Below are 65,092 nucleotides of genomic sequence, written 5' to 3' on the forward strand. Positions count from 1 at the left end.
AGGGGGGCTTTAAGCCACGAATTTTGGGGGTGCTTTGTTACACAGCAATGGATAACGGGGACATGGGAGTCCATTTCAAGCCCACTTGGGCTGTCCCCCCTGGGGCCATAGTTCAGAGAGCAGGTGCAGGTCAGGGCTCGGCTGCCCCACCCCACCATTTGTGCCTGTCCCTGGGGAGGCAGTGGCCGCATTTGAAGCAGGTCCTTGGGATCCACATCCAAGCAAGGAGGGGGCCCTTCCTCAGCAGGGAGGGGCTTCTTGGGGGAGGGAAGAGCACTTAGTTCCTGCCGAGGTGGAAGAGGGGCAGCCCCACAGACAGCGAGTGGCAGCTCCTCCCAGTGGGGCAGGCGGGGCAGGGGGACAGTCTGGCCCAGGCCAGCTCCCCGCCAGCCCGCCGGAGCCCCGCGGGGAGGGCCTGGCTCTGCCTAGACCCTGGTCCCTCTCCCTTCCCCACTCAGGCTCCTCTCACCTTGCCCTCTCTGAGAGCCTTCTCTCCCTCCACCCAGGGGCCCTAGAGGTGTAGACACTCTCCCCCCACCACGGCGCACGCAGGACCCCGTGCGCAGCCCCGAATCCACCTCTGCCTTCCTCCTCCCGGGGCTCGGCGGCGAGGCAGCTGGGACCGCCAGCTTCTCTCTTCAGGGCCCAGTCGCTCCTTCCCTGGAGGCCCGCCCCAGCCCCGGACGACCCAGTCTCCGGGTATGGTCGGCCCCAGTGGGGGAGGCGTCCGCTCGGCTCATCCCCCCTTCCCCCAGAGCTGCGCTGCGTCTCCCTCCCCCCAACCAGGACGCCCAAGTCACCCCCCGACTCCAGCACCGGCGGTCACCTCTCAGCCCGTCCCCTCCAGTTGCGCCCGCCCCGCCCCGCCGCACGCTCGGCTGACCCCCTCCCTGTTGCGGGGCCCACCTGGCGAGCCCCCCTCCCTGCTCACACCCTGCGCGACTCCGGGAGTGCCCCGCGGTCACGAGCCCCCCACGTGCACGGGGACCGGGTCAGGTGCTACCTGCGCGCTGGGCCCGCCCTCCCTGCTCGGCGCCGCCCCGCGCCGCCCCGCCCCGCGCGCACCGGGCATGCCCAGAGCCCGGTGACACGCCCGCCCGCTCGAGTCCTGAGCGGACCCTGCCCGCGTCCGCCCCGGGCCCGCGCTACCCCGCGCGCCGCCATGGAGCGCATCGAGGGGGCGGCCGTGGGCCGCTGCGCAGCCTCGCCCTACCTGCTGCCGCTCACGCTGCACTACCGCCAGGTGAGCCTGCCTTCCGCGTCCTCCGCGCCTTCCGCGGCCTGACGCCGGCCCCGGACCCCGCCCACGCGCCCATGGCCCCGCCCACGGCCTCGTGCCCCCGCCCCGCGGACCCCGCCTCCTCGCCGAGCTCTCTGCCCGTGAGTCCGCGTTCGCAGAGCCGTTGAGCGTCCGGCTCTGGGCAGGGACACCTCGGGGGACCACTCATTCCTCCAAGGAGGCTTTGCTGGGCCCCGGCCCTTTTTTGCGGTGGGACATGTTGCGCGCCCCGGGGATCAGGGAAAGCTTCCTGGTGGTGGTCTCCGTTCTGGGCAGAGGAGGCCGGCGATGGAGCTGGTGAGCCCTGGGGAGCCTCTCCAGGTGGGCTGCCTGCCGGGGCGTCACCTCCTCCTGCCGGCCCGGGAAGGGAGTGCAGGACCACACCGCCTCCCGTGGCGCTGTGCAAGTAGTAGGCTCACAGGAAACACTTGTTTGTCCAGTTCGGGCCCCCACCTTTTGCTTGCCGCTCCACCGAGTTCCTCCACGCCATCCAGGTGAGGACTGCACTCCTCCGAGTCTGGTGCAGCCCCTCCCTGCCCCCTCAGTTAGGACAGGTGGTGCAGGTCTTTGGCGCCCCTCTGCCGGGCTGTCCCTGGCCTGCAGCATCCTGTGACCCGCCCCCTCCTCCCCAGGCCCATTACTCTCACTAACCTGTGAAGCCCTCTTGACGCCCAGCCTGACAGAGGCTGCACTCCAGTGTCGCCTCTCCCTTGTCGCTGCTGTCCCGTTGGCTCTAGGGGACAGGGAATTCCTATCCCCAGGATGGACCCAAGTTGGCAGCACCGGCTGGGGCAGAAGCCAGGGTTGGTTGAGGGCAGAGTGCAGGGACACGGAGGTTGCTGGCCTTTCCCTGGTGTTGGCCTGGGGCAGGGATGCCTAATTGTGGCTGCACAGCCTCCAGGGGCTGGGGCTCTGGGGCCAGCAGGTGGGCACAGGGTGATCCAGGCACGTAACCGCTGTGGCCTATGGCTGTGGCAGCCTCCCCCACCTCCTGTGGAGTGTGGATGGGTGCTGGTAACTGAAGCTGAGCCCATGCGGGCGGTAGGCTGCGATGCACACAGGCTGGGGCCGGGGTGGTGTTTCCAGGGGCCATGGGACACTGGGCTGGGTGGTGAACGTCACTGCGGGGCACCTGCAGCCTTTGGTCAGTAGGCACCCATGGCCAGGGGAGACCTGGTAGATGGACAGACAGACCAGCCAGAGGCAGGGCACCCGCGTGGCTCTGAGGGGGAGGGGCTGTGTTTAAACTCCAGTCCTGTACCTCCCTCCCAGGGCCCTGGAAGATGAGCCAGGCCTGGGTCCTGACCCTCTGGGAGGGGCTGGCTGGGCCTCAGTGGGCCCCTCTGGACCTTCCCCTGCACCCTGCCTTGGCTGGACCTGAGGGTCTGACAGATGTTTTGATCTTGATCCAAGAGGGTACCTGAAACCAGCACGAGATGACACTCACCCTGGGGGAGGCAGGGGCACAGCTGGCACGTGGCAGACTGGGGGGCAGGCCTTCCCCGGAGCTCGTCCCTGGGGGGTGGCTGGCCCTGGGGTGGCCAGATTGCAGGCAGGCCCAGGCTTGCCTCTTGGGGGTGGTGTCTCACAACGGCCTCCCGGGCAGCCCGACCTGCACAGGGCAGGCCATCGGCTCTCCCTCCTGCTTGGAAACCGGGGCTCCTGCCCGTCCAGAGCACCTCCGCCTTCAGGCCCAGCTCAGACCAATGTCCCCAGCTCCCCTCAGACCAGCATGCGGGCCTCTGCCTGTCAGGGCCCACTGCTGGGAATGAATGCCCTTTCTTTTCTATGGGGCCTGGTGCAGTATCACCTCCTCCAGGAAGTCCTCACACAGGCTGTTCCTTAGTGTCCTTCCTCTTTTGCAGCCCCGGTTGCCCTTTCGGTGTCTCTGGTGCTCAGATCCATGTGTGTTTCATGGCTCGGACGGGGCCTCAAGTGTGGGGCCAGCAGCTCGCCAGGGCGCAGGGCTGACCCAGTGGCTGAGCAAGCCGGTGGTGGGTGTCCACAGGGCTGGGCTCTAGGGCCCCAGGGCCAGCCCCATCCTCAGAGACCCCTTGGGGAGGGGTCAGGGCCAGGCGGAACAGCCCGGAGGACGGGAGCCTACCTCACCTAGTGGTGTCCCGCTGGCAGGGTTCTGGCCCCTCGTGCCCCCTGCCGGCTGGAGCCCCGTAAGCATGGGTTCTGGCCGCCCCCGGTGGTGCTGGCCCAGGCCCCGGCCCCCCGCACTGCCTTTTGTTCACTGAATGCTGCTCAGAGCCCTGGGAGCTGCTGGGATGGGGCGTCCAGGGTCGGGGAGCAGGGGGGTGGAAGGAAGTGACAGAACAGCAGGACCACAGGACACAGGACAGACAGCCCGAGACAGAAACCGGGCCGGGGACAGGGTCATCCACTGCCCAGTCATCATCATTGAATCGTCACGTCCTGCGGGCTGAGATTCTGCCCGGCGCGGGCACACCCTTCCCCAGCTGCTCCCGGGGCTGCTGCGCTCTCCGGAGGCCCGCCTGCCCCTCCTGCCCTCCTGTCGCCCTTTGTCCAGTGGCCCAAGGGAGCTTCAGCAACGAAAACCTGATCTCTGCTCTACCCGCTTGGGACCCCTCCTGCCCCTCGCCCTGACTGTGAGGACATGTCACGCCCGCCTCTCCCCACACCCCCGTGGCCCTTCCCGCACTTGGCGGCAGCGTCGTCTCTCTGCAGCTTCTCGTGCTCACCTGTGCTGGGTGCTGGCTCACGCTGTGCCTGGGACGCCTTCCCACCCTTTGGCCCGGTTTTCCGCCTCACCCCTTGAGAGCATCAGGCTGTCCTGGACTTCCCTGCCCACCCTGGCGGCTACGCCCTGCCCCACCCGCTGCAGCTCGTCGCTCCCGAGGGGCCCGGGGCCACGACTGGCCGGGTACGGTGGGTCTGTGTGGCCTTCTCGCTCCCTGGAGCACCTCCACCCGCGCTGCCAGCCCTTCAGCCCTCCCTGACCGCTGCCCCGCCTCTTGCAGAATGGTACCCAGAAGTCGTGGGACTTCATGAAGACCCATGACAGGTGAGGGCCCAGCCTGGCTGGCCGCCGGGGAAGCCCCAGGGTGATGTCTGCAGGGACACCGGGCCCAGGGGCACAGAGCCCCACCCGCCTCTGCGTGTCTGAAGTCCCCACTTTCCCTGTCGTCTCACTGAGGGGTCACCCGAGGCCTGGAGCCCGAGCTGGGTCCCAGCTCAGGCCACCTGGACCACCTCTTGGACCTGAGAGAAGCTGCCCAGGTGCCCTCGCCCCGAGCGTCGGAAGCAGGGGCTGGATGGCAGCGTGGCTTCAGGAGTGTGGCTGGCGGCAGCCGGCCAGCAGGGGCCACGTGTCCCGTCAGTCACCCGTCCTCAGCTGCTGCCACCCCCGGCCTGCCCAGCTGCCCAGCATGTCCTTCCCACCCCCCGGCCCCCGTCCTGCCAGCTGGAATACAGGAGGCCTGGGTCCTAGCCTGACTGTGTGACCCTGGCAAGCTGTGACCCGTCCTGGGCCTCAGTCTGCCCACCTGAGCAAGGGACACCACCTTCCTGGGTTGTGGAGGAGAGGAGGTGGGCTGGGCCCCCAGGGGGGTGAGGTGAGGGGGCTGCTTCTGTGCTGAGCTGGGTCCCTCCCCCTGCAGTGTGACCATTCTCATGTTCAACTCTTCTCGAAGGAGCCTGGTGTTGGTGAAGCAGTTCAGGCCAGGTGAGGCGGCCCAAGTGGGGTGTGGGGGGAGGGGAGGCCTGCAGGCTCACGTTCAGGCCCCTGGTGTCCTAGGGTCAGAGTGCAGACGTGGGGAGAGGGCTCTAGAGGAAACTGAGGCCCGGCAAGGGGGTCTGGCCAGAGCGGGTCACGTGGAGCTGGCCACCACAGGGCGGTGACTGCGGTCTGCCTTCCCCCAACCAGCTGTGTACGCTGGCGAGGTGGAGCGCCTCTTCCCGGGGTCCCTGGCCGCCGCGGACCAGGACGGGCCCCGGGAGCTGCAGCCGGCACTGCCTGGCTCGGCAGGGGTGACATACGAGCTGTGCGCCGGCCTCGTGGACCAGCCCGGGCTCTCGCTGGAGGAGGTAGCCTGCAAGGAAGCGTGGGAGGAGTGCGGCTACCACCTGGCCCCCTCCGGCCTGCGCCGGGTCGCCACGTACAAGTGAGTGGGGCTGGGCCCGTGGGCCTGCGGGGCTGGGGAAGGGCCGTCTGTTGCCAGCGCAGCCCAGGGGATGGGACGAGCTGCCTGGGAGGCAGTGAGCACCCAGTTCCCAGGGGTGTGCAAGCAGGGCGATTGCTCCTTGTTTTTCAACCTTCCCACGCTGGGGAAGGTTGGACGGAACGCACCTCAGGGCGTGATCTGGGCTGGAACCCGGGGCCCTCGGGGCTAGTCCTGCAGCCTGCTTGGCCCCGTGCCCTCCACCGCGGCGGGGCCGCCCGGCTCTGCTCCGGGTGGCAGCTGCTGCCGACAGATGCCTCTACTTCCTGTGGGATTAAGCGCCGGGCGCTGGGGGTGGGGGTGAGTCACAGGTCTGCTCTGACAGCGGCTCAGGGGCGAGGGAAAGGCCAAGTCCTGGGCCGGGGCTGGGGGGCGAAGTGCGGCCCGCCCCCGCCAAAGCCCGCCCCTCATTCCCCCCGGCCCAGGACAGGATGTCGGGGTGCAGCCCAGCCTTGGCCTGAGGATGTCACAGTGGGTCCCTGACCTTGGTGAAGTCCGGGGGCAGCAGGAGAGTCTCACGGTGTCGCCCGATGCCGAGCCGCGGAGCCGCCCTCCTCGGCCCAGCAAGGGGCCGCTCAGTGTTGGGCCTGGGCCCCCTCGGCGACACCCAGGGCCTCGTCCAGGCGCCCCCGGCCTGGGAACTCAGGCCTGGGATTTCTACACCAAAGAGCCAGACATCTTGGTGTGAGGGCCTCAGTTACCTGCGGGCATCCTCCGCGTGGCTGGCCAGTGGCCACGTAGCCTCTGAGCCTTTGGGCTGGCGGTCCGGGGGGTCGGGAGGATCCAAGGGGCCTGACCTCGGGTAGGGGGTGAGCCAGCGGGCAGGCCAGGAGGAAGGCAGGTGGAGGTGCCTTGGAGGGTTGGGGTCCCCCGAGCGGGTGAGTCTGGGGGGAGTCCTGGCAGAGGCGCTGCATGGCAAAGGCTCAGGGGCAAGGGGACAAGTGGCCCTGGCCTCTGGGCTACGGCCTGATCCTGAGGGTGCTGGGTGCCGAGGAGGGCTCTGGACAGCGAGTGGCCTGCTCAGACTGCACTTTCGAGGTGAGGGTGGCTGGCTGTGCGGAGGCAGGGCCGGACGGGGCTGGCGTGGAGGCCAGGGCAGCTCTCCCTGGGAGCCCGGCGGCGGGCTGCATGAGCCGGAACTTGTGCTCCCCTGGGGTGGGGCCCACGGCTTCCTTCCGTGGCCCCGGGGGGAGCCAGGCCACTCATCTGCCCGTCCCAGGTGACAAGACCCAGTGCTCGTCTGAGATCCCCCAGCTGAGGACGTGTTTGAGTGAGCAGGGAGAGGCAGTGCCCGGCCTGGCCGGGCACATTCTTCTCGGCGCCGGTGTCCGTCACACGCCGGCGGAAACTGGGACTGGAAACCCCACAGACCGCTGCTTCCATCAAAGGCGCAGGCTGTAGCTGCCGGCGGAAATGGGCTGTCAGGAAGGGTCCGAGGGAGATAAGGGGCGGGAGGGTGGAGGAAGCAGCTGGGTGAGGTCAGTCTGGGTGGGGCCCCCGCCTGGGGGTGGGGGGCTTGGGGAGTGGGAGGGAAGCTCCTCCAGCTCTGCTCCCTGCCCCATGTGCAGGGCGCACCTCGGGGCCGCGTCCACCCTGCAGGCCCCGGCTGGCCTCAGCTAACCTCCTGGGGTGGCCTGGGGTCTCCCTGATCCCCTGGACGTCTCCCCAGACACCCTCTGCCTCCCCTCTCCCCCAGCAGACCACGCTCAGCCCTCCCCTCCTGTCTGTCACCCCGTCCTCATGGCCAGCTGTCACCATGGCTGCCCACTCGTTACCTCCCCCAGCACCGGTCTGGGCCCCTGCCCTCTGCCTGGGTGCCTGTCCCCCTCCTGGTGGCCAGAAGCCCCCTCCTGGCCACCACCTAGGGAGGGAGGGGACTCCTTGACAGTCCTCTCCAGCCTGTGAACCCTGGTCCTGGCCCTGGGGACCGCGCCCCACCCCGCCCAGAACAGGCGTCCTGCGGGTGCCCACATGGGAGTGCTCGCAGACCCAGGCTGCGCCGGCCCGAGCCCCGGCTGCGACCCGGGGCCCGCTGTGTGGGGAGAGGCCTGGCTGAGGCCCAGCGTGAGCAGAGTGTCGGTGCGCAGGACCGCCCGCCAGACTCAGCGGCTTCCAGCGACGCCCATTCACAGCCTCGCGGTTGCTGGGGGTCGGCAGTCGGCTTGCCGCGGACTCGGCCCACCGCTCAGGGCCTCGCAGCCTGACCGCCAAGCTGCGGTCAGGCGTCGGCCAGGCCGAGGTCTAATCTGGGGCTGAGGCTCGTCTTCCCAGCTCCCCGTGGCTGTGACTGAGGGCGCTGTCTCCCGCTGGCTGTCAGCCGGGGGCCCGTGGTCGGCTCCTAGCCCATAGGCCCTGGCACGTGGCCCTCTTACAGCATGGTGGCTTACCTCATCTTCAGGTGTCTCTCTGACTCTTTCCACCTCTGACCCCTAAAACCGGCAATGAAGAGCTTGCCTGACTACGTCAGGCCCACCCAGGATCACCTCCCTTTTTGATGAACTTAAAGTCAGCTGATGAGGGCCCTTAATGACATCTGCAGAATTTCTCCTCCATCACCTGACCTAACCTCATCACATGGGAGCCTAATCACGGTGGGAGGTCACATCCAACATGTTCCTAGGTTTCCCCCACACTTGAAGGGAGGAGATTACATGGAGTGTGTACACCACAGGGGGGAATCTGGGGGGCCAGGGGGCATCCTGGAGCACTGCCTACCAGGGGCTGGAAGGAGTGGACAAGAGAGGGCTGTGGAAGGGGCAGGGCTGGCCGGTGGGGCCTGTGTGGATGCCTCAGCAGGTGCTGTCTCGACCCGTAGGTCTGGTGTGGGACTGACCAGCTCCAGCCAGACCATGTTCTACGCAGAGGTGACAGATGCCCAGCAGGGTGGCCCAGGCGGGGGCCTGGCGGAGGAGGGCGAGCTCATTGAGGTTGTGCACCTGCCCCTGGATGGCGCCCAGGCCTTCGCCGATGACCCGGATGTTCCCAAGACCCTCGGCGTCATCTTTGGTATCTCGTGGTTCCTTAGCCATGTGGCCCCTGGCCTGGGTCCCCAGTGAAGCTCCAGGCGGTCTGGACGAGCCCAGTTCTGGACACCTGCTCCGCAAACCTAATAAAGGCTGGTGTAGCTCTAGCCTGTGTCTACCGACTCCGAGCTGTGACCATGGTGGGCTGGGGGGCGGGGGGGGGTGCGGTCTCCGTGAAAGCCCCTCAGCTCCACCGGGGCAGAAGCCTTGTCTGCAGGTTGTGCAGGGGGCAACTGGGGGTTGGCGGCTGGCAGAGGGCTAGGCCAGGCCCTGGGTAGTGCCCCAGGCTGAGTGGGGGGCAGGGAGGATGGTGCCGTGCAGTGCCACTTCTGGGGGTAGGAGAGGTTGGGGACGGGCTCAGCCATGTCAAGCGCTCGGGGCCCACTGAGTACTGGGCAATGGATGGAGCTGTGGCCTTAGGAGTGGTGGCTGCGCCAGCCACGTCAGGAGAGGGTGTGGACAAACCCACAAGGCACGTGCTCCCTGCTTCTGGGGCCAGTGAGGGGTCCCCTCCGTGACTGGGGCTCTCAGGAGCCCTGTGTCCCCTGTGTTGGTGATGAGGTCTCACTCCACCTGCCAACCTGTGTGTGGGGTAGCCTGAAAGCCCCATAGGACCCCTGCCTTGCACACCGGCACGCCCTTGGGGCCGCAGGAGGGCTGGATGTCTGCTCAGCCAGGCACCGAGTAAGACCTCCGTACATAACGGGTGGGCTGGAGCCCACCGTGAAGAATGTGTGCTGGTCACCATGGTCATGGGCATGTGTGGGCGTGGCTGGGCCATCAGTTGGGGATGAGGGCCTGGCCTGAGGGCCAGGCAGGCTTCTTGGAGGGAAGGCCGGCCTGACCTCTTCTGAGGGTGGTGGCCTGGCCCGGCCTTTTCCCAGAGGCCCCCAAATCCTCTGGTCAGCCCCTTGGGCAGTGCCCTAGGGGATGGGATGGGGGCAGCCTGGGTCATGGTCCACTGACCCTGGAGCGGGCAAGGGGATGCTGCCCGGCAGGCAGGTGGGGACTGGGGAGCTGGAGTGACCGGGAGCTTTGCCGTGAACCTGACTTTGTGCCCTGTGCCCAGCGTCCCCTGGGACTGGGCCCTGGGCTGGAATGCTAGAGGATGCCAAGACAGGACATGCTGCCCTGGCTTCCGCTGAGACCCTGCTGTCAGGTGGGGGTACTTCCCCGGGGCTGCGGCCACCCTGCCCTCCTGTGCCCCCAGGCAGGCGGGCACTTTCCTTCCTGCTGGCCTTCGGAGTGTGTGTGGCTGAGCCCCACCGGGAGTGGCTCAGTGCCAACAGCCCCCGAGCCTGGCATTCGAGGCTGCCTTGGGACAGCTGCGCCCAAGGGGCCCACTCAGGCAGCATCACCTGTATGCAAATGCCGGCTGTGACCCAGGTGGGGCCATCCAGGTGGGGCCTCCTGGGAGCCCAGCCCGGCACTGACACGCTGCTGGGGAGGGGCACTCAGGCACGGGTGTGCGTCCAGGGGGCCGGCAGGGTCGCGCTGCACTGGGGTCTTGAGCAGCCCAGCTCCGCCCCGTCCAGAGGAGGCCTAGTGGGCCGCCCCGGGCCCCAGGACACCTGGAGAATTCCCAGGGCAGCACGGCCCACCCTGCCTGTGTCTTGCGGACTGCCTGATACTCACCTGAGCTCCGCTGGCCTTCTGGGCTGGGCTGCAGGCGCTGCCCACCCTCTCAGAGGGGCCCCTAGTGGGTACTGGCTGGGGCTGGGGGCTGTCTGTGCCCTGGGGAGCATGCCGGGCTCCAGCCTGGCGGGGCGGGGGGTGGGGGCAGGGCCGTGGACTTGGGTGCAGTCCAGCCCCGCACTCTGCTTGGCAGCCCGACGGGGCGGGTCAGCAGGCACCGCCGCCGGACCTAATGGAGCTGGCATCCATTTCCCGGCACAGGGGTGGGGGGGCTGTAACCGGAAACTCCCCTCCCTGGCCGCTATATTTAGCACCGCAGAACACGGGCGGAAGCGCAGCTCACTCCTGAGCCCAGCCGGCTCTGTCCAAACGCCCAGCAGCTTGCACCCCGGCCTGGTCCTGAAGCCCCCTGGCCAGGCGGAGAGGCCTCCACCTCGTCCGTGCCTTGTCCGGCACAAGTTGAGACCCATCCCAGAACTCGCCTGGTGTCAGGCGCTTGGAGAGGGAGCCCTCGGGTTAGGGGGCAGGTGGGGCGGGGAGACTGAGGGGTGTTGTGGCCCAGTGGGCCCCAGAACAACGCTGGGGGTCCTCCTGGAAGAGGCAGGGCAGCCTGGCCCAGCAAGGGAAGAGGCAGGAGCCTGGCTGCCTCTGGATCTCCGGCCCTCTGGCCCAAGGGGTGCAGAAATCCCTGTAGGAGGGGACCCCAGGAGGGAGGATCCCCTCTGCCAGCAGCCCCAATGCCTTCCCTCAAGAGGCCAGCTTCGTGTCTTGAACCTCTCCTGGGTCCCTTAGGTCTGGGCTGTGGCTTCTAGGGGGCAGGAGGGGGAAGGGGACCATGAGCGCGAGGGGGTTTCTGTTCCCTGGGCCGGGAAGCAGGGACCCGTCCCATTCCCAAAGGGCCTGGCTGGAGGCAGATGGGGCCGGACCACTGTCTCCCCAGGGTCGCAGGGCGGGCGGGGGCTCCCTGTATCCCTGAGGCAGGGTTGGCCAGTGGGAAGGGCTCCAGGGCGGCCGCGTCCCCTGGCAGGTGGAGGTGGAACCTTGAGATGCGTGAGCATCCCTCACCGGTGCCTTCGTGCCGAAGACATCCCTGAGCAGGGGAAGAGCCTCAGCTGAAGCGCAGCAGCTTCTGGGACTGCCGCACAGCAAGCCCAGCGTCAGCCACACCACCCGCCGTGTGAGCTAGTCCAGGCCATCGTCTCCTCCCACAGCTGGCCAGGAGCAGGAAGCTTCGGACGAGGGAGGGGCGCACGGCGGGGGGCTCTTCTCCAGATTCCGCCTCTTACTTGCACTGGAAGTCCCCCCTCCTCCCCCTCTCCACAGCCAGGCCGGCCACCGGCCCCTCTCGTTTGCACTACGGCAGTGGCCGCCCATGGCCTCCCTGTCTGACCTCGCCCTGTGCTGCCCCTCCCCCCCAAGCCAGGGATCTTTGTGACAACGTAAATCACAAACGTGCAGGCCAACCCAGCTCAGCTGCTTTCTGTGACTTCCCGTCAGTCTTAGCAGGAAGACTCCAGCCAGGCAGGCCCAGCACAGCCGGCACTCACCACCACCTCCAGCCTCCCCCTCTGCCCCTCACCTGCTCTGCCCTGGCCATGTGTTCTCCTCAGCCCCAGGGCCTTTGCATGTGCTCTTCCCAGCCCCTCACCTGGCTGACCCTGGCCTGCCCTCTGGGTCTTAGCAGGCTTCTTCCCCATGTGCTGCTGCATGCCTCACCCTTACAGTTTGCTGTTCTGCATTGTTTGTCTATGTTCTCTGCCCACCCCACCCCCCAGCCCCCACTGGCTGTGTCAGCCTTGCTCACTGCTCGATGAGTGCAGGAGAGCGGTGGGTGTAGGACAGCGGGCATGGGCAGGGTTGGAGCCCTGGACCCCTGGGACAGAGCCTCCAGTACTCAGTACTGTCTCTGGGCCAGAGCAGAGGAGGAAGCCTCTCCCCGGGGAACCCCCTGTCCCCACAGCAGTAACCGCTGCCCACCCTCAGGAAGACAGCAACTGGAAGGCTCTGAACACAGCTCACATTCCCTTATTTGGTGGGGGTCACTGTGCATGGCGGTGCCTGGCTTGTGTCCTGCCCCCTCCCAGCCTACAGAGGGGCTCAGGTAGGGATGGGCGCTTGGAGTGAGCAAAGCCAGGCCCATTCCTTTAGGCCCCTGAGGCCTGGACCCGCAGGCTGGGCGGTGAAACCAGGGCATTAGGCCCCTTAGGCTGCTGCTGCGCCTACATATCCTAGTGTGAGAGGGGGCAGTGTCTGTGCTCCTGAGTTCCTTCTGCCATTGCCCTTGCCCCTGAACCTGGCCTCCTTCAAAGCTCTCTTCCTCCAGGAAGGCTTCCAGCCCCACGCCACCCCCCAAATTGTAGCAGTGACTAGCTCCAGGCAGGGGTTGCACCCCCAGCATCCAGCCCAGGGCCGGAGGAGCCAGGGGAATGAAGAAAGCCCAGTTACTACGGAGGTTGAGCGGGAAGACCCCTTTGGACCGAAGCGGTATCCCTAACGGCAAAGGCGAGCTCCAGCCCTGAAAGGGACGCTGACTGGCGGAGAGGCTGGGATGTTTGGAGACAAGGAGCCTCGGCGGGGGCGAGGCGAGGCGAGGTTACTCCAGTAGAGGGCAACAAGGTGATGACAGAGGGTGGGATATGGGGGCCTGGCGACCGGGACAGCAGCCGGAGCCTCTTTGGGCGGCCCTCACCTTGTCCATTTGGGGGTGCACTACCGTCCTTTATTCGCCCCGCCCCGCCCAAGCCCCGACACCCATCCTGGGCGTTCCTCGAAAGTATGGCCTGGCGAGCCCCGCACCAGCACCGAACTGGGCACACAGTCTGCGCGGAGGAACATTCGTTCCCTGGCTTCCTGACCCCCCCCTCCACCGGCAGTGAGGCGGGGAGGGCCGGGGCGTGGGAGGGGAGCAGCGCCCCCTGCGGCCGGAGTGGAGGTGGTTGGAGTGGAGGCGGTAGGAGCGGCACGGATGGGGGCACTCACAGGGGAAGGGAGTCGCGCAGTAGGGCCGGGCAGGCTCGGGTCCCAGGCCGCGCCTGCCCCGCGTGGGGCCGAGCCCTGATTTGTGCAGGAGGCAGCATCTCCTTTGGGACCGCGAGCAGCGCGGCGGCGGCGCACCGATAGGAGAGGACCACGGCGGTGACCTCAGGGGGCGCCCCACCCCCTGGCTCCTGACACCCGGCGGGGCTCGGGCGAGGGGAAGCCGCTTTGCGGCGCCCAGCACCACTCTCCCGGCTCGGCGGAGGCTTTAGTGGATCCGCCGCCGCCGCCGCCCCGCCGCCCGAGGGCGCCGGGAAGCGTGCGCCGGGTCCAGGCGCTGGCAGGAGGAGTCCTCCGCCGCCTTTAAATCCTGGGCGCCCCCGGCACCCCCCCGCAGCCCCACCCCGCGGCGCGGCCCCGCCCCCTCATGCATATGCAGGTACGCGGGTGACGAATGGGCGAGCGAGCTGTCAGTCTTGTCCCGAACTTGTTGGCTGCGGGCGCCGGGAGCGCGGGCGCGCAGAGCCGAGACCGGGACCCACCGCCGCCGCCGCCGCCGCCCGCTGCCACCGCCGCCGCCGCCGCCCGCCGTCGCCGCCGCCGCCCGCCGCCACCGCCGCCGCCGCCGCCGCGAGGGAGCTGGGTCGGCGCGGCACCCTGCGAGCCCGAGCGCCGCCGCCCCCGCGCGCCCGCAGCCCCAGCGCGCCCGCCGCCCGGGCCCGCGCGGCGCCGCCTCGACCCCGCCCGCCGCCGCCTCATCTGCCGCTGCCGCTGCCGCTGCCGCTGCTGCCGGCGCTCGGAGGGCGGGCGGGCGGGCGGGCGGGCACTGGGAGGCCGGGGCCGGGCGCGCAGGGGCGGCGGCGGCGGCGGGCCGGCGGGCGGGGTCGAGGAGGCGATGCGGGCGCGGGGCCGGGGGCGCCTGCCCCGGCAGCTGCTGCTGCTGTTGGCGCTCTGCGTGCAGGTGAGCGGGGGCGCGGACGGGGCGCACCGGGCCGTCCCTCGGGGTCGGCGGCACCGCTTGCGGGCGCCGCGGTTCGGAAGCCCTCGAGGCTGCGCGGCGGGTGGGGGCGGGGCGCCCCGGCTCGCGACCCCGGCCCGCGCTTCCCTGCGCTCTCTCTCTGCCTTATTTTTAGGCGGCGCGGCCCATGGGCTATTTCGAGCTGCAGCTGAGCGCGCTGCGGAACGTGAACGGGGAGCTGCTGAGCGGCGCCTGCTGTGACGGCGACGGCCGGACGACGCGCTCGGGGGGCTGCGGCCACGACGAGTGCGACACGTACGTGCGCGTGTGCCTCAAGGAGTACCAGGCCAAGGTGACGCCCACGGGGCCCTGCAGCTACGGCCACGGCGCCACGCCCGTGCTGGGCGGCAACTCCTTCTACCTGCCGCCGGTGGGCGCCGCGGGGGACCGGGCGCGGGCCCGGGCCCGGGCCGGAGGCGACCAGGACCCGGGTCTCGTCGTCATCCCCTTCCAGTTCGCCTGGCCGGTACGTGCGCCCCCACCCCCCTCCCCCAGCCCTCCCCTCCCTCGGCGCCCGGCTCCCGGCCCCGCCCTGCCCGCAGCCCCTCGGCCCCTCGGCCTCCCCGCACCTGCGGCCCCGGCCGTAAGTGCGAGCCTCGCGCGCCCGGACCCTGCGGGTGGGGCCGGCAGGGGGCGCCGCGCGGCGTGCGGACCCCGGGCGCCTGCTCCGTGGGGCCGGGTCCGCGCCCGGCCACGTGGGCGCGCGGGGGTCGCGGCCGGGCGGGGTGGCCTCGGCCCGCGTGCACGGCCGCCCGCGGCGTGTGCCTGCGTCGCCCTGCGCGTGTCTGTCTGGGTGGGGAGGCGCGGCCAGGCGCCTCGGGCCTGGGCAGGCCGGGGAGGCATGTGCGCCGCGCGTGCTGGGGCTGGTCTGGGGCAGGCCCCGGCGGAGCCGCCTGGGCCCTTGGCCAGCCTGCGCCCGCCCTGCAGTTTCCTGGATGCCCGGGGGCGGGGGTGGGGGGTGGCAGCTCCGGCGGGCACCGGGGGGACCTGGGCCCGGGCAGACCTAGGGCACGTGTGCTGGTGGCAGCCTTTGCTCCTGGCCCAGATCCGGGGGGAAGGTTCAGTGGGCCCTGGTGCAGTGATTCTTTGTCAGGTTTCTTACATCTTGCAGTCTTGGGTTTTAGGTTTTATTCTTTTGTGGGAGCGGCCTTGGGGCTGGCCTGGCAGGCAGGAGCCTTGGGCCTGAGAATGCTGGTAGGGATGTGGTTCATCACCGTGGGCTGCAGGGAGCTGTGGTCGCGCAGGTGGAGGCTTCCTGCTGCCTGATGTGGCCCTCCCAGGTCTTTGTGCTGCTTGCATGGAACTGGGTGGGGGCAGGGATGAGAGAGGACCCTGTAAAGCGGGGCCTCGGTGTGCAGGAGCAGGTACCCGCAGCTGGGGTGGGTCTGGCTATAGCAGAATGCCAGGCTCCGACTGAGAGGCTGTCCTTCTGACTAAGGACCTTTGGCTGGACCAGCCAGCGGGAGCCAACAGGAGTATGTCCGCCTGATGTCTTGGTCCTGGAAGAGACGGGGGGTTGAGGCCGGGCTGGTTGAAGTTGGGCCCGACGCCCTCCTCCCCCACCCGGCTCTGAGCGCTGTGCTGGCACCTTCTCCTCTGCCTGGGCCGGGGGCCTCCCCTGTCCTATTTACCCCCTTCCTGACCCCTGGCTACACGCCCCTGGGGCCACAGCCCTACCCCCACATACCTGGCTGGCCTCTGGGGTCTCCCTTGACCCTGGGGCCTCAGGCGGGGAATGTGTCCCTGGGGTGGAAACGGCAGGGGCGGCCTGGGAGGCCCCGGGCGCCGGGATGAGCCCAGCCCCCTCGCCCCCGCAGCGGCGCGGCAGGCAGGTCTGAGCAGGGCCCGCAGCCTGTCATCTGCGCTTGGGCCGGAGCCAGCTCGGTTCGAAATCGCTACCTGAGGATGTGTTTTCGGCTCGAGTTGGCAGCAGTGGCCGTGGGGGCAGGGAGGCCTGGAGGAATGTGGCGGGCCAACGCGTGTCCCTCAGGCGCTTGGCCCCGCTGGCCGGCCAGGGGTGGAACGGGACGGGGCAGGCCCTGGTCTCCCCAGGCAGGAGCCTGCAGACTGGGCACCGGGTCCTGGGCCAGCTCCCCTCCCTTCCTCCTGCCCCCAGCTGGGTCCTCTCGGAATGAGCAGGTGGCCCACCCTCCGGTCGGGGGTGAGGCTGGGGGGCAGCCGTGTGCTTGGGGGGCTGCACTTGTCCTCTTCTCCCTGCCAGTGGTGTGGTCTGGCTGCCAGGCCTGCAGCCGGCGCGGCGATGCCAGCGCCCTGGTATTTCCGCTCGGCCGGCAGCAGCCCTGGGGCCACACTGCCTGTGCTGCTGCAAGCCCAGCTCCGTCCCGTGAGCTGGGGTGAGTTGAGCTGGGGCGAGTTTGGAACCCAGTGTGCCCACTAGGGCCCTTGACCCTGGCCGGAGAAAGTGAGGACTGTGTTTGGTGCCCTGGGAACCGAGGAGGGGGCCGGGCCTTGCCTCGGGGCTTCAGGTGGGAGGGCGCCCGTTCAGGACCCTGGAGTAGGGGTGTGAGCGGGGCCTTGAAGGCGGCTGCAGGTGCACGGGTGTGGGGAGCCGCCCTCCTGCACCCGACCCAGGCTCCTGGAGGGGGAGCGCCCCCGTGCGCCGCTGCCCCAGGCCTGGCTGGGGCGCCCTGACCTGGCCGCGTGGGCCCGGGTCCTGCGCCGTCCACCGCCTGTGGTTTCAGGTTGGTGTCGGGCTTAGTTTTCTGGAGAGGGGCGTGTCCAGGGTCTTGGAGGTGAGGGAGGTGGGGTCAGCCTGGGTGTGAGGCCTGCCTCTTCTCTGCTCATCCGGCCCCATGGATGTCTGTATGTGTCCCGCTGGTCCCCGCAGGAGGTGGGTGATGCCGTGTCGGCCCCAGCGCCTGGCCTGTAGCTGGTAGGGCGGAGGCCACTTTTGGTCACGTGTGTGTGCACGTGCGCACGCGAGTTCTCTGGGTGTGGTAGGTGGCCACTGGGGGTGTTGGAGGGGCCGGGTGGGGCTGGCCGATGGAGGTGCAGTATGGCATCGGGGGTCCTGAGTGAGGGGGCCTGCTGCCTAGCTAGAGGCCGCACCTGCCTACTTGTTTGCGCTCTGGTAGCGGGGACCCCCGGAGCTGGCCCGCAGGTCGAGGGCCCCTCTCCTGGAGCGCGCCCTGTGGGTTCGAGGGGGTGGCACAGATGGCTGCTCGTGAAGGCCAAGCTGGAGTCGTGAGGAGAACCGAGGTGGGCCTGGGCCTGATCCCGTTGCTGACGGTGTAGCCAACCTGAGATGATGGGCCAGAGCAGGTCCTGGGACCTGGCCGTGTGGTGCAGCTGTGTGGGCGTGTGGGCGGGGGACAGGGCTGCAGGGCTCAGTGCCCAGCCTGGCCTTCCAGCTGGCCTAGTCTCCCCGCTTCATCGCCGGCTGCCCATCAGAAGGCCAGAGTCCCTTGCGGGGTCTGTGATGTGCTCAGGGGTGGGCAAGGGACTTGGGCCAGTCGGGGGCATGCACACCCAAGGGGGAGGTCTGCCCAGCCCCCCCACGTCCGACTGCCAATGGGGCTTGTCAGCGGCGCGAGCCCCCATCCCAAGGTGGGCCAGGCCAAGGTCTGCGCCTGGGAGCGCCTAAGCTGCCCTGGGTGGTGTCTGACACCGCCCTCCGTGTGCTCCCGACCCCCAAGGAGCTGGGGACTGGAGTGGGGGCTAACGTGGACCCTGGCCCTTTCCCCACACTGCTCCTGGGGCCTCCTCTGCCCCCTTCCTCTCCATACCTTCCCACTGGGGCCTTGGGGTCCTGCCCAGGTGACCTGCTCCGTGCCGTCACCTGCCCTGTACTTCAGGGGTCTTGGTCGAGGCTTTGATACTGGGGCAGCAGGGCGGGGCTCTCGGGCAAAGTGGGGACACCGGGAGGGCTGCACCAGCCAGTGGAGCGCTTGGATACGGGCGGGGGTTTTGTCCCTGGGCCTGAGAGGTGGGTTGGGGAGCGAGGCTGCGGCGTGGCAACGAGGAACTTGCTGGAGGGTGTGGGCAGCGGCTCCTTGGAGGGTTGGGGACTTTCAGGGAGCCTCTCAGGGGTAGTGTCTGGCTGAGGGCAGGCTGGGCCAGTGAGGGGTTTCCTGGTGGAGACAGGCATCTCTAATCCTCAGGCCTGAGCCAGGGTCCACGTCCCCCCAGACCCCAGGTACACTGGGGTCCTCATCCCCCGGCTACCGTGAGCCTGGTGTGACCAGGGTCGACCTGACTGTGGGCTTTGCAGCCCCGCGACGTGCGTGTGATGAGGTGTCGTGAGACCGTGGGCTGCCGGCCCGCAGTGGGGTGGGAGGGGCACGCCCAGGCAAGGCCCTGTCTGGTCCCTGGTGCGGAGTGTGGGTGTCTGGCTTCCCTTTGGGGAGGCCTGCGGTCCGCTCCTCCTGCGGGGGTGCAGGGGCCCAGCGCCTTGAGGGGAGGCGGCCCCCTCCCCTCCCTGTCGGGTGACAATGGAGGCAGAGGCTTGGGCCTTTCTGAAGCTCGGGTTTCAGGAAACGTATCTGTGCTTAGAGCTCCTGGCGCCGGCGTGAAGCTCTGCTCCGTGGGGGGCCGGGCGCTGATGCAGGGTGCTGTGGGAGAGGAGCCAGGGCAGCAGGTCCAGGGTCTGTGCTAGGCCTTCTTGGCCTGGGGTGTCCTGGGCCGTGGGGTGTGGCACATCCGGCCCCACGTCTGCCCTGTGCCATTTCCATGTCTGAGGGCGGCTGCCCCATCATCCTTTCTGGGGGGTCAGACAAAGGGTTTGGACCTGGCCTTGGGGGTGGGCCAGGAAGAAGGCCGTGGTTGGGCTGGGATTCTGGTGTGGGTAGGTCAGGGCGGGCTTCCTGGAAGAGGTGTGGCTGGGTCTTCAGGGACTAATGCCAGCCGGCTGGGTGGGCCTCTCGAGGTTGGGCAGGCTGGTGGCCCAACTGTGCCTGGCCAGGGGTGTTCCCCTGCCTGCTTCCTAAGGAACCCGCCCCCGGCCCCTAGCTGTCATCAACCCTGCCCAGGCGCCCACCCCCCCAGCCCGGTCCCTGGGATGACAGTGTGCCCTCCGAGGCCTCCCGTCCAGGCCTGTTGCCTTTTTCCTGTTCTGTAGAGACCTGGGGTTGACAAAGCCCTGCCGGGCCCATGGCCCACAAGGCAGCAGCAGTGGAATGAAAGGTTGCCATTTGCAGGAGGGAAACTGAGTCCTAGAGGCCAGTCGGGAGGAGGAGAGGAGGTGCCGCCCCACCCAGTGGCTCAGGTTCTCTCTGGATGACTTCCTGCCGTCCAGGTGTAGGGAACCCAGCTGGCGGGCGGTGGGGCCCTCGCGGGTGGGCGGGCAGCACATGTCCCCGCGGGAGCAGGTAACCGGAGCCCTGGGCTCTGGCGAAGGTGGCGGTAATCCTACCTGAGTGGCTGGCGTGGGGTTTCCTGGGAGCCAGGAGGCGCTCCCTACTCCCCGAAGCCCAGGTGTGGGGAGGTGGACTCCGGCTGCCCCAAGGGGTGAGCGCCCTGTGGGATGGGCAGCCCGGCCTGGGGCGTTCCTCCACCTGCCCTACTGGGGGCCTTGACCGCCATGGTCCCGCCCTCTTGGGCGCAGCCCGTGTCAGCTCCTTGCTTCCTCCTGTGTCCTTTATAGCCCGTTCTGTCAGGTAGCCAGCACGACTGCTGAAGCCCCGTTGGTCTCTGGCCTCATTCAGACCCACCTGGCAGCCACCCACTTTGCTCCAAAGCGTTAGCACCAAGACTGGCACAGGGGCTGGCAGCCCCGCCGTCTGACTCTGGGACCCCTGTTCCCACGTCCCTGCTCTTCCAGCCCGAGGCCCTGCCACACGGCTTCTTCCCGTACTCTGCAGCCTCAAGCCCAGAGGCACCCTCTCCGCGGCCTGCCCTGACCCCCTTTTAGAACAGCAGCTCCGTGCCCCGCTGACTCACCCGTCTGCCGGGAGCATTCCAGGCAGGGGGATGGAGCCGTGTGTGCAAAGGCCCAGGGGCAGGGTGGGCGTGCTGGGTACCTGTGAGGAGGGCGCACGCCACGGGGAGCCCCAAGAGGGCTGAGCAGTGGGGGACATGTGGACAGAGCCCTGGGGATCACTGGGGCTCCTGTGAACGGGGGTGTGGAGGCCCCAGTGTCTGCTGGGAGCCCTTCTGGTGGAGATGGGCAGCCTGGGCACGGATCCTGATGGCCTGGCAGAGGGCGGTGGCAGGAGTGAGGGAATGGGTTTCAGGGAGACTCAAGAGGTGGGATTGAGAGCCTGGGGACAGCTCCATGGGGGTGAGGGGCGGGCTTCTAGAAGGATGGAGGGTGGTTCCCCGCTTCCCGCTCATGCTTCTTGGGTGGGTGTGGGTCCTAGGGTGGCGGCTGTGAGCATGAACTCCTGCGGGTCGTCCAGGGGTGTCTGGGAGACAGCTGCGGGGGGGCTGGGCTCAGGGCAGGGGCAGCGGCGTAGGTGAGCTGAGCGAAGTTGAGGGTGGGCACGTGTGTCCTGGGCCCTGAGGCCGTGTCGTGGGAGGGGCGGGAAGAAGAAGGGCAGCTGGAGGCACGGGGTAGGGGACAAGAGGAGGGTCTCCGAGGGAGGACCACGCTTGGGTGTCCAGGGGCTGTGGGTGTGATTGGATGTGGCAGGCAGCCCACGGGGAGCTGCCTGGGGCCGGGATGTGGGGGACGGCAGAGCCAGGGCTGAGTGGGGTGGGGTGCCAGCAGGCAGCTGCAGGGGCGAAGAAACCAGCCTGCAGGGGCTGGGAGATGGGGGTGCCGAGGGTGGGGAGGCGTGTGGCCTCCCCAGGGCGGTAGCCCTCGGGCAGGAAGCCGGCCAGCCCGTGTCCCAGACGTGGCCCCGTCCTGTGAGCCCCCAGCCCAGGTGGGGCGAGGGCCGGGGGGGTGGTAGTCGGCGCCTTTGTGGCTGGCCCGAGAGGGGGCCGAGCAGCGTGGAGCGGGGAGCCACGGAGGGTCCCGGCCGGGGAAGAGCTGGGCAGGGAGGGGTCAGGCGAGGCGCGAGTTTGTGCCGGGAGCGACTGGCTGTCTTCACGGCCGGGCGGGGCGGTGGTGTCCTGGGGTTGCTTAGTGACGTCAGCCCATCATTTGCCTGGTGCCCGAGGGCTGGATGGTCTTGGGGGCAGGGAGGGGGAGAGAGCATAGGCTGAGGCTGCCTTGGGCAGTCCCTGGGCCTCAGTTTCCCTATCTGTGCAGCAGGGGCCACTTTCCGGGTCTTGGGTGAAGCAGGCTAGTGGGGCAGACGTTTACTATGTCCCGGGGCGGGGGGGCGGGTGGCACCAGCGCTTGGGCCTGCCCCTGCCATCCCGTGGCCTGGTGACGGGGCATCGTCCCTCCCGGGCAGGCTGGGGGTGGGACCTCCTGTTCCCCACGGTGGGTTGGGCCCCTGTGAGCTGCCGAGGGGCCTCCCGCTCGACCCCCTCTGGTCCCCGGCCACCTGGCCCCCCTGTCTGCAGCTGCTCCAGCTGTGCCCACCTTCTGCCCGCTGCTCTGTCTGGGTCACTCTTCCTTCTCTCCGTCCTGACCCAAGCCGGTCAGGCTCGCCGGTGGGCCACGAAGCTGCGGGAGCCACGAGCTCACACCCCCTGAGCCTTCGTGACCCGGAGGGGCAGTCCTCCTCCAGGGGGTCATCTCGGAGTCTGCTGAGGAGACCCCTCCTCAGAGCTGAGGGATAAAGTGGGGGTGTGGCCGAGGCGTGGTGGTGGGAGGGTTGGGCTGGGGCAGGGCCTCGGGTACCTGACGGGCCCCTCCTTGTGTCTGCAGCGCTCCTTCACCCTCATCGTGGAGGCCTGGGACTGGGACAACGACACCACCCCGGATGGTGAGTTAGCCCCGGCTGGGTGGACTGCTGCCTGCAGGGCCTCCCTCAGGGCACTGGGAGGCTGACCCCCTCGTTCACGGAGATGCACGTAGCCAGGTTCCTGGTCCTTTGCCTGCTGGGGACAAAGGCCCATGTGGCAGGAAAGCTGCCTCTACCCTGAGGATCTTCGTGCTGTTTCCCTTTTTGCCCTGGCTGCCAGGAAGCTCTGCCACACTTGTGATTTGCTGAGCTGCGCGTGCACTGCCCTCCTCCCCAGTCTCAGCTTCCTCTGTGTTGTTCTGATGGGCGTGTGTCCTCACTGAGGGCCGAGGGCCGCACCTGGGCCTCCCCAGCACTCCCGTAGCCTGCTGATGCCCAGACCCAAGCTTGTTCTTTTGAGGCCGGGTCAGTGGCACAGCGGAGTGGTTCGCTGCTGAGAGCTCTCTTTGGCTTTCTGAGCCCCTCTCTGCCCATCTGCCCTGGAACTTGGGGCTTGGTGGCCCTCCCCCGCAGGCTCACCTGGTGGCCGGCCGACCTTGCATGGCGTCTGCGGGGCCCTGTGGTGGTGGGGCAGAGAGGTTTTCCGTGGACAAACGGGGAAGAGCATTTGCCTGTGCGGCAGGAGCAGTAAATGGCAAGGCCCTGGGGCAGGAGTGAGCCCGGTGCATCTGGAGAAGAGCATGGGGCCCTCACGTCAGGGGTGGAGGCAGCGATTAGGTCAGCAAGGCCGGGGTCAGGTCGCGGAGGCTTCGTGGGCTGGCTTCCTCCTGGAGCGGGGTCGCTCAGGCTGCTGCTGGAGGGCGGGTTGCAGGGCCGGCGTGGAGATGGGTGAGGAGGCGGTTGTGTGAACGCAGGTGGCGGTTGGGGGTGCTGGGACCAGGAGCAGCCTGCGGGGTGAGAGGGGCTCCGGTCGCTCTGAAGGCCAAGGCACGGGGCTTGCTGGTGGGTTGGACGTGGTGAGAGCGGGCAGGGGTGGCCTGAGCAGCCGCAGGGCCGAGAAGCTGTCGTGCGGACGGGCCGGAGCCCAGTTTGGACATGCCGCGTTTGGGAGCAGTGTCACGTGGGCAGTTGGCTGCCGAGGCAGACCGAGCCCCTGGGTCCCACGGGTGACGACGCTGTGGGGACGCAGAGGAGCCGCTGGAAGCGGCGGTCAGCGGGGCTGGGCGGGCGTGGGGACAGGCTGCCCAGGGCAGGAGTGTTCCCTGAAGGAGGGCGGGGATGGGTCGGCCCAGGGAGAGACGCTTCAGGGAGGGGCCTGGCCTTTCCTGTAGCTCGGGGGTGGGGGGGTGCACGGGATCTTTAGCCTCTTACTGCAGACTTCCCCAAACTGGTACGAGTGTGTAGGGAGACGTACCACGAGCCCTGTGCCTGTTGCCAGCTCAGGGCGTTTGCGCCCACGCGGCAGCTTGGTTTGAAGGGAGGCCCAGCCATCGGGTCGCTGGATCCATGCGTGCTCGGGGCCGAGGGAGGCTTGTTCTCAGATGGGCAGTAGTGAGTGGTGCGGCTGCTGCCGGGAAGGCCCTTAGAGAGAAGGGGTCCCGGCAGGGGCGGGAGGGTGGCCAGAGACGTCCACTGGCGAGGGGTGGGCGTGGTGCCCGGTGGCAGTGCCGGTGGGAGCAGGCCGCGGGCTGCGGGGCACAGGCGGGGTCACCCACACCCAGCCCTGCCGGCCCCGCCTGCGTTAGCGGGGCAGGAGGCCGCTCTAGCCCCGCGCTTCCTGCGGTGGCCCTGCTGTCCCGGCTCTGTGGCCTGGGCCGCTGGCCGCGTGGTTTGGCGGGCTGTGCGCCTCCGAGGGGGATGTGGCGGCTGAGCCAGCTCACTCTGCCGCCCCCCCCAAGAGGAACTGCTGATCGAGCGGGTGTCGCACGCGGGCATGATCAACCCGGAGGACCGCTGGAAGAGCCTGCATTTCAGCGGCCACGTGGCACACCTGGAGCTGAAGATCCGTGTGCGCTGCGACGAGAACTACTACAGCGCCACCTGCAACAAGTTCTGCCGGCCCCGCAACGACTTCTTCGGCCACTACACCTGCGACCAGTACGGCAACAAGGCCTGCATGGACGGCTGGATGGGCAAGGAGTGCAAGGAGGGTGAGCGGGCTGTGCAGGGCCACGCGGAGGGGCCACGCGGAGGGCTGTGCGGGGTGCCACCTGGAGGCCCCCACCCCCACCCCGTGCCTGCCTCAGGGCTGTGGGGGCCCGTGCATGGCTGGCAGCAGCGGCGCCTCTCTGATCTCTCTCTGCAGCCGTGTGTAAGCAAGGATGTAACCTGCTCCACGGGGGATGCTCCGTGCCTGGGGAGTGCAGGTGAGTGAGTGCCGGGCGCCTGCCCCGTCTCTGCTCTCCAGGCACACCTGCTCCCTCAGCGGGGTTTGTCTGAGCGCCTGCCGTGGACACGGTGCTGGGGAGCTGGGTGTCGGGGCCGCATGAGTGGGGACACGGGCCCTGCTCCCATGCAGCTTGTAATCGGCACAGGGACGCCCGTGGCCTCAGAGCCTGGGCGTGCCGGACAGTGATAGCCCCACGAGGACAGGGGGGCGGGGGCCTGGGGAGGGGGCGGCCAGGGCCGTTTCACGTAACTGGGTTGGGATGGTCTTACACAAGGGGCAGAGGCCGGGAGGCAGAGAGCCGCCCGAGGGCAGGTGTCTGCAGCACAGGAGGTGCGGAGGGCACAGCGGCTTGTGCTTGTGGGTGGAGGACAGGGAGGGTGGTGAGTGTGGGGGGACCTAGAAAAGAAGGGGGTGCTGCTGCAGGGCTTGGAGCTGAGCGAGGTGGGATGGAAGGACCAGAGCAGCTGCTGTGTGGGTGGGGCCAGGCTGGGGAGGGGGTGTGTGATGGTGACAGTCCAGTGGGAGGTGGAAGGGTGGGCAGGTCCTGCAGACGTCCTGGAGTGGAAGCGGGGGGGATCGGGGAGGACCCCAAGCCTTCTATACCCTGTGCCACTGGACACGGGGATGGGCTCAGGCGCCGCAGGCAGGGGTGAGAGCAGCAGGTGCTCCGCCCCGCCCTGCCCTGGGTTTGTGGGGAGAGGCCTGGCCCGAGACAGGGATGGGCCCCTGAGGCACACGGCCGGTGTTGACAGCCTCCGGGGGCAGCCGGAGAGGAGAAGAGGTCCAGGAGCCGGTCCCAGCCTCCTGCTGGTGACAGTGTACGATGAGCTGGCAGAGGCCACCGGGCAGTGACCCAGGGTTGGCCGGGGTCAGAGGGAACCAGAGAGCGAGGGGTCCCCGCAGCCTCATGCAGACAGTGGAGGCCGTCGGAGACCTCGACTGGGGGAAGGTAGAGTTGCCGGCTCGGGCAGGGTCTGGTGGCTGTGGGAAGGGAGGAGTAGTCCTGCCAGGTAGTGAGCAGAGAAGCGGGGGTTGGGACAGCCGGAGGGGCGGGGCCAGGCTTCGGGGCCAGGACGGCTTAGAGCGGGGCTCTCTAGGGTGTGTGAGCAAGGGCGGGCGCCGGGGGTGCGTGAGGATGGCCCGGGAGCTGGGCCTGGGGGACCAGGTGCGTGCTCAGGGGCGAGCCCCTGGGAGGGGCCCGCACCTTGGCAGAGAGATGAGCAGGTGCAGTGAGTGAGGCCTGTGCCCCAGCCTTGGGTCTCACTCATCCCAGGACCCCTTCTGGAGGGCGGGTTTGCTCCCAGGTGTGTTTTTCAGATAAGGGCGCTAAGCAGAGAAATTTAGTAAGTCCCCCGTTGAGTTTGGACAGGGAGGGCAGTGTTTGGGATCCAGGGCCGGGACGGGAGGGTGACCCTCTGCTCGTCCTGTGGTGGCTTTGGCCTGGGAAGTGGCATGTGGAGCAGACCCGCCAGTCCCAGGGCAGGGAGGCGGGCAGGCTGCCCAGGGATAGGCAGGGGGCTAGGGCTGCACCCACCCGGCCACTCACTCTGCCAGGTTTCAGACAAGCTGAGTGGATCTCCAAGTGGCGTGGGGAGCACAGTGCCGGTGAGAGGGCACCTGGGGGCCTGGCCCAGGGTGGGCTCATGTCTTGAGGGACAGGTACCTCCAGGAACCAGATCCTGGGTGGGGGACTGAGTGCAGCACTGCTCTCTGCCCTGGGCAGGGCCCTCCCCTGAAGCCCTGCCCTGTGACCCGTGTGGTGGGCATGAGCCCTGGGACTCGGGGCAGACGGGTCCCCACCTGGGTCGTGAGCACAAGGGGCAGGGCCGTGCTAGCGGCTCTGGGTGGCCGGTGACGGAGCAGCCGGGTGGGAGGAGGGTGGGAGAGGCCCGCCCTCCACTGCAGTGTGGGCTGTGCCGGAAGGCGCGGAGGGGGCGGGGGGGGGGGGTGCGGCGCGGGACGCTTGGGACAGAGGCTTTAGGTGAGCCCTAGCCGCCTCTCTCCCTGGCCTGTGGGTGAGGCCCAGCTGCCGCCCGTGGCTCAGGGCTCAGGTTTCAGCGCAGGACAAACCCCCACCGGATGCTGCGGAGATGGCCGTGCCTTCCTGCCGTCTCCTCCCTGGGCTTCTGGGGCCAGGAAAGCTGGGGTGGGGGGGCGTGGAGAGGGCTGCCCCACCCAGGGCCGAGAGCACGCCCGAGGGACCCTCGTGCTCCCTGGCAGGGGTCCCCCGGAGGGAGGGTGGTGGGTGGGGGCGTGTGGCCCAGGCGGGCACACACACCGCGCGCCCCGCCCCCGGGTACGGGGGGGCTGGAGGAGCCCCTTCTCACCGGCCTTGGTTTCCCTGTCCTGCACTGGCTGAGCTGGCCGCGTCCCTGCTGGGTGCCGTGGGCCACGGGGGCGGCCCGGGAAGGGCCGTGGCTCTTTCCTTTTCCAAAAATAAATCCACGTGGTGGCTGATGGCACGGACGTCACTCCATCCTGCAGGACGAAGTTCTAGGGAGGGTCCCCTGGGGGTCACGTCCAGGGCCTGAAGGGCAGCCCGCCGGGCCCTGGGGCGTCCAGCACAGGGTGCTGGTCTCTCTCCCCCGAGAGCAGTGCCCCCGGCTGGCTGAGCTCCGGGCCCTCGCTGACGGCCTGGGCGTCTTTCTGCCCCTCCTCCTGAAGGACTTCCCACAGAGGACGTTGGCCCACAGCTCAGGCAGGGCCCGGCCTCGGGGTCGTGGCCTTGGAGCCAGGAGGCCTTTCGAGGCCATTTGCCGGGAGCGGGTGACTCTAGCCCAGGAGCTGCCCTGAACCTGGCTTCTCTCAGGGCTGGACTGGGGCGGCCTGTGGGCCTCAGTGTCCCCATCTGTGAGATGCGCCCGTGGTTGGGCCTTGTGGAGAGAGAAGTTACTGCCCTTGAGTCCCAGGTGAGGTCACGTGCTGCGCCCAAGGTTACCGGCTGGGGCCAGGCCAGGAGTCCTTTCCTGATGCCCCGCTGGCCTGCCCAGGCCTGGCAGCACCTGGCCCTCTCATTCCTGGGGTCCCGGCAGCGCCTTCCTTTCCTGGCGCTTGCTCTCGGGGCCCTGCTTGGGGTGAGTCCCAAAATAGCTCCGGGAGGAGTGACTGGACAGCTGCGGCCAACCGTGCGAGGCCAGCGGCCGGGAGTGCCGTGACGGTGCGGGCTGGCCGGCGGGACCGTAACCCCCGCCTGGCCCGGGGCCCGTTCCAGTTCAAAGGCTGAGGCTGCCGGCCCTGGGCGGCCCATGTGACTCTGCGCCCGTGTCCCCAGGCCACCCTGGGAGCGGCCAGAGCTCGCGGGGTCCGCTGTTACACACGTGGCCTCGCGGCCCTCGGCTTTCCCCAGGTGCAGCTATGGCTGGCAGGGGAGATTCTGCGACGAGTGCGTCCCGTACCCGGGCTGCGTGCACGGCAGCTGTGTGGAGCCCTGGCAGTGCAGCTGCGAGACCAACTGGGGCGGCCTGCTCTGCAACAAAGGTGCGCCTGGTGGGCGAGGGGCGGGTGGCGAGGCCCCAGGTAGGCGCCTCGGGGAGGGAGGGAGCGAGGGGCTCGGTCTGCTCCCTGAGCGCGCACCCCCGCCCCCAGACCTGAACTACTGCGGCAGCCACCACCCCTGTACCAACGGGGGCACGTGCATCAACGCGGAGCCTGACCAGTACCGCTGTGCCTGCCCCGACGGCTACTCGGGCAAGAACTGCGAGCGGGGTACGTCGGGGCCGGGCGCCGGCCGGGCCCACCTCTGGCCTGTTGTGCGGCAGGCACCCCCCCGCTCCCACCTCGGGGCCTTGGGGGCTTGGGGAGGAAGGAGGGGGCCTGGGCCGCCACACCCACTTTCCGTGGTTCTCAACACAGCCGAGCACGCCTGCGCCTCGAACCCGTGTGCCAACGGGGGCTCTTGCCACGAGGTGCCCTCAGGCTTCGAGTGCCACTGCCCCTCCGGCTGGAGCGGGCCCACCTGTGCGCTTGGTGAGTGCCCACTCCAGTGCCTCTGGGGCACTCAGCCTGGCGTCTGAGGGGTCTGGAGGGTAGGGGTGGAGTGGCCGCGTCCACGTGGGTGGCAGTGGTCAGGGGAGGGGTGGCAGGAAGAGCCAGGCCCGTGTCCCTCCTTCCCACCCCACACCTCTCTCTCTGATCCTCTGCAGACATCGACGAGTGCACCTCCAACCCGTGTGCGGCAGGGGGCACCTGCGTAGACCAGGTGGACGGCTTCGAGTGCATCTGTCCCGAGCAGTGGGGGGGAGCCACCTGCCAGCTGGGTAAGGGGCCCGCGGGGCGCGTGTGTGCATGGGCTGTGCGCTGGGCATGCGCTGCTGCTGCGGGTGCCGGGGCAGGTGGGGCCTGGGCCCCATCGCTGCCCTTGTCTCGTTCACAGACGCCAATGAGTGTGAAGGGAAGCCGTGCCTTAATGCTTTTTCTTGCAAAAACCTGATTGGTGGCTATTACTGTGATTGCATCCCGGGCTGGAAGGGCACCAACTGTCATATCAGTCAGTACGGGTGGGCGGGCGCAGGTGGGCGGGGCTGGGGGAGAGGGAGTCCCAGCCGTAACCGTGCCTCTGCCCGCAGACGTCAACGACTGTGGGGGCCAGTGTCAGCACGGCGGCACCTGCAAGGTGAGGGCCGGTCCGTGCCGTGCGCGCACGTGGGGGGAGTGTCGGGGGAGCCGCCCGCGGGGGTGGCTGCGGGAGGTTCACCCCCCCCACTCCCCCCAGGACCTGGTGAACGGCTACCAGTGCGTGTGCCCACGGGGCTTCGGGGGCCGGCACTGTGAGCGCCAGCTGGACGAATGTGCCAGCAGCCCCTGCCACGTCGGCCTCTGCGAGGACCTGGTCGACGGCTTCCGCTGCCACTGCCCCCAGGGCTTCTCGGGGCCGCTCTGCGAGGTGAGGCCTGCGTGTGCTGCCCGCCTCCCCCTCCTCCAGCCGCTGCCCGGGTGGCCCGTCCGAGTGGCCAAGACGGGCCACAGTGGCCGTCGGCCCTGCAGAGGGTCCGGGCTGCCTTTCTGGGCAGGGGCAGAGCAGGGTCGCAGGGTCACTGCCTGTCATGATGAGCCTCTCCTGGTGGGGTGGGCCGGGAGCCCTGGCAGGTCAGCCGGCTGCCCCAAGCCCTGTCTGTCTGATTCCCACAGTGGCTGGAGCACCTGGGCCCCTGAAAGAGGGGCCCTAGGGTGGGGTGGGGGTGCCGCACGCGGGTCTGAGGAGAGGCTCGCGCACCCACCGCCCTCTGACCTGCCCTGGCCGTTGCAGGGGAGACTAGTGGGGCTGCAGGGGTGCAAGGGGCGGGTCTCCTGGCCAGCAGGCTTCCTGGGGCCCAGGATAGAGGTCCTGTCCAGCGCCGTGGAGCCTGGCGGTGACGCTTCTGGGAAGGACCCACAGACGGGGCTCAGGGTGGCCCTGGTGGCTGGGGAGGGGGGCCGATAGCTGGCCTTCCTGCCAGTAGGAGGGGCGAAGGCCGGATGCAGCGGAAGAGGGCTGCCCTGGAGGCGAGGGTGGTGGGAGGGGCCTGGCCAGGCTGGGTTGGGCGGCCCTCCAGGCTGTGGCTGCAGAGGCCTGGCTGTCTAGTCCAGGTGGGGCCTGGACCTTGGGGTTCCTTGTACGGACGCCAGCGAGGCCTGGCTCATTGTCCAGCGCCAACAGTAGGGCCTGGGCTCTCGTGGGTGCCCCGCCCCCCAGGTGGACGTTGACTTCTGCCAGCCGAGCCCCTGCCAGAACGGGGCCCGCTGCTATAACCTGGAGGGCGACTACTACTGTGCATGCCCCGAAGATGTGGGCGGCAAGAACTGCTCCGAGCCCCGGGAGCCATGCCCTGGGGGGGCCTGCAGAGGTGGGTGCAGTGTGGGCGGGGCCTGAGGGGGTGGAGTGGGGTGAGGTGAGAGGTAGGTGGGGTCTGCAGAGGTGGGGCTGACCCCTCCCATCTCTGTGGCAGTGGTCGATGGCTGCGGGTTCGAGGTGGGGACCAGGGTGGCCCGCGTGGCCCCCACCGGCGTGTGTGGCCCCCATGGACACTGCATCAGCCAGCCTGGGGGCAACTTCTCCTGTGTCTGTGACAGCGGCTTCACAGGCACCTACTGCCACGAGAGTGAGTGGCTGTGGGCGGGGGCTGGGGGGGGCCCGGGGGGCCGGAGGGACCGGGGGCTGGGAGGGGCCCGGGGGGCCGGGGGGGCCGGGGGCTGGGAGGGGCCCGGGGGGCCGGAGGGGCCGGGGGCTGGGAGGGGCCCGGGGGGCCGGGGGGGCCGGGGGCTGGGAGGGGCCCGGGGGGCCGGAGGCCTGGGGACCTGGCTCACGCCCGCCTCCTGCAGACATCGACGACTGCCTCGGCCAGCCGTGCCGCAACGGGGGCACCTGCATCGACGAGGTGGACACCTTCCGCTGCTTCTGCCCCAGCGGCTGGGAGGGCGAGCTCTGCGACACCAGTGAGTGGGCCGTGCTGCCCCTCCCTCGGGCCCCACGTGGCCTGTCACCGGGCACCTCAGTGGCCCCAGGTGGTCACCGGCTCCACGTGGCGAGTTGGTGACCGGAGCGGGGGGTGTGTGTGTGTGGGGCGGAGGGGCACACGCTTGCCCTCCCCACGCCCTCTGTCTCTCCCTGGCCCAGCTCCGGCGCCTCCTCCCCCGGGCAGCCCTCCCTGAGCGCCGGTGACCCCCCGCTGACCGGCGTCCTCACCCCCAGATCCCAACGACTGCCTTCCCGATCCCTGCCACAGCCGCGGCCGTTGCTACGACCTGGTCAACGACTTCTACTGCGCGTGTGACGATGGTTGGAAGGGCAAGACCTGCCACTCACGTGAGTGCCCGCGCGCCCCTGCTGCGCTGGGGCTGCCTACCGGGATGCCGCCCGCTGCTCCGGGCGCCCCCTGAGCGGCCGTGTGCCCGCAGGTGAGTTCCAGTGTGACGCCTACACCTGCAGCAACGGCGGCACGTGCTACGACAGCGGCGACACCTTCCGCTGCGCCTGCCCCCCGGGCTGGAAGGGCAGCACCTGCACGGTCGGTGAGGCGCCCCGAGGGCACGCTGGCCCTGCCTGCCCCTCGCTGTCTGGGGTGGAGGCGTGGGGTGGAGCCCCGGTCTGCCCAGCCCGGGTGAAAGCCCCCCGCCTCCTTCCTCTCCTCCTCCGCCCTTGCAGCTAAGAGCAGCAGCTGCCTGCCCAACCCCTGCGGGAACGGGGGCACCTGTGTGGGCAGCGGGGACTCCTTCTCCTGCATCTGCCGGGACGGCTGGGAGGGCCGCACCTGCGCGCACAGTGAGCCCGTGGGCGTGGGCGGGACCCACTTCTCTCTCCCACAGCTTCCGGGCCTGTTCCCTCTCGAGCCTGCCTCACAGACCTGCCCTTGCACTTGGCCACCAAAGTCCAGTTGAACCCCAAGATCTGCCGTGCCCCCTCCAGCACCCCCCGAGCCCCGCAGCCCAGCCCCCTCCCCTGTGTTCTGCCCTCTGTCCGTCTCCCGCCAGCCACTCGCCCTGTGGCCTGGGCGTGCTGCTCGCGCACCCCACCCTCCTAGGCCAGTCCCCTCCAGGACGGGCTCTCCTCCCAGAGCGGCCCTGGCCCCCAGCCTCCAGCCTGGTCACGGTGGGCTGGCTGGGGAGCTCGGTATCCTCCCGCCCTGCATGCCTGGGGTGCCAGGCGGGTGGATGCCGTGCCTACTGTCCTCTCTTTTCCGCAAACACAGATACCAACGACTGCAATCCCCTGCCTTGGTGAGTGGCAGCCCCTGAGGCGGGCTGGCCGGGGAGCTCGGCCTGTCCCGGGCCCCCTGACACCCGCCCTCTCCCCTGCAGCTACAACGGCGGTGTCTGCGTGGACGGCGTCAACTGGTTCCGCTGCGAGTGTGCGCCGGGCTTCGCGGGCCCTGACTGCCGCATCAGTGAGGGGCCGGGGGGCACCGGGCGGGCAGTGCTGTGGGACCCCAGCCTTCGGAGCTGCTCCCACCTCACCCTGAGCCGCAGTTTCCTTTGTCTGTCCCCCGCCACCCGGCAAGGGGCAGACCCTAGTTTGGGTTGAGGTCTTAGTACCCAGAGGCCGCCCCCCTCCACCCGTCCCAGAGGCAGATGGGGGTGGTGCTTAAGCCTCGGGCTGGTGACAGTGACGGCGCCAGGCCCAGCCCAGAGGGCCCCCGAGGGCAGCCCGAGGCCCCAGCTGGCCGGGGGCTGCTCCTCCCACTTGCCAGGGCCTCCCGTGCTGCCCGACGAGCCGCCGCTTTCCCCGCAGACATTGACGAGTGCCAGTCCTCACCCTGCGCCTACGGGGCCACGTGTGTGGACGAGATCAACGGCTACCGCTGCAGCTGCCCTCCTGGCCGGGCCGGCCCGCGGTGCCAGGAGGGTAGGTGGGGGGACGTCGTGGGCGAGGGCCGTGCCTGGGGGGGCAGGGTGAGACCCGGCCGTCACGGCTGCCCCCACCTCTCCTCCCCGCAGTGACTGTGTTCGGGAGGTCCTGCTGGTCCCAGGGAGTGCCCTTCCCTCATGGGGGCTCCTGGGTGGAGGACTGTAACAGCTGCCGCTGCCTGGACGGCCGCCGGGCTTGCAGCAAGGTACAGGGGACTCCTGCCCCAGAGCCTCTCCGGCCGGCCCTGCCTTGCCTCCCCGCACTGCCCTGCTGGGTGTCCAGTGCCCTGGGGTCCCCGTCATTCATCCGTGACCCTGTTGCTCAGCCTGGGAGGGTGCTGGGGGAGGGGGACGGGTGAGCCGGGCTCCAGAGGACCTGGGCCTGCCCTGCCCTGCCCTGCCCTGCTCTGGTGGGGTCCTTCTGGTGCCACGTTCAACCTGGGAGCGCTGGGGGTCCCCCGGGTGGGCCCTCGCCGCCCCCCCCCCCGCCCTGCCCTGGGACTCACTGACCAGACCGTGTCTTTCCCCCTCCCCCGCGTGGTGCTGTTGTGTTTGCGGGTCCCATCTGCGTGTGCCCAGGTGTGGTGCGGCCGGAAGCCCTGCCTGCTGGCTGGCCGGCCTGACGCCCTGAGCACCCAGTGCCCACCTGGGCAGCGGTGCCAGGAGAAGGCCCCGGGCCAGTGCCTGCAGCCGCCCTGCATGGCCTGGGGGGAGTGTGGCGCGGAGGAGCCCTTGCTGCCCAGCACCCCTTGCCGGCCGCGCTCCGGCCACCTGGACAACAACTGCGCCCGCCTCACCCTGCACTTCAACCGCGACCAGGTGCCCCAGGTGAGTGGCGCTGTCCACCGCGCACTGCGAAGGTCTGCAGAGCCCCGGCGCCGCATCCTTCCTCCAGTGGCCACCGAGATGGCCCGAGACCCCTGCTGGCGGCCTGGCGCCTGTGGGGTCGGGGAGGCTGCGGAGCCTGGCCGAGCGCGCTCGGATGAGGGGAAGTGTTGGTCCCAGGGGCGTGGCCAGGAGTGGCCAGCCTGGGCCGAGGTGCCTGTTCCTCCAGTTGTCCCAGGGACCTGGGCTGAAGGTGGCCTCAAGGGAGGCTGGGGCAGCCCACAGCTCCTCGGGCACTTCTCACTCAGGCCGCATCCCCGTCTTTACGTCTCTGTGGCCTGAGCACCGGGTGAGACCCCACCCAGCCCTGACCGTGGTGGTGGTCTGTGTCGTGGGTGAGGGGGCACAGGACCGCTGTGGGAGCCAGTGCCCCCCCCACTCCCCCCCGCATCCCTGCTCTGCTCCCTCAGACAGCGTGTAAGGCGTGTCCCACCACCTGCCCAAGGTGCCAGCCGGGGGTGAACACCCTCAGATTCTCGGTCCCTGGGCCGTGCTCACGTGCAGCCCGTCTTTGCTCAGGGCACCACCGTGGGCGCCGTCTGCTCAGGGATCCGCGCTCTACCAGCCACGCGGGCGGTGGCCCGGGACCGCCTGCTCGTGCTGCTCTGTGACCGGCCGTCCTCAGAGGCCAGCGCGGTGGAGGTGGCTATGGTGGGTACTGGCAGGCGGGGTGGGCACCCTTGTTCAGCGCTCCCCTCTCCAGGGCCCTCCTCTGCACGTGTGCCTGGCGGGGACTGGGGCAGAGGGCCCAGGCCAGGCTGGCTCCCAGGTACTTGGGGACACGGGGTGACCACAGACCCGGGAGTCCGCTCCGGCACAGTTGCGCGGCGAAGGGCTGTGGCCACTCCCCGTGCCCTTGCTGGAGGCCGGCGGAGCCGGGGCGGGCCTGCAGGAGAGGCACCGTCAGCCCGGTGAGGGGAGGAGGAGGGGCCAGGCAGGGCGCGTGTGCAGCTCCGTGGGGCCCGCGTACAGCTGGGACTCTGGGCAGGGGTCCCCAGAACTGTGGGAGGCACCGAGTGACAGCAGGAGTCGGGGTACAGAGGCAGCGCCCAGAGAGGGAAGGAGAGTGGCCGGGGGCCAAGGTGGACAGCGACGGGGTGTAGCTGGAGGATCCCCTGAGAGCAGGGCAGGGAGCGTGAGGAAGCTCCTAGGCCCGGGGCCTCCGGACGGGGAACCCTCAGGTGGGACCCTGACTCGAGACCGTGGGGGTCGGTTGTGGCCTGGGTGCGGCGCTGAGGCCAGGGCCTGCCCGACCGGACGGGGTGGGCGGGACTGTGGGTGGAGCCTCCTTTTTCTGTTGCCCCGGCTGCCCCCGGCTCCCTGCTTCACCTGTGCTGTGTCCTCTGGTGTCTGTGGCAGCAGGGGTGCCCGTGGTGTCAGGCCGCCTTGGGGTGTGTGGTCAGGGCCTGGCCACCTGCCCGGGCCCTCGGCTCAGTGGGTGTCCTTGGGGCCCTGCTCAGGGGCCCAATGTAAACGGGCACCGCAGGGTCTGGGGAGGCTGTGGTTGGGGGCGTGCGGGGAGAGACAAGGGGGTAGGGGCAGGGCAGCTTCTCGGGGTGCTGGCTGGGTGCCGGTGTTGGGGCAGCAGGGCCGCACGGTGCCGGCAGGGCTCGGGGGAGTGCTGGGTTTGTGGCACCCTCTGGACTCTAGGCATGGCTGCCTGGGGCTGGGAGCCTACCCGCAGGGACAGCCGTCCCAGCCCCAGGTGCAGGGGATCCAGACCAGACCTCACCCGCCTCCCCGTGAACTGCCCGGCGTGGGGCGACCCCCCGCCCTTTGATGAGCCTCCCTCCAGGAAGCCTTGGGGCCGCAGGTTCCCAAGCCCCGCGCTCTGCTCCAGGACGGCCCTGCTCGTGGGACCACAGCCACCCGCATCCCTCCTTGCCCCTGATCGAGAGCCGTGGCCTGGACGGGAACCTCAGTGTGCCCTGGGGCTGCACACGGGGCCAGGCACGCTGTCCCACTGGGGGTGGGGGTCCCAGGCCTCCGGACGCGGGCGCGCTGCCCCTCAGCTCTGTCCTCTGCCTCAGTCCTTCAGCCCGGCACGCCGCGACCTGCCGGACAGCAGTCTGATCCAGAGTGCAGCTCGAGCCATCGTGGCGGCCATCACCCGACAGGGGAACAGCTCGCTGCTGCTGGCTGTCACCGAGGTCAAGGTGGAGACGGTCGTCGTGGGCAGCTCCTCCACGGGTGAGAAGGAGGAGGGGGGCCGCCTCTCGGCCCCGGGCCGCGGGGATCTTTCAGGCACGTGGGGCTTGGAGGGGAGGGGCTGCGAATCGTCCTGGCCCTGCCGGGGGGCCGTGCATTCCGATCCACAAAGCGCTGCAACTGCTTTGCACCTGCCAGCGAAGGGCCCCCAGCCCCCCACGCACCCCTCCCCAGCCCCGATCCTGGGACCCTCCCCACCACCGGGAGCCGGAGGACCCTCGCCCGACGGTCCCCTCGCGGCGTCCCCGCCCCAGGTCTGCTGGTGTCGGTGCTGTGCGGCGTGTTCAGCATGCTGTGTCTGGTGTGCGTGGCTGTCTGCGTGTGGTGGACCCGCAAGCGCAGGAAAGAGCGAGAGAGGAGCCGGCTGCCGCGGGAGGAGGGCGCCAACAACCAGTGGGCCCCGCTCAACCCCATCCGCAACCCCATCGAGCGGCCGGGTGGCCCCAAGGACGTGCTGTTCCCCTGCAAGAACTTCACGCCAGCCCCGCGCAGGGTGGGTGAGGCGCTGCCCGGGCCGGCAGGCAGCAGGGAGGACGAGGAGCCCGGCCGCGGCGAGGACGACGCTCCGGAGGCCGAGAAGTTCCTCTCGCGCAAGTTCACCAAAGACCCCGGCTGCTCGCCTGGGAGGCCGGCCCTCTGGGCCTCAGGCCCTAAGGTGGACAACCGCGCCGTTGGGAGCCTCGGCGCCACGTGCCGTGCCGTCCGGGAGTAGGGCTGCGGCCGCCAGCTGGGCCGGGACCCAGGGCCCCTCGCCGGGTGCCACGCCACCCGCCGGACCACAGGAGGCCGAGGCCGTGTGCATAGTTCCTTTATTTTGTGTAAAAAAAAAAACACCAAAAACGAAAAGCAGATGTTTATTTTCTATGTTTCTTTAAGCTTGTATAAATTATTGGGTAACTGTCAGGCGGAAAACAACGCAGTATTCTCGGGTAGTTGCTATTTTTGTAACGTTTCTGTGTGTCGCACTCGCCGTGTGGCAGGAAAAAGCAAGGATGTCTGTGTTCTCACCAAATCGTCGAGCGTTTGTTCCCAGAGGTGGTGCACTGTTTACAGAATCTTCCTTTATTCCTCACTTGGGGTTCTCAGTGGCTCCAGGCCAAAGAGCCAGTGGGACCCATGGCTGTCGGTGGGACCACCCGAGGCTGACAGCGGGACCCGTGGCTCTCAGTGGGACCTGTGATGTTCGGCGTGGCCCATGGCTGTCGGTGGGACCTGCGGTTGCAGTGGGGCTTGAGGTCATTGGTGGGGCCCGTGGCGGTCGGCATGGCCTGAGGCTCGTGGGCAGACCCTCGCCAGCTCGCCAGTCCATCCGCCCCAGTTTGCCGTCCTCGCTCGCTCCTGCCCAGAGCGCTCGCTCCAGAGATCTCTCAACTGTGCTTTCAGAAGTGCCCTTCCTGACTGCTCTGTTCTCCCCGGGACGGTGGCAGCATCGAAGCTTGTGACAAGTGCCTTCACACAGACTCTCCCCTCGCAACTGTCAACGTCTGCCGTGGGCACCAGGCCGCTGCCCACCTGCTGGCCCCGGCCGCCCCTCCTCGTGAAAGTGCATTTTTGTAAATATGTACATATTAAATGAATCACTGTATATTTGATTTAATAACTTAAATGTTTTGTCCTCCCTTGTTCTTCGGGTGCTGTTCCTTTGTTACTTAGAGTCTGGGCAGGAGGGGGGCGTCCACGGTGCAGAGCCAGGCGCGGGGGCGCGGGTGAGGGCTGTGTGAGCAGTGGGAGTGGCCTGCCGCCCCAGGGCCCCTGTGGGCGGGGAGCACGTTCGCATCCGTGTGGTTGACACACGCTTTCCTGGAAATGAGGCGAGGGAGGCGCTCTGCATCCGCTCCGCACTGAAAACAGGTGAGCAGAGCTTGGTAAATTGTGTCAAGTTGCTCAGCAATGAGGAGCTCTCAAGGTTTCAGGGAATTAGGTCAAAACTTGAGAGTGTGAGACGCTGCGCCGTGAGTGCCTCTTGGCTCCTGCGGGTTGGGCACATTGGGACTCAGCGTGGTGGCCGCGGGGCGGCCGCTGAAGGCCCTGGCACCTGTAAGTTTGTGCACACGTCGCCGAGAAGACCAGGTGGTCGCTAACCAGGTCACGGTTTACGCCAGCCTCGAGCACGTGTGGAGCTCAGCCAGAAAGATCCTGAGCTTCCGGTTTCCTTTTAAGCCATGTTTACCTAACTTGGGCCCCCAGGTGCCTGGGGGAAACAAACGCCAATGCCCTTTGTCCTGGAACTGTCTACGCCTCGTGGTTTTCCGAAGTCAGTGAACAGACCACAGTCCAGACCCAGCACGAAGGGAACCCCAGCACCAGGAGCAACAGCCGGCAGAATGCTGCCAGGTCCAGGTGCCCATCGGAGGCTCGGACCAGAGTATGAAATGTGTTTGCTGGGGCTACCCTGGTGTCCAGTGGCTAGGACTCCACGCTCCCAATGCAGGGGGCCCGGGTTCGATCCCTGGTCTGAGAACTAGGTCCCTCATGCTGCAATTAAAGACCCTGCACACAGCAACGAAGATCCCGTGTGCCCCAACCAAGACCTGGCGCGGCCAAATAAATGCTAAAAAAAAAAAGCGTTTGCTGGCCGCGCTCAAACAGGACAGCTGAGCAATGCCAACAGGCCGGATGGGAGCTGGAAAATAACCAAGTGGATTTGAAAAACAAACGCGTGGAATTTCTAGAGGTGACGAAGCGTCATCCGCTAAACTGAAAACTCAACAGTCACCTTGAGATGCTGCTGAAGAATTAGTGAAAAAGATCAGAAGCAAGTGGCCCCGAGGCAGCCCGGAGGCCGAAGGTGGGAAGATGTAAGCGGCTGGTGTGGCTGGGGGGCCCGTGGGGTGTCCCGAGGTGAGCGGAGCCTGGCGGGTGTGGCGCGAGCAGAGAGGTGGCAGAGGCAGCAGCGGCTGGGCCGCTTGAGTCCCTTCTTCAGGACGTGTGCCGCAGGCAATGCCCGTCGGTCCCCCACATTCTGGGCGAGCCCCCGTGACCTCGAGGGGGTGGGTCTGGCCTGGGCCTGGGGGGCTCACCGGACACTTCCTGCTCGGGGGGAGGCTGGCTGTCGCAGGCCACTGTGCACGCCACGCCCACGTGTGCCCCTTCCTGTGCAGCCCGGCCCTCCCTCCCAGCCTGCTGCCAGCATCCTAAGCCCAGCTCAGGCCTGGCCTGGGTGACCCGGTGCCTGGCAGGGGTGGGGACAGGGCCGTCCACGTGCCTCCCCAGGCCCAGCTCACACTGCCGGCCGCACGGGCACGTCCCATCCTCCGCTGGTGTGGCCCGGGCTGGTGGGGCTGGTGGGGCTCGTTCCCACTTTCAGCACGGCGCCCTCCCCGCTCTTGGTGAGGCCACGAAGGGTGGGTGGGATCGCAGCCCCTCAGCCCCCAGGGCGCTGCTCGCCCTGCCAGCCTCTGCCCTCTCTTAGGCTGGCTACAGAGGCCGGCCCCTACGGCAAGGGTCAGGCGCCTCTGTCCCACCCCTGCCAGCACCTTGTCCCCTCCTGGGTGGGTAGGTGGGCAGTTGGCCCCCAGAGGGACAGCCGCCTAATTAGGAAGTTCAAAGGAGAGCACGCTCGCGGGCGCCTGTGCCGTCCCCGGGGCTGCCCAGCATCTCCCCGAGGCTGGTGCTGGCCTCCTGCGACCCCCCCGGCAGAGCAAGAAGCTGTGGCCGAGGGACAGCTGGCCCCCAGACTGAGGCTCCTCCGTTGGCCTGTGTGATGCAGTAGCGTCGAGCTGTGGCCGCTGGGAGTGGACGTGAAGTCCAGGAGCCGCCTTGCTCTGAGCACCTGAGGGCCTCCTCCCAGCGGCCCCACCTCTTCCCCTTCCTGGTCGAAGGGTCTGGGGAAACCAGACGGGAGGGGCTGCGGGGGCCTCTTCGCTGTCCTTGAGGCTCGTGTCACCACAGTAGGGTCTGGACCCTGGTGGGCAGTGGGCTTTGGGGCAGCGCGAGGCTCGGGGGTGTGGGCCTCGGGTGCCCGGGGCTCCCTGAGAGGACAGCCCGGCCAGGACCTTTGGTTTGCTCCCACCTGGGGTCTGGGGAGGCTGAGTGGGCCCAGCAGGGTCTCATGTCCCCCTCATTTGCATCTATGACCCCAGTGCTGTCCAGTGGAGAGAGGATGCTGGGGGCGTCAGGGCAGCCATCGGGAGAGAGGGAGGTGGGCTTCAGCCGCGCGCTGAGGCGCTGGCCTGGGGATGGGGTGGGTCCAGGCGGAGTCCGAGGCCTCAGGTGGGAGCCGGGCCAGGCTGTGCTGGGAGAGGTGCTGGAGACTGTGCTGGGAGCTGCCCTGGGCAGCGGGCACTCTCTCCACGGGCAGGGGACCCAGGCCAGGGAGCCTCGGCCTGCCCACCGGGTAAAGAGAGGCCAGTGCACAGTGGTCATCACGGCACGTTCCACGGCACGGGCGGAGCGGCACCGGTGCACCCACCCGTGGCGACACTGACTCCTTCAGGCTGGCATCGGATCAGCCTCTCCCACCCCCTCATCCGCACGTGGTCAGAGCAGGGAGCAGTGCCCCATCACTGCCGGGCCCGGACCGAGGGCCGTGTCACGACCCAGCCTCCACTGCAGGCGTGGAGCAGCTCCGAGGCCAGGATCGGGGCCTCTCGTACCCGCCACCCCGGGGCTGCCCGCTGCTTCCTCAGTGCTCAGCCCCAGGGACTGCGCCAGCCGGCTCTGCTTGGTGACGGCACTGACTGCTGAGTCTCCGAAGAAAATGGGCCCTGGGGAGCGGGGAGGAGATTCCACACTCGTCCCCAGGGCGGCTGGGCCCATTAACCCCTGCGGGCCGGGCTGGTGTTGGCCTCGTGGTGGCCCAGCTCCAGCTATCCTGGGACCCAGCCCGGCCTGCCCCTCCCTCATCAGACCCCAGACCCAGATCTTCCAAGGCGCTGGGTCGTCAGGGACCTGTGGGGGTCTCCAGCTGCCAGCGTCTGGGTGCCAGGGGCGTGGAGACCACTATACAAAAGGGAAACTGAGGCCTGAGAGGAAGGGCCTGGCTGCAGCAGTCTGTGGCCTCCCTGGCCCCGGCAGGTTCTGGAAGCCCGCCATGGGGCCACGGAGGGCTCGTTGGAACCCTGCTGCCATCCGGCCAGGCTCAGGGCCAGCAATGAGGCCAGGGAGGCAGCTGGGCGGTGCCTGAGCGCGAGAGCTGTGTCAAGGACGGCGCTGGCCATGCTCAGAGAAGGTCAGGAACGGGCTCTGAGTCGGGGCCGTGGGGGCGGGTGTCTGCGCAGGTGGGAGGTCAGGAACGGGCTCTGAGTCGGGGCCGTGGGGGCGGGTGTCTGCTCAGGTGGGAAAGACCGCTCATCAGGCAGAGGTGCGCCACGTGGGGGTCCTGCAGAGACAGCCTCCCCACCCCGAGCTCCCGAACGCCGTCCTCTGCACGCTTAGGCCGCCCCCGCCCCCGCACCTGCACCTGGGAGAAAACCTCCGAGAGGCCCTGTGGCGGCCACACCTCACATCCCAGCCCTCCCTGCATCCTCCCAGGTCCCCACGCGCTGGGGGCTGTTGCACCCTCCCCTCCACCTGTGGGTAGAGCTGCTGCGCCGTCCACTCCCACGGGCCCCCCAGGCCCCCAGAACCAGCCACAAAAATAGCCCTCAGGGGGGCTCGGTATCTAGAGGGAGGCCCTGTCAGGACCCCCAGCACCTGCCCCATGAGACAACGGCTGCAGGAGAAGCTGGCCACAGAGCTAATTATCAAAGCCAGAGACAGAGACAGAGACAGAGAGAGAGAGAGAGAGAGAGAGAGAGAAAGCATTGCAGGAGATCAAAGGATGGCTCGAAATGGCTCTGCAGCTAAAACATGAGGTCCCAGTGAGAGATTCAACAGCAGAATTGAAAGAACAGGTGGTCAGTGCTGAGACGCAAAGTAGCGCCTTGAAGATCACAAGGGAAAAGATGAAATTCTTGGGTAGAGATTCAGGGGAGGTGACGTGAGTAACAGGAGCTCCAGGAAGAGAGAAAGGAGCAGACGGGAGAAGCAGACACAGCGTGAGAGCCCTGGCTCCAAGGGAAGGGCCCTTGCCCCAGGCCGTGCCCCAGCAGGCGCCAGGGAAGTTCTCTGGGAAGCGAAGGAGGCTCGCGTGGATCCAGGGAGATGAGCCCAACCCACGAAAGGACAAGAGTCAGTCGGACTGTGCAGCAGGCAGCACTGCTGCCCCCGGCGTTTCCAGTACTTCCCCTCCCCAGGCAGGTGACATGCATGAGTGACCTGTCGCCCTGGTTCTCTGCCCTCCAACGCCCCCCCCCAAGGCCCGTGGTGACTGGGACCCGCCACCAGTTGAGACCTGAGCGCCGAGCACGCCCGCAGCCGGCCTCAGTGGGAGCAAGAAGCCCACGTGTGTGTTAAGCCCCGAGACTGGGGGCTGCTGCTTCCAGCTGCACCTCCTCTCCCAGCCCGACATGCACAGGGCCCTGGACTTCCTGTCCGTGCAGGCACCCTCGCCTCACTGCACTTCGCAGACACTGCGTTTTTGCAAATTGAAGGTTTGTGGCACGCCTGTGTCGAGCAAGGCCATCAGCGCCATTCATCCAACAGCATTATTTTATTATTTTTTTAAGTTTAATTAATTTATTTTTGGCTGTGTTGGGTCTCATTGCTACGTGAGAGCTTTCTCTAGTTGCGAAGAGCGGGGGCTACTCTTTCCTTGCGGTGCGCAGGCTTCTCCTTGCAGTGGCTTCTCTTGTTGCGGAGCTCGGGCTCTAGGCACGCGGGCTTCAGTAGTTGCGGCACGTGGGCTCGGTAGTTGTGGCTTGTGGGCTCTAGAGCGCAGGCTCAGTACATCCAACAGCATTATTTTAAAATGAAGATCTGTACACATTTTTTTAGACGTCATGCTATTGCACACTTAATAGACTACAGGATAGTGTAAACATAACTTCTATGTGCACTTGGAAACCAAAAGAATTCATGTGACTCACTTTCTTGCAATATTTGCTTGATCAGGGTTGTCTGGACCTGAACTGCACCGTCTCCAGGGTCTGTCTGTGCTAGGATTGGTTATCTGCTGTTGCGTGAGAAGTTACCCCAAATGTAGTGGCTTCAAATGACAAACTTATCATCTCACAGTTTCTGTGGGTCAGGGGTCTGGGAAAGGCTTCACGGGACAGTTCTGGCCCGGGGTCTCCTGAGGTCATGGCCGAAGTGTCGGCCAGGGCCGTGTCCTCTGAAGGCTTGGCTGGAACCAGGGGCTCTGCCTCCAAGCTCCCTCACGTGGCTCCTGGTGGGGCCTGAGCGCCTCACCCGGCGGCCCCCACAGCCTTCTCACAGGGGCGCCAGGGGCCGGGACCCGCAGGACAGGAGCTGCGAGGCTTGGCTGACCGACCTGTCAGTGCCGTCGCTGCACCAGCTCCACCTGGGTGTCCTGCCCACACCCGAGGGAGGAGGACCCGGAACATGTTTAAAAGCGCCACTGGCCGCCCCCCTGACCCGACCTGACACACACACGGGGCACCAGACGTCCAGCGCCACCCTGGGCGCCCAGACCCCTGCAGGCTTCCGAGGGAGGGGGAACAGCACGGGGACCCCACTGCAGCCGGCGCGGGGGAGACCTGGGGTCCGGGAGCCCCGAGAGTGCCTCGCGACCCACACAGAGGAGGGAAGTGTCCAGAACAGAGAGCCAGGCCAGCCCCGGACGAGCAGATGCGGAGGACGCTGGACGGCTGTCTCCCTCCCACACCTGTCACCCGATAGAGGGAAGGAGGAGAGGCTGCCCGGGCGTGGGGCGGGGCTCCCCAGCCAGCTGGGCCCCGAGTCAGAGCAGTGGGCTCCCAGGCCCCACCTGGAGCACCAGGCTGGAGGGCGCCTCCCTCCTGAGGCCGAGGTGCAGGCTGCAGGCCTGGGGGGTGGGGGGGGGCGGTGCTGGAGAGACACCTGCCTGCCTTGCAGGGAGTCCTGGGGGCAGGTGGCTTTTCTCCTCCCCATCCCTCGGGGAGAGGAGTGGGGGTCGACCCCGGCGTCTTGTGAGGAGAGATGGGGGCGCCCGCCCCTCGCCCTGGCTGGGAACCTGCCCAGCTGCCGGAATCCTCGGTGTGGACGCCCGAGGTGGGGATATGAGAGGGTGTGGGGGGCTTGACGAGTGTAGAGTGCACGAGGGACCCTGCAGCCTGGCCGCTGCCCTCGGTGGTGGGACACAGGTGGGAGCAGCTGAGCAGCTGGAGAGGGGACAGGGCCCCGCGGGAGTGGCCGCGCTGCTGGCAACCACATGGTGAGTAGGGGGAAGATGTCATGAAGGGAAGCTAGGCCAGAGTCAGGGTGAGGACCTCATGGGGAGGAGAGGGGTGGTGGGCATGTCCACCTCTCATCCCATGGAGGGGTGGGGGAGGGGCGGGCGGTGGGCGTGTCCACCTCTCATCCCATGGAGGGGTGGGGGGAGTGTGATCCCACAGGCTCATCCTCGCTGTGTGGGGTGGCGGTAAGCAGGTCAGGGCACAGGTGTTTGGCTGCGCAGCTGCTAACAGCAGGAGAGTCATGTTTGAACAGAAAAGCAGGTAAGTCTCCACTCACAGGGGGATGAGAGGGATGGGAGAACAGAACTTCCTGTGAACAGGGAGATAAGGAGTGAACAGCAGGGGCATCAAACCCTCGGGATGCAGAGCAGGAAGAAGAGGAGCCGGGGCGGGTGGGGGGGCAGAGCACAGGAGGAGAGATGCGGTGAGTCCTGCCCTTCCGGCTCCCGGCCCAGCAAACCCAGCAGTGCCCCCTCGGAGGGGCCGGCGTTCAACTTGGTTAGGAACCAAGACCCCACTTGTGTGTGCTCATCGGGCTCCCAGGCACTCACATCGACTCCTCAGCGGAAGAGAGTCTAAAATTAGACGCGGAGGGGCTTCCCTGGTGGCGCAGTGGCTGAGAGTCCGCCTGCCGATGCAGGGGACGCGGGTTCGTGCCCCGGTCCGGGAAGATCCCACATGCCGCGGAGCGGCTGGGTCCGTGAGCCATGACCGCTGAGCCTGCGCGTCCGGAGCCTGTGCTCCGCAACGGGAGAGGCCACAACAGTGAGGGGCCCGCGTACCGCAAATAAATAAATAAATAATAAAATAAAATAAAATAAAAGTAGACGCTGATGTAAAGAGAACCCACGTGACCAAGTGGGATTTGACGGATGGGTCGTTTAGTAAGTGGAGCTCGCACACGTGGCTCCACCGTCCATACAACAAAATTCATAAGGACTTAAATATAAGGCTGACAGAGCGGTGACGGCTATTCCATTCAAAGAGCGTCTACAGACGAGCAGGAAGGCAAATATGCCCAATAGAAAACCAGGTGAGGAATGCGAGGAAAGACTTCTTGGAAGAGAAAATCAAACGGCAACAAAGGAAATAGTGTGGTGGGCAGTTCCGTGTCCTGGTCCCTGGAACCTGTGAAGATGGGACCGTACCTGAGCAAAGGGGCTTTGTGGATGCGACTAAGTGGGGATCTGAGACGGGGAGATGGTCCTGGGAGATGCGGGAGGGGCCGAGGCCTTCTCATGAGTCCTTAGAAAACCTTGGTGGCTGGGGAGAGAGTGAGGCTGGGGAGATGATACCCCGGGAAAGGGCAGAGACACGTCCACTGAGAGCTGCCGAAGACAGAGGAGGGGGCACGAGCTGAGGAAACTCAGCGCCTCCAGAAGCTGGCGAAGGTGAGGAACAGATTCTCCCCTGGAGGCTCCGGGAGGAACAAAGCCCTGCTGACACCCTAATCCTAGCCCAGCGAGACCCAGGTTGGAATTCTGGCCTCCAGGACTGCGCGATCCTCAATTCGTCTTGTTTTAAGTTGTGAAAGTTTGTGGTGATTTGTTGTGTTAGGAAACCAACATAGAAAAGCGGTTTCACTTTCATAACCATCTGAGAAATGCGACTTAAGCTCAGCGTGAAATAGCACCTTGACCTCATCAGGATCGAGCACCGGCTGCTGGAGGGAAGCTGGGGGTGGCAGGAGCCGACGGCTGTGGCCGAGAAGGGGGAAGAGCTGCAGCCGTCGGGGAAGCACCCGGCGCTTGGACGAGCGTCCAGCGCTTGCAGCCTTTGGTGCAGCCCGAGAGCACCAAGCATTAGGGTCCTAGGTCTGGGCTGTTTAGAGCGCGTGGCCAGTAGTCACCAAGAGCCAGACCCCAAGCCATGCCGTCCGTCGGGGAGGCCACCTGAGCCGCGACAGCCTACGCGGTGTGGGCCGTGGCGAGGTTTACGAAGAGCGCGCTGAAGCGCTATCCGCGGCCTTGGGAAGTTTGCCCCACGGGATGGTTGAGCTGGAAAGGAAAGATCCAGAAAAGGAGTCATGGTATCTATTCTGTGTTCTTTCTTTGATTCCATTTTAAGAAGTTGTGGTAAAATAGGCATAAACTGCGCCGCCACCTTAGCCTTTACAGCCGTTCCGCGGCATCAAGGACATTCGCACTGTTGGGGAACCGTCACGATTTATTTAAAATTTGTTTCAATTGTGGCAAAAAGCACAATGTAAAGCTTCCATACTAACCATTTTGGGTTTGCTTCAGTAATGTTAAGTATATTCACAAGGTCGTGCAGCAGCTCTCCAGAGCTTTGCCATCTTGCAAACCTGAAACTTGATCCCCAGTAAACAGCACCTCTGCATTTTCTCCTCCCTAGAGCCCCTGGCTTCAAACTCTAGGAATCTGACTGCTTTAGGTACCGCACGCAAGCGGAATCATGCAGGATTTGTCTTTTGTGACTGGTTTATTTCGCTCAGCACGATGTCCTCAAAGTTCATCCATGCTGTAGCCCGTGTCAGAACTTCCCTCCTCTGTGAGGCTGAACGATATTCTGTTGTCTGAATGGGCCACACCTTGTTCATCCTTTCCTCTGTCCGTAGACCTCAGATTGCTTCTAGCTCTTGGCTGCTGTGATAACGCTGCTATCCACATGGGAACGCAGGTCCCGCTTGAGATCCTGCGTTCAGTGTGTCTGGGTACACACCCACACCGGGATTGCTGGATCATATGGTAGTTCTAGTTTTGATTTTTTCGAGGAACCATCATACTGTTCTCCACCGTGACTGCACCAGTTTACATTCCCATCCACAGTGCACAAGGGTTCCAATTTCTCCACACCCTTGCCAACACTCAATATTTTCTGTCTTTTTTTTTTTTATAGTAGTCATCCTAATGGGTGTGATGTGGTGTCCCAGTGTGGTTTTGATTTGCATTTATTTAATGATTAGTGATATTGAGATGATCTATGTGTGTTCTTTTAAAAGAAATCATGACGGGACTTCCCTGGTGGTCCAGTGGTTAAGAATGCAGGGGACATGGGTTTGATCCCTGGTCGGGGAACTAAGATACCCCGTGCCTCTGGGCAAACTAAGCCCGCGCCTCAACTAGAGAGCCCACGTGCCGCAGACTACAGAGCCCACGTGCTCTGGAGCCCAAGCGCCACAGCTAGAGAGGAAGCCCGCACGCCGCAATGAAAGATCCCGCATGCCGCAGCTAAGACCCGACACAGCCTAAAATTAAATAAATAAGTAAATAATTAAAAAAAAAATCATGACTATCTGTGTCACACGTGCATATCCATCTATGTGCGTTATGTGCATATAATATGACCTCACAGGCATTCCCCAAACTGGACGACAGTGACCTTAGGTTTCAGGGACATGAACGCCCCAGATGCTTTCTACCTGCACACTCCTGCTGTAGGAACCATGGCTTCTCCCAAGGAACAGAGTATGTGCTCAACTGTGAGGAAAAATTCACAGTTACCATCACACATTCCTTACTTTAAAAAATAGCTTTATTGAAGTGTACTTGACACACAATAAACGGCACAGGCCTAAAGTACACACTTGATAAGTTCTCACGTGAGTGGACACCTGCAACGTCATGGCAACAATAGAGAGTGAACTCGGCCATCACCCGCAGAGCGGCCCTGTGCCCCCTGTGACCCCCCCAGCCCCAGGCAACCTCTCATCAGAGTGAACTCGGCCATGACCCTCAGAGTGGCCCTGTGCCTCCTGTGACCCCCCCAGCCCCAGGCAACCTCTCATCAGCTTTCTTTCATGATGGATAGCTTGCATTGCCTGGAATTTCGTGCAAACGGAATCATACAGGATGTACTCTTTTTTGACTTGGTTTCTTTCCCTCAGCTTAATTATTCTGAGGTCAGTCCCTGTCGTACGAGTCAGTAGCGTACTCCTTTGTATTACTGTGTAGTTTTCTATTGTAGGGATGTACCACCATTGGTCAATCCATTCATACCCGCTGTGGACATTTGGTTTGTTTCCAGTTTGGGGATTCCTATAGCTTTATGATAGGTCTTGAAATCAGGTAGGGTTACTTCCCCAACTCTGTTTTTCTTTTTCCTTTTTTCGCTGTGCTGCGAAGCTCACAGCATCTTAGTTCCCCCACCAAGAATCGAACCTGGGCCCGAGCAGCGAAAACGCTGAGTCCTAACCACTGGACCACCAGGGAATTTCCTCCAACTCTGTTCTTCTTTTTCATAGTTCTTTAGGCCATTCTAGGACCTTTGCATTTCTATCTGAATTTTAGAATCACTTGGTCAATTTCTACCCCTCCCCCCAAAAAAACCTGCTGAGATTCTGTTTTGTTTTTTAACTTTTTACTTTGAAGTAATTATAAAATCACAAGACATAGCAAAAAATAGTACAGAGGGGTCCTGCATACCCATCACCCTGCATCCCCCTCTGGCAGCATCTTCCATAATTGTGGTGTTACCAAAGGCAGCACGCTGACCCACACGATATGATGAACCCGCTCACAGACCTTCCTCAGACTTTGCCAGTTTCTGCAGACGCTTCTTTTTGTGTGTGGCTCTGTGTATCGCTCCTTGATACTTTATCATAAAAGTAGATTCCTGCAACCACTGCCGCAAGTTAGATACAACCAGGATCGCCACCACCACAAAGACACCCGCCCTGCTGCCCTTTCCCAGTCCCCCTCCGTCCCCACCCCTGACAGCCGCTAATCTGCTCTCCACCAATGCAATTTTGTCGTTTCAGGGATGTTGTGTGAGTTGAACTACACAACCTGCAACGCTTGAGACGAGCTTTCTCCCCGCAGCATCATCTCCTCTGTATCCATCGAGCTGTTGGTGGACAGTCTGCTCCCATGTGTCGTTGAGCTCTGCTCCAGTGCATGGACGCCCCAAGATTTGTCCAGCTGTTTACCTGCTGAAGGGCATTTGGGCTGTTTCCAGTCTGGGCTGTTACACAGGAAGCTCCATAGACGTTAGTGTTCAGGCGCTGGTGTGAACGGTGGCTTTTGCTTCTCTGGGATACATGCCCAAGAGTGCGAGTGCCGGGTTGTAGGGTAAGTGTATGTTTAGCTTTTTAAGAAACCGTCTGACTGATTTAAGGAATGGCCCTACCACTCCTGCTGGGATTTTGACTGGAGCTGTGTTGAATTTGGAGAGATTCTGCGTCTTAACAAAATTGGGTCTTCTCACCCATCCCTGTAGTGTACCTTTCCATTGATTTAGGTCTCGGTGAATTTCTTTATATTTATTTATTTATTTTTGGCTCCTTTGGGTCTGTGTTGCTGAGTGCAGGCTTTCTCTAGTTGCAGTGAGTGGGGGCTACTCTTCACTGCGGTGCGTGGGCTTCTCATTGCGGTGGCTCCTCTTGTTGTGGAGCACGAGCTCTCGGTGTGCAGGTTTCAGTAGTTGTGACACGCGGGCTCAGTAGTTGTGGCACACGGGCTTAGTTGCTCCGCGACATGTGGGATCTTCCCCGACCAGGGCTTGAACCCGTGTCCCCTGCTTCGACAGGCGGATTCTCAACCACTGCGCCACCAGGGAAGGCCCTGAAGCCCCATTTTTAAATGGGTCTCTAAACCCGAGCACTGGAGCGGTGTGATCGCCGATGGCAGGGGGCTGCAGTGAGAGCCTGAGGGGCAGCCCCCCCGCCCCCACCCCCGTGTCTTCACCCGCCGTGGGTGGCACATCCATCCTTGCCCTGCCGAGCTCCATCCCATGCGCACTCCACGCCACGCGGCCTTTTTCCCATTAGACTGAACCCTGTGAAATTGCCTTTTTTAGGTGAAATCAGACACATAACAATGATTTCATGCTGTTCAACCTGATTATTTCAGTGCAGCCACACGGCAACAATTTTCTCAGGGCAGAACTTCCCAGGTCCCAGGACCAGTCAGCCTCTAGGGGCATGGAACGCGGGAGGGAGAGCGGAGTCCCTCACAGCAGCAGTTCAAAGCCAAGTGCCCTGTGATCTGGAAAAGGAGGGGAGCGAGGACGCCCAGCAGGGTCCGTCCTCCTGTGCTGTCCACCTCGGCGTGGTGGGCCTTCTCTCCCTCCCCCTCCCCCCCCATTCCCTTCTCCTCCCATAACATGTTATGTTATGTTTTAAAATAACATTTGGATTAAAGAGGAATTCATAAGGTAAATTACAAAATACTTAGAATTTAACAATAATGGAACCTTTACAAGTTAACATTTGTGGGACACGTTTAAAACAGTATTAGAGACAATTGTATACCTTTGAATATGTTTATCTGAAAATAAAAAAGTCAAGGATCTATAAAAATAGCACAGAATAAATCCAAAGAAATTAAGAAGAAGGAAGGAAATAATAAAAGCATAAACCAAGAGGGAACAAGAATGAAGAGTAGAAATGACGACAAAATCTAAATAGTTTATTTCAAGAGTGATTAAGGGAGGGACTTCCTTGGTGGTCCAGTGGCTAAGATTCCACGCTCCCAATGTAGCGGGCCCAGGTTCCATCCCTGGTCAGGGAACTGGATCCCGCATGCTGCAACTAAGAGTTCCCATGCTGCAACGGAGATCCTGCATGCCGCAGCTAAGACCCAGCACAGCCAAATGAATAACTAAATATTTAGGAAAAAAGAGTGATTAAGGGAAAAAAAGCGGTAAAACAAAATATAGGACAAAGGGGGTAAATAACTCTTGCCTATGATCATTATTCTAAACACGGGAGGTGTTTTTTTTAAGTATACACCAGTAAGTTTGAAAACCTAGGCAAAATGCATAGCTGCACAGAAAATTGAAAATACTGAAATCCAAACAAGAAGGATGAGAAAACCACAAGAGCTTAATAATTGTTTAAAAAATTAAAATAGTAACCAAACCTCTCTCCCAGAGTGCACATGCACACACGCTCCCCAAAGCTCCTAACCCAGCAGTTATTACAGGTTATATCTACCAAACCCTCAGGGAACAGATAACCCATGTGATGTGTAAGTCGTTCCAGAAAAAGAGAAATGGAGGGAAAATGGTCCAGCCCATTTTATGAAGCTACTATAGAGATTTAAAAAAAAAAAAAAAAGCACATGGTAAGTAAATTCTAAACCAGTTTTATTTATGATCGTGAAGTTTTAAAATCTTAAAGTATTAGCTAACTAAAATCTAACCATATTTAAAGTCACATAAAGTTTCTCTCAGTAATATAAGGATAGTTCATATCAAAAATTTTAACACGGCAATTCACCAGGTTAAAGAAGAAAAGAAATATAATCATTACACTGATGCAGAATAAGCATTTGATGAAGTTTAACACATACCCATGATTTAAAACAAACAAACAAAAACTTAGGAAATAGAAGCTAGAGGGATTTTTCCTAACTAATAAGGACTATTTCCCTCAAATCTGTGGCAAGCTTAACAGAGACACTTTGCATGCATTCTCTTTGGGGTTGGTAATAATGTAAGAATGTTCATTCTCACACTTACTGTTCAATATTATTCTGAAAGTCCTGGCCAATGTAATAAGACAAGAAAAAGAAATCAGTAGTTTGGAAACTAGATGAAGGGAGATAAAATTGTATCATCACGTCTTTTCAAATAACATTTTAACTTACACTGAAATGCCAAAATAGTCAACAGATTAACTATTAGTACTAATAAGAGTTTAACAGAGCTGCCCAATACAAAAGTCAGTGGTATTCCTTTAAGTCACTGAAAAATACATATATAACAGGAAAGGTGTTATTTTCAAAAAGAACAAAAATTGGGGCTTCCCTGGTGGCACAGTGGTTGAGAGTCCACCTGCCGAGGCAGGGGACACGGGTTCGTGCCCCGGCCTGGGAAGATCCCACATGCCGCGGAGCGGCTGGGCCCGTGAGCCATGGCCGCTGAGCCTGCACATCCGGAGCCTGTGCTCCGCAACGGGAGAGGCCACAACAGTGAGAGGCCCGCGTACCGCAAAAACAAAACAAAACAAAAAAAGAACAAAAATTGTAAAATATTCAGGAGTTAATCTTGAAATCCACAAGTCCTTTATGGGGGAAAAAGCCCTGAAATATCTTTCCAAGCTTTAACAGAAAACTGGAATAGGTGACACTTTTCTGCCATGCTTGTGGGTTGGGGCCAGTCTGTGCGGGTGATACTGCTGCCCTCAGGCTGTTGTCACCTCGGCGACACTTGCTGGTTCTGGTGCCCAAATTTCTGTGGGTTTGGAGACCTGCAGGAGGCTCTGAGCAGTGGGGTGGGTCTCTGCTCTGTAGGCATTGTGGCCCCTCTGGGTCTGCCTTTGATCCCAGCTGGCCCACGGCTGGATGGAGCTGCCCTGGCCCCCAACACGTGCATCCATGGGCTGAGCTCTAGTCTCCTAATCCATGGTGCTGGGACCTGGCCTTCCCCGAGGCTGCCCATCCCATGCTGGGCTTTGTGGCTCCTGGGACAGGACGTCCTGGCCCCTCTGCCCCACACAGTTGGTCACAGGTCAGTGGGCCATGTTGGTGTTTTCTGCTCAACTCTCCATGGTCTGAGTTCCTGAGAGAGACATTGTGGTGTGACCAGGCCTGACTGGTTCTTCCCAGACCATCTGGCCAGGAATGCCAGGGCGTGCTGGAGCATGCCCGTCTGCCATCTGGCTCAGCAGAGCTGCTTCCTGTGTGTGTGTGCACGTTGGGCGTGGGGCTGGGCCTGGACCCTGCAGGAGATCTGGAGTCAGCTCCTCCCTGAGCCTGGAGGGGGCAGGCCAGGGGATCTCCCCTCTGCTCAGCCACCTGGACCCTGGGCTGGCTGCATGACACCAAGCCAGTCACCTGACCTCTCTGGGATGTGAGTCCCAGCCACGGGCCTTGGCCTTGGTTGAGGGTCCCATTCTGCGGACCCTTGGTGAGGGCTTCCCCTGCCACAGCTGGGGACACAGGGTCTGACTCAGGCTCAGGGGTGACATGTGAAGAGCTTTGGGGCCCTGGGAAGGCCAGAGGCGAGGGCCGGGGGCAGGGAGGAGGTATGGGCTGTGGGCGGAGCGTGCCATGGCTACGTGAGTCTGGAGCGGGGAGGCGAGGGGCAGCGTCAGGACAGGGTCTGCAGAATTGGCCGTGTTTGAGCCCTTGCCTCTTTAGCTTGTTCCTCACTTGGGCCCCAGGGCCCTCAACATCTTCACAGCCACCCCTGAGTCTAGGTCAGACTGCGTCCCCCAGCATGGAGGATGGACATAGGAGGGGTGTGTGCACACGGCTGGGCAGGCGCTTGACGGGAGCGCAGGTTTGCTCCTGTGGGCACTGGAGAGCCATGGTGGGCCTTAAAGCAGGGGAGGGTTCTGTCACATGCGCACCTGTGTTGGCAGCTGGAATAGGGCAGGGAGGGGGCAGGTGAGGAAGGACTACCTGGGGTGTGCTGGAGTGGATGGAGGTTTAGGAGGCTGGACAGGAAGGAATGACTCCCACCAGGCTCTGGCCTGAGCAGCCAGGGGAGGGGTGCCTCTGAAGTTGGGGGGCGGGATCAGGGAGTGTCCCAAGGCCAGCTGGCACCCCATCAGTGCTCAGAAGGAGGCTGGGCTGGGGACAGAGGGCAGGGTCCCTGGCACACGAGGGAGATCGGAGCTGGGGGTTCCTGAAAGTCACCCAGGAGGCTGTGTCAGGTCCTAGTGACGGAGAAGAGGCTTGGGGGGAGGATCGAGGCGTGGCGGGCAGAGAGGCAGGGGAAGCCCTACGGCACGTCAGCCACTGGAGGGGTGCGACGCTGACGCAGGCTCACCAGCCAGCAGGTGACCACCGTCAGGAATCCTCACTTATTTCTAGAAAAATCTGTCCTCCTGAGTCAAAACGCAACAGTGATGAATGGAAAGCGATGCTCCACGCAGAACTACCACTAACTGGAAACCTGGAAACCACCGTAATTCACACCCAATATTAGGGCATTTATTCAATAAACATGGGTCCAGCCTGAAAGATGGATTATTCTACAACCCCGTACATCGTGCTTTCACGGCGTCTGTCGGATCTGACCACATCTCTCCCCTGCTCAAGCACCTCCCGTGGCCCCCACTGCCCTCACGACCGAGCGGCAGCCCAGGCTTCTCCATCCAGCCTCACCTGCAAGCTGGCGTTCACCCTTTGCCCTGGGCACCACACCAGGCATTTCTCAAGGGTCGACCTTCACTCCTTGGGGTCCCTGCCTGTACCTCTCAAGACTCACCCCGACTCTCCTGTCCTCTCCGCACTTCTGGCCTCTCTCTCCTCTGTGCCACCATTCTCATGCTCTCCCCCAGCCCCTCTTCTGTTATCCCCTCCCTCTGGGGCCTGCGGGTGTGTCCAATGCCCAACCAGGGCCTGGGGGGGGGGGCGGTGGTCATTGCAGGTGAGCTGAGCACATGGGAGTGACAAAGGACCTGGGCGCTTGGGGGAAGCAGCCTTGCAGCCCAGCCGGCCCTGCAGCTGGTCCCCAGGGCCCAGCCCTCCCTGGTGGGCCCCCCCTCCCAGCAGGGCCCCAGGACGCCCTGCCGCACTCCGCACCCGGCTGTTGGCGGCCCCTGCAGACCTCGTGGAGATTCCCCCTCCCTTGAAGGCAGAGAGGATGCGCATCCTCCCTGGTCGTGGAGGATGTTTTGGCCCAGCTCACAGCAGGACGCTGGCGCCCAGCGGGTGCGTGTTGAGTGAACGAACGGAGGCGTGGAGGCACGGCTGAAGGGATGGACACCAGCTGCATCAAGCCTCCCAGCTCCTGCTCGGACTCCCCCCCCCCCACCGGCCACTCCCTGCGCGACCACACGGGCCGCCGGCGCTTCGGCCTCTGCTCTAGCTTCGCTCCTTGCCCGAGCCCCGCCGGCTGGGAAGCGTCGAGACAGGCTCCCCGGGCTCAGCAGCGCCCATCCCACCGGCTGCCACCTGGCGCCGTCACTCCACCCCTCTGGGGACCATCCCTCGGCCCCGTCACCACCCCCAGCGTGCCCGGGGCCCAGGCCTGAGGTGGACACGGCCTCGGGTCCCCGCTGTTGGAGGAGGAATTCACCTCTTCCCGGGGGGTGCCTTCCGCCCTCCCGCCGGTGGCGCCTGGCCTCGCCAGGAATGCGCGCGGCGCGGGGCCGGGGCGCGGGCTGAGGGCGTGCGCTGGAGTGCGGCCGGCCGTGTGCCGGGCCCGCCGCGACACGCTAGGGGATGTTGCCGCCGCCAGGCGCCCCGAGCCGCCCTGTCTGGCCAGGGGGCCGTGCTGTCCCCGGGCCCGGTCAGGTGTGGGGGGATCGGGGTTCAGTCCTCCCGCCCCTCCCCTGCGCCGGCCAAGTGCCCGACGGTGGCGCAGGAATCCGCAGGCCCAGCCGGCCCAGCCGCTGTGCTGGGATGAGGTGCGTGGCCGCGTGGAAGGCCCTGGCCTGTCCGTGGGCCCCGCCGCGCTCCATCTTTCCACCTTGGTTTTGCTCAAGAATGCGTTCCTGCACCTAAGGGGCCTTGCCGTGCCCCCTCCTCCAGGAAGCGTCCCTGGCTGCTCCGGTCGCAGGATGCCTCCCCCAGCCCCTGCGTGCAGACCCTGAGGGCCTGGCCCCGTCCTCTCCGTGTCCCCAGAGGGCGGCACCCGGCTGGGAAAGGACACCCCAAGTCTCTGGCAGTCCTGTGGCTGGGTAGGGGTCGGGGGCAAGGCCTGACCGGGTGGAGAGCGTGTGCACACACCAGGTGGGTAGGAGAGTGACTGACACCGAAGGTTCCCTGTGAGCCCTGCGGTGTGGCTCTGAGGCCGGGCCCTCCCCGTCCTCCGTGGAGCCCTCCTTGATTCCCTTCTCCTTGGCTGGGGGCGCGTAGCTGAGGCTGAAGGAGCAGGTCCCAGGCCAGCTCCAAGGCCCGCTGGCCTCTGGGAGGGGTGCTAATTATGACAATTAGCATCTGCAGGTGCGGAAACCCAGGGACAGCTGGCTGAGGAGGCAGAGCCGAGGCGCCCACCCGCCCCCAGCCCCACGCCGCTCCCGGCTCCCGGTGAGACCCCTCCGCCAGCCCTCCCGCTTGGGGTTTTGAGATTCTGTCCCCCAACCCGGGCTCAGAGGGCGCCCCTTGTCCCAGGGTTGAGGGTGCTCAGTGGCGCTGGAACGTGGCATAGGTGACCCACTGTACTGAGTGAGTAGCAACTGTCAGCGGCTCAGAGAGGATGTGGGGGAAGGGCAGGAAACAAGCACATTTGGGGGTGACGAGCCCAGGATCAGCGCGGGCTCCACTGTGGTCAAGGGTGAGGCCAGGGCGTCCTGAGGGGGCGTGAGGGTGGAGGTGAGCAGGGCAAGCCCCAGCTGGCAGGGGGGATGGGCCTCCGGACACCCCAGGCTGGGCTGGGGGAGGGGCAGGGCTGGTGTTGGAGATTCACAGGCTGAAGGCGGGGAGCAGATCTGGGCCCCCAGGTGAGAGGCAGGGACCACCTTCCGGCGGGCAGGAACTCCCTGGGGCGTCTGGGGAGCAGGGCTGGGCCCTGGGAGCTGGGGTTCAGAGCCTGGGGGAGCAGGGGTTTGAGACCTGCCCCCTGCCCCCCTCCCAGCCTCCCCTGTGGCCTGGCTGGCAAGGCCTGGGCGTGCCCAGATCCCTGGAATTGGCAAGGATCAAAGGGTGGAAAGCCATCCTCCACCCTCGCCCACTGAGACAGGAATTTGTGGCCCCGGGGGACGGAATCCACAGCCACATTCCGGGTGCCCTGGTCGCCACAAGGCAAGGGTGGGGCAGGGCTGGAGTGCCAAGGCTGGCACCAGGGAGCATGGGAACCCTGCCGCTGCCAGCACCTGGGCAGGCAGCACCCTCTGCCAGCCTGGGGTCAGGGCCTCTGCGGGGCCAAAGTGGGGTCCAGGGTGCAAGGCAGTGGGTGGGGCCTGGGTCTCTTCTGCTCACGGCAGGGTCACTCTCACCACCCAGGGGAGGCGCAGAGCCTGCGCCGTCTGGGCAAACAGGGGCCTCGGAAGGCAGAGGGTGTTCGTGGGCCGCCCCAGTAGGGGTCACACTGAGGGCCAGGATCCTGGCACACTCAGATGCGCTCACACACGTATGCACTCAGCCTGCGGTGACTCGCTCGCTGGCAGGAAGGCGACCTCGCCTGTCCTGGTTGCAGCCCCAGAAGCACCCTGGAAGAGTCTGTTCCCTGCTGGCTGGAGCAGAGCTGAACTGCCCTGCAGACCCCCACCCTACGGGCACAAGGCCTGGCCTGCTGAGGTGGCAGCCTTCAGAGGCACCCGTGCTGGGAGTGGGGGGTGGAGCCCTGCTCCAGAGGAGGGGGACAGAGACCAGCCAGCGCGGGCTGGAGGCAGAGCCCCGTGCTCTGACTAGTGGCTGGCCCTGCCCGGCCAAGGCAATGCCTTCCCACCCCCACTTTACAGGTGGAGGAACTGAGCACCAGAGAGGTCAGGTGACTTTCCCAGTCACACAGCAAGGTGGAGGCAACACAGCAGATACAAGGTGGACTTGGAGAACCCTTAGAGACCCGAACCTTACTTTCCCAAGAGCCAGGCTGGGTGGCATCCCCGTCTCCGGCCTCAGTTTCCTCACCTGGGGAGTGGGCTCACAGTAACCACCTGGCAGAGCCGTCAAGAAGCCCAGAAGGCGGCAGCCAAAGGTCAGTCTCTTTTGACCCCAGTCCCCACTCCCAGCTCCCAGGTAAGAGGCGCTGATGCACCCCAACGCCACATCTAAGACATGGCGCCCCCTGGTGGCCACTGGTGGTATGAAGCCACCTGCCCTCTGCCCTTGGGTGAGGGAAGAGCCTTTGCCAGGTGGGTGAGGAAGGACCTGAAGAGGGGATGGGGAGAGGGGCAGGGGAGTGGGCAGGCCCTGGGGACTGAGCTGTGGGGGCCACAGGCAGTGGGGCTGCTGGGCCGGAGCAGCGTCCCTGGGGGCTGGTCCGTGCAGGGGAGGCTGCAAACAACCGGCCAGGAGTTTGGAGCGGATCCTGCGGGTAGCTGAAGGCCATTAGGGCCGAGGCACACGGTCCCCTGGAGGATGCCCGCAGGGGAAGCAGGGACTAGGGCTGGGTCTGCACATGAGAGGAGGGCAGCCCCAGCTATGCGGGGTGCAGATGCCCTGCGGGTGCTCAGCTGTGGGATGTGGTCAGTCTGAGGCCTCTGCCAGTCCAGGCTGGGAGAAGCGCTGGCCAGGCTCCCGAGGTCTTCGGGAGACTGCAGCGCCCACTCCCTTTCAGACCCGAGTGCGTGTCGCCTCGGGGGGCCTTTCCCATCCTCCAGCCTCAGAGGCCCACCCTGACTCTAACCCGTCCCTGGGCAGCCACCAGCGCGCTGGCCTGGGAGGCCCCCAGTGCCTTTTGAACGGGGCTTTGGTGAGTGAATGGGTGGTGGGGCTCCCTGTCTGCCCGGGCTCCCCCCTTGCCTCCGCGCCCCCGCCTGGGGTCCTGCCACAGGCACCATGCTGCCTGTCTGGTCCGAGCCAGCAGACTGATGGTCGGGGCAGGAGGGATGAGGCTCGGGTGGACGGAACCCAGGGTCATCCACCGGCCCCCAAAACCACGGGGGGGAGCACAGAGCGGAGCCTGGAAGGGCGGCGCTCACAGGCCGAAGAGGGGCCGGGCCAGTCCATGGGGCCGCGCTGGCCTTTGGGTAAAGGGCTGGGCTGGGGTTCGGGGACACCTGCCTGGCCTCTGGACACAGGGCAAAAGCACAAGCCTTGGCTTGTAGCCTGAGACCCCCGCTCTTCCCACTGCCAGTGGGTGCGGGGCACATCCTCCAGGGAGGGGGCTCCATGCACCACAGTTCTTCTGGTTCTGGTGACAGTGTCCCTGAAGGCCACCAGCTCCCCAGCATTGCTGCCCAGAGGACCCTTCCTCCCTGGGACCAGTCAGTCCTGGCCTTCGGTGAGCGCCCCCCATCCTTGGTGCCAGTGGCCTGTGTGTCAGGACTGGGGTCTTCCTGTGCTGGCTCCCCTTCCTGGGCTCTGTTGTCACCTCAGCCCAGGGATCCCTTGGCCTGGAGGATGAGCTGGGCTGAATATCTGTGGCTGGGGCACAGGCCTGCCCTCCTCAGGAGCTGGGCCCACCACACACGCCTGGACCCCCAGATGGCAAAGTGCTCCTTGGTGAGGGCTGACAGGGGGTGTGTGTGTGTGCGTGCGTGTGGCACCCATGACCCCCCACTGCACTGCACAACTCGCCATGGAAGTGGCCAACATGTGTGTGTGTACACACTCACACTCCTGTGGGCACATGGACACACGTGCACGCTCGCGTGAGCACGCACTCACAGGCCCACACCGTCACACACAAAGGAGCACAGGGCACACACCCTTGTGTGACCCATCCCCACACAAGCACGTGTGAGCCGACCCAAAGGGGTGTGGACGGGGCTCTGTCGCTGGGTCCCGCGGCCTGTCTCTCCTCCACGGCAGCTGTAACAAGCCCCCCTCACTGGGGGTTCACCAGACACCGTTCCAGACACCGTCCATGTATCAACTCCCAGACCCTGGTGACCCCTGCAGTGATGGAAGGAACGCCCCTGGCACAGAGCGGGCAACCGAGGCAGCTGGGATGCGCACCAGTGGCGCGGTGGCTGTGAGGTGCGGGCGGGAACGCGCAGGGCGGCAGGGCTGCAGCACCTGGAGGCACCGCGCCTGGCGGCCCTGAGGGGAGGAGACACTCGCTGCGCGCCCCGCCCCGTCGGGGAGCCGGCCTCCTCTTGCCCCCGCGGGCTGGGGCCGGCCCAGTTCGGAGGGGTCGCGGAGGCCGGCGCTTCCCCCCCCCTCCCCCGGGAATTCCAGGCGCGTGTGTCAGCACGCTCGGCTTCGCCACCTCCTCGACCCCCTCGGCCCCCGCGGACAGCTGGATTCCCGAGGGGGCGGGGGAGGCCCCCGGGCCTAGGGCGGGGTCGGGGGCCCAGCCCTGCACCCCCGGAGCGGCCCTGGCAGGAGCCGGTCTCCCCTCCGCCGCCTCCTAGTTTCCGCGCCCCAAGGGGTTGCCGCTCCCCCGGGGAGGGGCGGGGAGGGCTGGCACAGGAGGACTCTGACTGCGGAAGTAGACGCCCCTGGCCCTGGGTGCTGGCACATGCGCCGGGAATTCTCACCACCTTGGAAGGGGGGGGCGGGTCCTGCCCGACATACAGGTGAGACCCTGGGGCTCGGTGACGATTCCCCAGGTCATGACCCACCAACTGTTTCTGTGCAAACCTCTACGTGAGTTGGGGGCGGCGTCAGCATCTTGGGTGCGAATCCCAGGTGTGCCTCGATTTTCGCATCTGGAATATGGGAACCATAGCAGTACCTGCCTCGCAGAGTATTGTGCAAATAAAAGACACCCCGGGGAACCCCGTCTGTGCCCGGGATGGGGTCCTGCCTGGGAACCCGGTCGCGGTCCTCTCCGGCGCGCGTTCGCCCGGGGACCCAGGACGCCCGCTTGCCCCGCGCCTCCTCTCTGTCCGCCCTGGCTCCCTCGGGGGCTGCCTGGAGCCCCCTCCGGGCCGCCAAGACCGAAATCTCCTCGCTCGCCCCAGGCCCGCCCCGGCGCTGCTTTGCCGGAGGCCTCAACAGGCCCCGGCGCGCTCAGGCCCGCCGCCGGGCGAGGGTGGGTGCGCGCCGCAGCCTGGCTGCCCCGTCGGCGGGCCCGGGGCGAGCCGCGGATCGGAGGGGGCAGCGGCGGCTCTAGGTCGGGGGAGGGATGGAAGGGGGTAGGGGTGGAGGGGTCGGGGGTGAAAGGGGCAGGGAGTTGGGGGTAGGGGCTGGGAGGGTCCGGGCGGGGGCCGGGGTAGAGGGGGCAAGGAAGCTCAGGGCGACGGGGGCCTGGGGAGAAGCGAGGAGGCTCAGGGTCTAGACGGGGTGAGGGGAGGAGGGGAGGGAGAAGGGAATCTCGGGATCCCCCATGGGGGAGGGGCTGCGAGACGGCTGAGAACCCGGAACCCTCAACTCCCGCCGGTGGATGCCCCGCCCCTCCCCGTGCCCCTGGGCGCCGCACGTCCGTTTCACTGCGGGGGAAACGAAGGGTCCAGGTCTGCAGCGCATCTGGCGGGGGTGGGGTTTTGTGTCCCTGTGCCCGGGGTGGGGGGGGGGGGCCGAGGGGTACCCCCTGGGTTGCTGATGGGAACGCTGGCGGCCCTGGGGGGAGAAGCAAGCCCTGAGCACTGGCTGAGTCGGTGGTCTTGGACCTCACCTCCGCCTTCCTCCGCGGTCACCGACGCCTCCCGGACAGGGGCTCTGGGCCGCGAGGCGAGGGAGGCGCCCGCGCCCGCCGGCGGCCGAGAGGCAGCTCGGGAGCGAGGCCCGGAGGGCGCAGTGTCTTCCATGGCCACCAGGCGGCGCGATGGGGCCGGCGGAGCGGAGCCGATACGGTTCCCCAGGCCGGCCCGCGGCTTCCCGAGATGCGGACTCCTCGCCTCATTTTGGAGTTTCTGTGCGTGAGGGGAACAGGGAGGCGGCTATTTGGGGCATTGGGTGGATGTAACTTGGGGTCCCCAGCTGTGTCCCTGTGAGGTGACCCTAAGCACCTGGCCCAGGCTATGCCTTTGTCTCCCCTATGAAAATGGAGGTGGGGGCGGGGAGAGAAGAGAATTCCCTGGTTGCTGGTCCACCTTGTTCCGAAGAGAAACAGACTGCGGGGAAGCTGGGCCTCTGGAGGGCGGAGAGGGCTGACAGCTGGCACAGCTGGAGGAGGGGAAGGTGGGCCCCAGGCTCACTGGGGAAGTGGCTGAGCCAGGAGAGGTCATCTGGGACCAGAGGACTCTGCCCTGAGCCTGGGGGCCGTGGGGGCCTGGGCCTGGGGCTGGACAGCTGGGAGGGCACGTCTGTCGCCAGGGCCTGGCCACTCTGGGGAGCAGCGGGGGAGGAGGTGGGGGGAGCCCAGCCTAGAGTAGTGACCCCCACCCTGAACCAAGGCTCAGCTGCAGGAAGCAGCCCTGCAAAGCAGGCTTCTCCCTCTGGGGGGCGCTGCCAACCTCCGGCCCTGGGACCCTCCCCAGACACCTGCCTTCCCAGGGTCCAGCCCCACGGAGGGAGGAGCAAGTCGGCTGGATAGCCCACTTCTTGCTGTGGCACTGCCCGAGCCCGGCCATCACTCCCTGCAATGCCCAGGGCCTGCTCACCTGCCCCTCCCCTGCCCACCTCACTCCCACCCCGTGTCCCAGTCTTTCCTGAGCCCTTCCCTGAACTCACCCTGCAAGGCTTGGCTTCACTGTCACTCTCAGAGGACCCTTTTCAGGGCCAGTGCAGTACAGGATTAACCCCGCAGACCAGGGTTGTCCACACCCTGCACAGTCCAGAGAAAGGTTCAGCCTTTGCCTGCTCCTAGGAGGCAACCTCTGAGCCCCTGGAATGTCTGAGACCCCTGTCCTGAGCCCACAGTAGGCCCTTGGGTGGGTGGTGGGCAGGCAGCAGCCCCAAGGATCCAGCCATCAGGTCTTTGTCCTTGGTTTCCCATTTACCAGGGCACGGGGTGTGGAAGCAGCACCCCCAGTTGTAGCCAGGCTCTCAAGAAAGTGGGAAAAGGGAGGGGGCACAGTGGATGTATAGAGAGGTGGGCAGATGGATGGATGGAGGAAGGAGGGAGGAACAGAGGGGTGGATGGGTGGATGGATGGATGGAGAGATGAATGAAAGAGACAGTGAGTTGTGCACTGTAACACGTAGGTGGTGGGTATGTGGGGTTTCCCTGTACAATTCTTCTAACTGTGCCGTGTGTTTGAAAATATAATACAGTGTAGGGGATATGTTTAAAGACAAGCACTGTAACACACATACACATGCTGCTAAAAACTCGTGAGCTAAAGAAGAGATCATAATAGAAAATTTTAAATACCTAGCACTGAATGAGAATAAAAAGCACTATGTATCCAGCTGCATGTGTGGAAGAGAAGGAAGCCGCAGGGTCTGTGAGCTGCATCCCCGTCTTAGGAAGTTCAGTAGGCGTGGGGTGGGGGAGGCAAAGGGGCAGGAGGGGAGATTTTATACCGAATGCAAAGGTGTCCCTGAATTTTGTAAATCAAATAAAAAGAAGATGTTGGGGGGAAAAAAGAAGATTTTGCGGGGCAGGACAGAATAAGCCCAAAGAAAGTTTGAAAACAGAAATAAAAATAAGCTTGGGAATGGATGACATAGGAAGCAAAGGTGTGATGGAGAAGGTCCGTGGAGACAAAGTTAGTTCTTTGAAAAGAATCAACCAACAAAACAGACCAACTTCTGAGAAAAATAAACACACAAAAAAAGGAAAGAAAAAACACAAATTAAACAATGTGAATCAAAAAGAAGACACGGGGGCTTCCCTGGTGGCGCAGTGGTTGAGAGTCCGCCTGCCGATGCAGGGGACATGGGTTCGTGCCCCGGTCCGGGAAGATCCCACATCCACGGAGCGGCTGGGCCCGTGAGCCATGGCCGCTGGGCCTGCGCGTCCGGAGCCTGTGCTCCGCAACGGGAGAGGCCACAGCGGTGGGAGGCCCGCGAACCGGAAAAAAGAAGAAGAAGAAGAAGAAACAATTTTAGATTTAAAAGGAAATGAGAAGCCACAGACTGCTGGAGAATGGTTGCAGACCGTGTATCAGTTATAAAGGACTTGTATTCGGAATATACAAAGAACTTCCAGAGCTCAACGGTAAAGGAACAAGCAACCCGATTTAAAAATGGACCAGGGGCTTCCCTGGTGGCGCAGTGGTTGAGAATCCGCCTGCCAATGCAGGGGACACGGGCTCGAGCCCCGGTCCGGGAAGATCCCACATGCCGCGGAGCAACTAAGCCCGTGCGCCACAACTGCTGAGCCTGCGCTCTAGAGCCCGCGAGCCACAGCTACTGAGCCCACGTGCCACAACTACTGAAGCCCGCGAGCCTAGAGCCCATGCTCTACAAGAGAAACCTCCGCAATGAGAAGCCCGCACACCACAACGAAGAGTAGTCCCCGCTCGCCGCAACTAGAGAAAGCCCACGTGCAGCAATGGAGACCCAATGCAGCACCCCCCCAAAAAATGCACCAAAGATCTGAACACAGCACGGATGATGGCGAATAAGTACATGGAAAGATGCTCCCCGTCCTTTGCCATTAGGGGAATGCAAATTAAAATCACAGTGCAATGCCACCGCATACCCATGAGAATGGTGGAAGCTAGTGACATGAATAAAATGGCAACACCAAATGCTGACGAAATTGTGAAGCAAACATTTCTTACATATCACAGGTGAGAACGCAAAGTGGTGCGGCCCCGTGGAAGAGCGCGGTCACTTCTCACCATCTGGTGACCCAGGACTTCTACTCTCAGTATTTCCTCAAGAGAAGGGGAAACTTATGTTCACACAAAAGCCTGTGCATGGATCTCTATAGCAGCTTCGTTTATGATCACCCCAAACTGGAAACAAACCAGGTGTCCTCCAGCTGGCGAGGAGGTGACCCCTGAGGTCCGTCCACGGATGCCGTAAGAGGAAGGGCTATCCGCGTGCCCAGCAGGGATGAAATTCCAGTGCCTTTTCTGTGGGAAAGACACCAGACCCAAAAGGCTGTATAATTCCCTTCACGTGACATTCTGGAAGAGACAAATTGAGAGAGAGGGAGATCGATCAGTGGTTGCTAGGGGTTGGGGGTCAGGGAGGGATTGTCTCCCAAGGGCAGCAGGAGGGAATTGGGGGTGATGGAGCTCTTCTGTAGCATCTGGTGGATACACAACCGTGTGCGTTTGTCAAACCCTACAGGCCCGAACGCAGCAGAGTGAATCTTGCTGTATATACATTTAAATTTGCTGAAGTGCAAACATCAATTTAAAAGGAGAGGTAACTGGAGAGTGCTGTAAACAACCATATGTCAACGTTTCTGAAAACACAGATGAAATGGACAAATCGTTAGAAAAATAGAATGGCTGGAAGCAATTAAAATACTGAGTGGCCCTACGACTAGCAAATCCACTGAAGCAGTATTCAGAAGTCTTCGCATGCGGACACTTGGGGCTGGAAGTGAAGACACAAAGGGTGGAGGACGGTAACCCAAAGCCAGGGTCAGCTCCCCTGATCACGTTGACAGGCGACTCTTGGCTCCGACGGGCAGGGGGCCTGGCACGCAGGCCGAAGCGGTAGCTCTTAGCCGCAGCAGGGGACGGAAGTGTGCCCACTGTCTCCCCGACGCTGATCGGGGTTTCTGGGGCTCCGCCTGGGACCACAGATGCCCCTGTGGCACCTGAAGGCACGATAGGACACGTGAAGGCTGATGGTAGCGGTAGCGCTCGCACTGCTAGAAGGGCCCCGTCACTTCTGCCCGCAGGAAGGCCTCGGGGGCCAGCACACAGCCGCCTGCGATAACGGGAAGTTCACGGTGGGGCCCCGGGCCTTTCTGCAGAATAAAGTAGGAAATACAAGTGCCCTACGCAGTCACACTGATGTAGACGGGCCGGAGAGGGCTCTCTGTGCAGAGCCAGTGGAATGG

General features: G+C 64.9%; 2 protein-coding genes across 5 annotated transcripts; both read left to right on the forward strand.

The window, feature by feature from the left end:
- The first annotated feature begins 1,087 nt into the window (after window positions 1-1,087).
- NUDT14 (nudix hydrolase 14) lies at window positions 1,088-8,586 on the forward strand. 2 transcript variants are annotated; one of them, XM_060003177.1, is made up of 5 exons: window positions 1,088-1,243; window positions 4,267-4,310; window positions 4,906-4,970; window positions 5,172-5,409; window positions 8,282-8,586. In XM_060003177.1, exons 1-5 carry the CDS (start codon window positions 1,163-1,165, stop codon window positions 8,520-8,522), a joined length of 669 nt encoding a protein of 222 aa, XP_059859160.1. In that variant the 5' UTR covers window positions 1,088-1,162; the 3' UTR covers window positions 8,523-8,586. The 2 variants fall into 2 exon arrangements, with proteins under 2 accessions (XP_059859160.1, XP_059859161.1); XM_060003178.1 differs by lacking the exon at window positions 1,088-1,243 and adding an exon at window positions 3,977-4,169.
- A 5,377-nt stretch (window positions 8,587-13,963) lies between these two features.
- JAG2 (jagged canonical Notch ligand 2) lies at window positions 13,964-36,424 on the forward strand. Of its 3 annotated transcripts, XM_060003814.1 has the most exons (26): window positions 13,964-14,061; window positions 14,234-14,584; window positions 21,839-21,896; window positions 23,714-23,965; window positions 24,121-24,181; window positions 27,551-27,681; window positions 27,790-27,909; window positions 28,057-28,170; window positions 28,347-28,460; window positions 28,577-28,690; window positions 28,770-28,816; window positions 28,916-29,086; window positions 29,876-30,026; window positions 30,129-30,281; window positions 30,502-30,615; window positions 30,872-30,985; window positions 31,078-31,191; window positions 31,325-31,441; window positions 31,869-31,896; window positions 31,978-32,063; window positions 32,408-32,521; window positions 32,614-32,729; window positions 33,103-33,351; window positions 33,928-34,059; window positions 35,439-35,598; window positions 35,871-36,424. In XM_060003814.1, the coding sequence occupies exons 1-26, from the start codon at window positions 13,996-13,998 to the stop codon at window positions 36,326-36,328; spliced, it is 3,705 nt and encodes a 1,234-aa protein (XP_059859797.1). In that variant the 5' UTR covers window positions 13,964-13,995; the 3' UTR covers window positions 36,329-36,424. The 3 variants fall into 3 exon arrangements, with proteins under 3 accessions (XP_059859797.1, XP_059859798.1, XP_059859799.1); XM_060003815.1 differs by lacking the exon at window positions 28,577-28,690; XM_060003816.1 differs by lacking the exons at window positions 13,964-14,061; window positions 14,234-14,584 and having other exon boundaries at window positions 21,849-21,896; window positions 23,716-23,965.
- Window positions 36,425-65,092: the final 28,668 nt, after the last annotated feature.

This window comes from Delphinus delphis, chromosome 2, assembly GCF_949987515.2.
Source record: "Delphinus delphis chromosome 2, mDelDel1.2, whole genome shotgun sequence".
NCBI lineage: Eukaryota > Metazoa > Chordata > Mammalia > Artiodactyla > Delphinidae > Delphinus > Delphinus delphis.

Bases quoted from the DNA above. Each gene is read 5' to 3' on its own strand.
- NUDT14 (XM_060003177.1), top strand. From the start codon at position 1,163: ATGGAGCGCATCGAGGGGGCGGCCGTGGGCCGCTGCGCAGCCTCGCCC. The intron at 1,244-4,266 runs GTGAGCCTGCCT...CGCCTCTTGCAG, and splicing joins TCACGCTGCACTACCGCCAG to AATGGTACCCAGAAGTCGTG. The intron at 4,311-4,905 runs GTGAGGGCCCAG...CTCCCCCTGCAG, and splicing joins TTCATGAAGACCCATGACAG to TGTGACCATTCTCATGTTCA.
- JAG2 (XM_060003814.1), top strand. From the start codon at position 13,996: ATGCGGGCGCGGGGCCGGGGGCGCCTGCCCCGGCAGCTGCTGCTGCTG. The intron at 30,027-30,128 runs GTGGGTGCAGTG...TCTCTGTGGCAG, and splicing joins CCCTGGGGGGGCCTGCAGAG to TGGTCGATGGCTGCGGGTTC. The intron at 34,060-35,438 runs GTGGGTACTGGC...CCTCTGCCTCAG, and splicing joins GCGCGGTGGAGGTGGCTATG to TCCTTCAGCCCGGCACGCCG.